The sequence below is a fragment of the Salvelinus fontinalis genome, chromosome 9 (genome assembly GCF_029448725.1).
Source record: "Salvelinus fontinalis isolate EN_2023a chromosome 9, ASM2944872v1, whole genome shotgun sequence".
NCBI lineage: Eukaryota > Metazoa > Chordata > Actinopteri > Salmoniformes > Salmonidae > Salvelinus > Salvelinus fontinalis.
In genome coordinates, this window is record NC_074673.1 from 37,828,538 (window position 1) to 37,889,475 (window position 60,938).

The 60,938-nt window shown below is 44.6% G+C and overlaps 2 protein-coding genes across 3 annotated transcripts; one reads left to right on the top strand and one right to left on the bottom strand.

The window, feature by feature from the left end:
* Positions 1 to 593: 593 nt before the first annotated feature.
* Positions 594 to 22,145, top strand: lonp2 (lon peptidase 2, peroxisomal). The gene is made up of 15 exons (XM_055934310.1): positions 594 to 961; positions 1,758 to 2,010; positions 2,510 to 2,641; positions 2,823 to 2,945; positions 3,502 to 3,665; positions 6,257 to 6,351; positions 6,893 to 7,151; positions 9,995 to 10,136; positions 11,426 to 11,576; positions 11,877 to 12,003; positions 15,866 to 16,014; positions 17,473 to 17,606; positions 18,833 to 19,040; positions 19,156 to 19,346; positions 21,005 to 22,145. Exons 1-15 carry the CDS (start codon positions 729 to 731, stop codon positions 21,233 to 21,235), a joined length of 2,592 nt encoding a protein of 863 aa, XP_055790285.1. The 5' UTR covers positions 594 to 728; the 3' UTR covers positions 21,236 to 22,145.
* A 4,757-nt stretch (positions 22,146 to 26,902) lies between these two features.
* Positions 26,903 to 44,873, bottom strand: siah1 (siah E3 ubiquitin protein ligase 1). Of its 2 annotated transcripts, none has more exons than XM_055934313.1 (3): positions 44,682 to 44,873; positions 35,134 to 35,190; positions 26,903 to 28,786 (listed from the first exon to the last, which is right to left on the bottom strand). In XM_055934313.1, the coding sequence occupies exons 2-3, from the start codon at positions 35,141 to 35,143 to the stop codon at positions 27,936 to 27,938; spliced, it is 861 nt and encodes a 286-aa protein (XP_055790288.1). In that variant the 5' UTR covers positions 35,144 to 35,190; positions 44,682 to 44,873; the 3' UTR covers positions 26,903 to 27,935. The 2 variants fall into 2 exon arrangements, with proteins under 2 accessions (XP_055790288.1, XP_055790287.1); XM_055934312.1 differs by lacking the exon at positions 44,682 to 44,873 and adding an exon at positions 36,704 to 38,860.
* Between the last annotated feature and the right edge of the window lie 16,065 nt (positions 44,874 to 60,938).

Consider the following 60,938-nt stretch of genomic DNA (forward strand, 5'->3'; position numbering starts at 1 on the left):
ACTGCACTGTCCAATTTACAGGAGCTATTACAGTGAAAGAATACCATGCTATTGTTTGAGGAGAGTGCATAATTTTGAACGTGAAAAGTTATTAATTAACAAATTAGGCACATTTGGGCAGTCTTGATAGAACATTTTGAACAGAAATGCAATGGTTCATTGGATCAGTCTAAAACTTTGCACATACACTGCTTCCATCTAGTGGCTAAAATCCAAACTGCTGGAATAATACATGTTGGCCTTTCTCTTGCATTTCAAAGATGATGGTACAAAAAAAATACAAAAGAACGGTTGGTTTTTTCTTTGTATTATCTTTTACCAGATCTATTGTGTTATATTCTCCTACATTCCTTTCACATTTCCAAAAACTTCAAAGTGTTTCCTTTCAAATGGTATCCTTGCTTCAGGTCCTGAGCTACAGGCAGTTAGATTTGGGTATGTCATTTTAGGCGAAAATTGAAAAAAGGGGCGTATCCTTAAGAGGTTTTAAGAAACAACATTGTACTGTATCAATTTGGAAACAATTCTCATCGGAAAATTCCACTGGCAATTGAGCGTTGCGCTTATATGTTAATGCGTTTGACCAACAGAGGGCGTTTGTCCCCTACTGCACGCCGTAGTTTCCAATGTTTTGACATTCGCCCTAGCCTGTCACCCGATGTAGAAAGAAGTACTATACATTTTGTCTATATTGACCTGAAGATAGGTAGCTGGGAAAACATCAAATAATGTCATCCAACAGTGGTATCCAAATCCCAAGTCGACTGCCTCTGCTGTTGACCCATGAAGGGGTGCTTTTACCGGGCTCGACAATGCGGATCAGTGTTGAAACGGCAAGGAACATGCATCTGGTGAAGAACAGACTGCTGAAGGGGACCTCGCTGAAGAGCACCATCATCGGCGTGATCCCCAACACCCGAGATCCTGAACACGATACTGAAGATCTCCCCACTTTACATAGGTAGGTAACCGTAGTTAACTAATTCTGCTATTTTACATGACATCTCAACATGTCTTTGTGCCTGCAAAGTGCAGGCCTAACAGCTACCTGTTGTAGTCAAGCGGTAGTAGAGCTATGATGTAACTAAGTTAGCAAGCTGTACGACAACCGCTTGGTAACTATGCCATGTCCTGCCTATTATAGCACTGGATGTTGTTTGAATGTTTCGAAATGTTTACGATGGTGGTGTTATCAGTAAGCGAGGTTATATTATTTCTTAAGAATTCCTTTAATTGATTCTTGAAGATAGGACAAACTTGATAGCTAAATCATGCTTTAAATTTTTGAAAGTGGAATTTAAACTTTTCCCCTATGCTCTACTGTAAGTTGTTCTAGAATGGTCGTTTGAACTTCAGATGGACTTTAACCTTGCATTTAGCAGGATACAACCATGTTAGTTCACTGGTTACTAAGTAGCAATATGTGTCCCTCTATGCTTTAATAACTGCAACAGCTGAAGTAGGATGCCAATGTTAAATCATATTGATAATTCACAATTTTCTCTGGCACAACATTAATCATATATCTTACTCTTTTGGCTTTGACTGTCTGTACACTAGTTGTGTTGTAGATGTTATGGTCAGAGACCGCAACTCAAGTGGCACCCTTTTCCCTACATAGTGCACTAATTACATTTTGACCAGAGCCTTATGTGCCCTGGTCAACAGTACTGTACTGGGAGTAGGGTGTCATTTGGGAGGGACGATTATGTTTTCCCTCGCCTCATATCATTCTATAATTACCGCTTTCTTATTAGTATTGGCACGGCGGGGCTGGCGGTGCAGGTAGTGGGTAGTAACTGGCCCAAGCCCCACTACACACTGCTCATCACAGGGCTGTGTCGCTTCCGCGTGGCCCAACTGCTGAAGGATGGGCCCTTCCCCGTGGCTGAGGTGGAGCAACTGGATAAGCTGGAGCAGTACACCAGCCCAGAGGAGATGTCTGAGGCAGCCGGGCCAGAGGGAGAGCTGAGGGAGCTGTCCCAGAGGTTCTACCAGGCCGCTGTGCAGGTGGGTGTGACAGACAGTGCAGGAGCAGCATTCCTGATGTTCAGTAATATAATCTACAGTATAAGTGTGTCCTATAAAAATAATATACCATTTAGCAGATGCTTTTATCCAAAGCCACTAATATTACAGTAACCGTGAATGTATGTATTTTTAGTATGTGACCCCATCGGGACTCGAACCCACAGCTCTAGTGTTAGCACCACAATCACTGAGCCACACAGGAACAGGAACAGAAGCTATGGCTTTATGTTCTTTTAGCATAGCCAATGAGGATTCCTTCAATGTGGGTAATAGGCTAGGCTATGCTTCTGTAAATGTACAGAATATTATCCACCTATGTAATGTATGTCATGGTATGTGTACAACAGGACAGATTTACTGCCTGTTGTACACACAGACCTTGATTTCTGATCTTTCCACCCCTGTCCATGTTTCATATCTGTCCCCTGTGTACTGTTTCTTCACTATGTTGTCTTTCCTCTGTGTGTGTCTGTGTTAGTTGGTAGGCATGTTGGACATGTCTGTTCCTGTGGTGGCCAAGTTGAGAAGGCTCTTGGACAGCCTCCCCAGGGAGACCCTGCCTGATGTCCTTGCTTCTATGATTCATACCTCCAACAAAGAGAAGCTCCAGGTAGAGCAATGTGTTTCTATGTCTGTGGGTGCTTGTTCATTCACGTACCATGTGTCGTTTTTAGAAATGTCAAATATTTTTTTTATTGACATCCCTGTGTAAGGGCATGAATGTATCAGCTATATGCGTCTCTTCCTGCTTTCTGTTATACACTTACAGTGATATGTATGTGGACATGCAGGTTCTGGATGCAGTGAGTCTGGAGGAACGTTTTAAGAAGACTCTTCCTCTGCTGACCAGACAGATTGAGGGTCTCAAACTGCTGCAGAAGACCAGAAAACCAAGACTAGACGATGACAAAAGGGTAAAGGCGTTCGCATGCTTCCCAGCCAAAACAGTTCGGAAGAGATTGTGCATATATTATGACAACATTTTTGTTCGTTCTGGACTCCAGTAAGGTTTTTTTGGGCTGTTCTGGCACACAACTTTTTCTCGAGGCCAGCTGAAGTCCGGGTGCCGAAGTCTTTGTCCGTGATTGGTCAACTGTAGGGATTCTTCAATAAAGTCTTTGTTGTCATTCAACGAGAGACGATTTGTTTTCATGCACATGTTTTAATTGAGAAATACTGCACCTAACATCTTAGTTAGATGTAAAATTGCGCGACCAAGATCTCCTCAGCAAAAACTGAAGAAATCTCTTTAATTTTTATGTTATCTTAGATTAATTCTGACTAGTTTGAGGAAGTGTATACTGGCTACGGCTTCTCAAAGGGGAAAAACAGTACTATTGTCACTTTTTTCTTGTTTTTCAAGTGAAGGTCTTTTAAGGGAGTATGCACGCACACTCGTTCAGTTTGGCTATTCGGCTATATTATACAGTATGCCTCATGCTTGGCACTCTTCCCTCCCATATCTCTCAGGTGCTGGCTGTACGTAAAGGCGGTGTGCTTCCTGGTCGTCAGTTCTCCTTGGATGAAGAGGGTGATGATGAGGATGGTGATGACACAGCTGTCCTGGACAGGAAGGTTAAAGGAGCGAATATGCCAGAGCCTGCCTTGCGTGTCTGTCTCAAAGAGCTCAAAAGGTACTCACAGTTTATTTCACTTACATTCCAATGGATTCAGACTTCCTGGTTATTTGGGAACACTTGCAGTGTGTGTGTACAGTATGTGTGTATATTTCCATAGTAGTGGCATTGACACAAACAATGCCTTCAGAAAGAATTCACAACCCATGGGATAAAAATGTATTTGTCATTCTTTTGTCAACGATCTACACAAATACTCTGTCAAAGTGGAAGAAAAATTCGAACATTTGTAAAATAATTTATGAAAAATAAAACACTAATACATCTTGATTACATATAGTGCCTTCAGAAAGTATTCATACCCCTTGACTTATTCTACATTTTGTTGTGTTAAGGCCTGAATCTATGCACTATACACCATAATGACAAAGTGAAAACATGTTTTTAGAATTGTTTGCAAATTTTTTGAAAATGAAATATAGAAATATCTCATTTACATAAGTATTCAACCCCAAGTCAATACATGTTAGAATCACCTTTGACAGCAATTACAGCTGTGAGTCTTTCTGGGTAAGTCTCTCTAAGAGCTTTGCATACCTGGAATGTAAACAAATTGCACATTATTCTTTAAAGAATTTGTCAAGCTCTGTCAAGTTGGTTGTTGGTCATTGCCAGACAGCCATTTTCAATAATTGCCATAGATTTTCAAGCATATTTAAGTCAGCTGTAACATGGCAACATCAACTGTAACATGGCAACATCAACTGTAACAAGGAACATTCAATGTCATCTTGGTCGTGCCTGTACACGACTGCATGGCCAGGCACGACTCCAACACCTTCATTAAGTTTGCAGATGACACAACAGTGGTAGGCCTGATCACTGACGAGACAGCCTACAGGGAGGAGGTCAGCGACCTGGCTGGGTGGTGCCAGAATAACAACCTCTCCCTCAACGTGATCAGGACAAAGGAGATAATTGTGGACTACAGGAAAAGGAGGACCGAGCACGCCCCCATTCTCATCGACGGGGCTGTAGTGGAGCAGGTTGAGAGCTTCAAGTTCCTTGGTGTCCACATCAACAACAAACTAGAATGGTCCAAACACACCAAGACAGTCGTGAAGTGGGCATGACAGAACCTATTCCCCCTCAGGAGACTGAAAAGATTTGGCATGGGTCCTCAGATCCTCAAAAGGTTCTACAGCTGCAACATCGAGAGCATCCTGACTGGTTGCATCACTGCCTGGTACGGCAACTGCTCAGCCTCCGACCGCTAGCCACTACAGAGGGTAGTGCGTACGGCCCAGTACATCACTGGGGCTAAGCTGCCTGCCATCCAGGACCTCTACACCAGGCAGTGTCAGAAGAAGGCTCTAAAAACTGTCAGAGACTCCAGCCACCCAAGTCATAGACTGTTCTCTCTGCTACCGCATGGCAAGCGGTACCGGAGCACGAAGTCTATGACCAAAAGGCTTCTCAACAGCTTTTATCCCCAAGCCATAACACTTCTGAACAGCTAATCAAATGGCTACCCGGACTATGCATTGTGTGTTTGTGTCCCCAACCCGAGTGTATTTTTGGCATTTGTTTTAGTTTATTGTCCTGCTGAAAGGTCAATTTGTCTCAGTAACTGTTGGAAAGCAGACTGAACCAGATTTTCCTCTAGGACTTTCCCAGCTTAGCTGAATTTGGTTTATTTTTTATCCTAAACAAAACTCCCCAGTCCTTGCCGATGACAATCATACCCATAACATGATGCAGCCACCACCATGCTTGAAAATAGGAAGAGTGGTACTCAGTAATGTGTTGTGTTGAATTTGACCCAAACATAACACTTTGTATTCAGGACAGTTCATTTCTTTGTCACATTTTTTGCAGATTTACTTTAGTGCCTTATTGCAAACAGGATGCATGTTTTGGAATGTTTTTATTCTGCACAGGTTTCCTTTTTATCACTCTGTCATTTAGTTTAGTATTGTGGAGTAACTACAATGTTGTTGGTCCATCCTCAGTTTTCCCCTGTCACAGCTATTCAACCTTGTAACTGTTTTAAAGTCACCATTGGCCTTGTGGTGAAATTCTTCTCCGGCAACTGAGTTAGGAAGGACACATGTGTCTTTGTATTGACTGGGTGTATTGATACATCTTCCAAAGCGTAATGAATAACTTCACCATGCTCAAAGGGATATTCAATGTCTACCAATAGCTGCCCTTCTAGTCTTTGTGGTTGAATCTGTTTTCGAAATGTACTGCTCGACTGAGGGACCTTGCAATTATCTGTATGTGTGGGGTACAGAGACGAGGTAGTCATTAAAAAATCATGTTAAACACTATTATTGCACACAGTAAGTCCATGCAACTTATTATGTGACTTGTTAAGCACATTTTACTCCTGAACTGATTTAGGCTTGTCATAACAAAGGGGTTGAATACTTATTGACTCAATACATATCAGCTTTTCATTTTTTATTAAATTGTAAACATTTCTAAAAACATAATTCCACCTTGACATTATGGGGTATTGTGTGTAGGCCAGTGACACAAAATCTAAATGTAATACATTTTATATTTCGGCTGTAACAACAAAATTTGGAAAAAGTAATGGTGTGTGAATACTTTCTGAAGGCACTGTATTGTAATCTACACAGATTGAAGAAGATGCCCCAGTCCATGCCAGAGTATGCTCTCACTCGAAACTACCTGGATCTTATGGTGGAATTGCCCTGGAGCAAAAGTACCACAGGTATGCACAGTACACCACCATGACACCACTACAATCTCAGGTTCATTTCTTTATTAATTTACACTTTATTCTTTGAACTTAGAAATGTACATATCCATACATACAGAGCACATCATATGCACGTTATACCTTGAAAATCTCTGTGATGGGATAGGGCATTGTTTTGGGACGAGGGGTAGAAACCAAAGTGTACCACGGGGAAGTCCACCACAGCTCTTTTTTGAACTCTGTTCAAAATGGAATTAAAGGCTTCTACCACTGGAGGGAGCTCAATATCCTATTTTGTCACTGGTTGCTTTGTCCTCTATAGCCAGTCATTAGACACTTGTTTGAGAGTATTGGGGACATTTGCTTATATGATTCAGCATTACCACACAGGGGAGTCCATACCATATATCTGCTTAGTCATGTAGCTACATAAAACAATACTTGTTATTACAATCTAGATGAATGGTTCTGAATCACTTGGTTGACATTAGATAAGGTCTTTGACAATATTCACAGTGTTGGAATTGAACCCTGATCCTCATTGTCTCTGCAGACTGTCTTGATATCCATGCAGCACGGGTGCTGTTGGACAGTGACCACTATGCCATGGAGAAGCTTAAGAGGAGAGTGCTGGAGTACCTGGCTGTGAGGCAGCTGAAGAGCACCCTCAAGGGGCCCATCCTGTGCTTTGTGGGGCCGCCTGGGGTGGGCAAAACCAGTGTGGGGCGCTCCATCGCCCGTACCCTGGGCAGGGAGTTCCACCGCATCGCCCTGGGAGGGGTGTGTGACCAGTCTGACATCCGCGGGCACAGGTACACTGGAGAGGGTAGAGAACGGAGGTGGGGATTAATAGGTGGGCAGGCAAGCAGCTGTGTCTGTAAATTATATTCTGCACAGGAAATGAAACCGCTATAGACATTATATTCTGACTTAAGCGAGTGGGGAGGGTAAGTCCACATATATCATAACAACAAAGGTACTGACATTGTCTGGCCAGAAGGCAGTGCAGCACATCTGATGGTGAAAGTAGTTCAACTTGAGTGAGGCCTTTTCTGTAACTCACCAGTAGTCATGGTTGATAGGTGGAGACGGATGTGGGTCAACAACAGTAGACAAAAGGTTCAGGTAGAAAAGTGCGGTCTATACAGACGATACATATACAGTGAGTTTACAAAACATTGGGAACATTTTCTTAATATTGAGTTGCACTTCCTTTTCCCCTCAGAACAGCCTCAATTCATCAGGGCATGGTGAAGAAAGCATTCCACAGGGATGCTAGCGCTTGTTGACTCCAATGCTTCCCACAGTTGTGTCAAGTTGGCTGGAAGTCCTTAGGTAGTGGACCATTGTTGATACACACAGAAAACTGTTGAGTGTGGAAAAACCATGGAGCGTTGCAGTTCTTGAGACACTCAAACCGGTGCACTTGGCACCTACTACCATACCCCGTTTAAAGGCACTAAAACATTTTGTCTTGCCCATTCACCCTCTGAATGGCACACATACACAATCCATGTCTCAATTGTCTTGAGGCTTAAAAATCCTTCTTTAACCTGTTTCTAACCCTTCATCTACACCGATTTGGAGCACGGTCGCCAGGTGCACGGTGTTTCCTCTGACACATTGGTGCGGCTGGCTTCCGGGTTAAGTGGGCATTGTGTCAAGAAGCAGTGCCGCTGGGTTGTGTGTTTTGGAGGATGCGCGGCTCTCGACCTTCGCCTCTCCCGAGTCCGTACTGGAATTGCAGCGATGTAACAAGACTGTAACTACCAATTGAATACCACGGAAATGTGGAGAAAACATGGTAAAGACATAGATTTTAACAAGTGACATCAATAAGGGATCAAAGGTTTCACCTGGTCAGTCTGTCCTGGAACGAGCAGGTGTTCCTAATGTTTTGTATACAGCCCTCTGCATGAGCATGATGTAATCTTTCATGTTCAAATGGTTCGCCTGTCACTATGGAGACTCGGCTGGACGATGACAATTCGGCCAGCAGGTCCTTCCTGTGTCTCTCAGCCAGTCTGAGTTTATCCATAGCCCCCAGCCTCTAGTCTCATGCATCAATTGTGACACCACACCAAACCACCCACCACTGCAGTTTAGGAAGCTGCCTGTTGTGTGTTTTGATGTGGTTTCAGGTGTGCATAGCGCATGTGTTTACCCATATAAGTGTGGGGCCGGGATGTGAGTTAGGTTCATGCTGGTTTAACCTTACATGGTGTTTGTGTGCGGTAGTGTTTGTGTAAATTAACATCAAATACGGAGAATACAAGAGGTGTAGACTGTGAAATCCTTACTTATGAGCCCTTTCCCAACAATGCAGAGTTAAAGTAAGAATGTGCAAATAAAAATAGTAACACAATAACAATAACGAGGCTATATACAAGGAGTACCGGTGCAGAGTCGATGTGTAAAAATCATCTGTCCTCCTTTGCAACACTCACTACCGAGTTCCAAACTGCCTCTGGAAGCAACTTCAGCACAATAACTGTTCGTCGGGAGCTTCATGAAATGGCTTTCCATGGCCAATCAGCCGCATACAAGCCTAAGATCACCATGCGCAAGGCCAAGCGTCGGCTGGAGTGGTGTAAAGCTTGCCGCCATTGGACTCTGGAGCAGTGGAAATGTCTTCCTCTGTAGTGACGCTTCATCATCTCGCAGTCCGACGGACGAATCTGGGTTTGGCGGATGCCAGGAGAACGCTACTTGCCCCAATGCATAGTGCCAACTGTGAAGTTTGGTGGAGGAGGAATAATGGTCTGGGACTCTTTTTCATGGTTCAGGCTAGGCCTCTTAGTTCCAGTGAAGGGAAATCCTAACACTACAGCATGCAATGACATTCTATACGATTCTGTGCTTCCAACTTTGTGGCAACAGTTTGGGGAAGGCCCTTTCCTGTTTCAGCGTGACATTTACCCTGTGCACAAAGCGAGGTTCGTACAGAAATGGTTTGACAAGATCGGTGTAGAAGAACTTGACTGGCCTGCACAGAGCCCTGACCTCAACCCCATCGAACACCTTTGGGCTGAATTGGAACGCCGACTGTGAGCCAGGCCTAATTGCCCAGCATCAGTGTCTGACCTCACTAATGCTCTTGTGGCTGAATGGAAGCCGGTCCCCACAGCAATGTTCCAACACCTAGTGGAAAGCCTTCCCATAAGAGTGGAAGCTGTTATATATTCCACAATGTTGATGGATATGTCCTGGGTGGATGAATCTTTGAAAATATTCCAATTAGTATTTCCAAAACATTCCTGAAGTGTTGAGGCATCCCCCTCTGTCCAGTGCCTACTATTTGTGCTGGTGGCTCCCTCTAGAGTTGCTGCTTGTAGGCTGGGAATAGGAACAGAGAGACGTGATCAAGGATGTTTGTATATACATGGTCCAGCACGTTGTTTAAGCATACTGTTTTGGCTTCCTTGTTTTTAGTCTTTCTCCTTCTGTTGATTCTCTCTCCATCCTATCAGTATCTCACTGCACACCTTTCTTGTTTTGCTTGCATTTTCTTTCCCCTTCCTTTGCTTGCATTTTCTTTCCTCATTTTCTATCCTTCTTCCTCCTTTTGCCTCCTTTCCTTTCTGCACCCCATTTTCTGTCCTCTATGTACTGGTCTCTCTGTCTGACATGATGCCCTTTCGCTCCCTGTCTCCAGGAGGACCTACGTGGGCAGCATGCCTGGCCGCATCATCAACGGGCTGAAGACGGTGGGAGTCAACAACCCTGTCTTCCTGCTGGACGAGGTGGACAAGCTAGGCAAGAGTCTGCAGGGAGACCCTGCCTCTGCCCTGTTGGAGGTGAGAAACCTGGGACCACCAGACCAGGGGGCAGCTTCGTGGTCTCTGATACAAACAATATGGAGTACAAAGGAGAAGAGGTAGGAAAGGAATGAGGGATTGAGTGATACAGGGAGATGGACAGAGAATCATCCAGACAGGCAGGCAGAGAGAGAGATACGATTATACGTAGATTATATATAGAGGAGGATGGAGGAAACAAGTCCTATCAAATATGTCTGCATGTAAGAAGTCAACATCTGTCTGATCTCTAGAAAGACCCAGTAGTCCCCTGGAGGTAGGTCTGTGACCTGGGCTGGTTCACCTGGCCCTGCTCCACTTCCTGCTGGAGTTATCAGCTCCTATGGTGCATCACTGTCCCACTTCACCTCCAGGAAACGCAATGGGAGAGGAGGGATTAAGAATCCCCATCACAGTGATGGACGGAGACAAATGAGCACTGTAGTGTCTACACACACTCTCACTCACTCACCACTGAATGTATGTGAGGAGTCTCAAATTCAATTAGTGTAATGGCCTGAAGACGTGAGCCGCTATGTTTAGGTGAGCGGGATACCTACCTATCTACAGCAGTGTGATAGCCTTGCTGATACCAGGAGAAGATTCATATCTGGGAATGCATTACAGCTAGCTCCGATAAGAGCCCCACTAGCCTCAAGTCCAAGCTTGACCCCCAAGTAGGAATGGTGCGCACTACTCAGACATGCCACGCACACTGCCTCTCTCTGTTACACACACTTTCACACACTCCTAGTTCAAAAGCCGTCTTGCATGCTTCCACATGCTCCCTCTGTCCCTTTGTTTGCTTTAATCCTTTTATCTACTGGCGTGGTAATGTAGACCTGTGTGGTAATATAGTCCAGTGTTTGCAGAACACATCACAGCCAAACCAAAACTTCAGGCTCAGTCACAGAATTACCCATCAGGTCCACTGTTCTGCTGCATTCAACATTCCACCTTCTTACTCCCACTTTCCCTCTCACTCTCTCTCTCTCTTTTTCCTCTCGCTCTGCTTGGGTGCCCAGAGGGATGCAGGGGGGAGGAGAAGGGATGTGGGAGAGGAAGCAAAGCAGAATGATTTGTTTATTGCCTCTGGCAGTGTGAAGTCTGAACCAACAATACACAGACACACACAGTGTAAATGTTTCTACATCTGCAGCTGGTAGACATGCAGCTCATTAGTAATGGTCGCTAACCAGTTGAGTATAATGAAATATGCATTCCTGTTGCTGAGTGTTAGCTGTGCTCCTAATACTGAGAGTCTTCTGTGTCCGCCTGACTCCCACCAGGTCCTGGACCCAGAGCAGAACCACAGCTTCACAGACCACTACCTCAACGTGGCCTTCGACCTCTCCCAGGTCCTGTTCATCGCTACAGCCAACTCCACGGCCACCATCCCTCCGGCCTTGTTAGACAGGATGGAGGTCCTCCAGGTGCAAGGTCAGAGGCCAGGGGTCAAGGGTCATCTTGTTGGGCAGAGGGGTCAGCTGAAGGGGCATTGAGTACCAGTCTTGGCCATTGATTTATGTAGAATCAATGTAACTGGTTATTAACACATTAATAACTGGTTATTAACACATTAATAACTGGTTATTAACACACGTCATGGTGTAGCCCCAAGACTCAGTGGGTATTTTCCCTCCGAGATTGATGTGGTGTTAGCCTGGATAAATATGGTAATGGTCTGTCAGGAAGAGGTGTTTATTACATTCTCTGGATCTGTGTATGATGTTCTCTCAGGGTACACTCAGGAGGAGAAGGTGGAGATAGCTCATCGTCACCTGATTCCCCATCAGCTAGAACAGCATGGACTCACCCCCCAACAGCTCCAGATACCTCAGGACACCACCCAGGACATTATTAGCAAGTACGAACACAAACATTCCCACATACACCGGGGGTGCTTTACACACGCAAGGGGAGTGGCAGGTCAGAGAGAGGAGGGGAGTGACTATCATTCTAGCAGGACAGAAGGGGGAGATTACCAGAGCCAGACAGGTTAAGACGGGTCGCAGAGGGCACCCACTGGTACATTTTTATTGTCACATGCTTCGTAAACAACAGGTGTAGATAACCAGTGAAATGCTTACTTACAGGCCCTTCCCAACAATGCAATATAAATACTTTTTTTGTATAGAAAATTACAAATGAGCAATGGTAACTTCACTGTATTACATGGGGTACCAGTACCAGGTCGATGTGCAGGTGTACAAGGAAATTGAGGTAGATGCACTACATGACCAAAAGTATATGGACACCTGCTCGTCGAACGTCTCATTCCAAAATCATGGGCATTAATTTGAAGTTGGTCCCGCCTTTGCTTTTATAACAGCCTCCACTCTTCTGGGAAGGCTTTCCACTAGATGTTGGAACATTGCTGTGGGGACTTGCTTCCATTCAGCCACAAGCATTAGTGAGGTCGGGGACTGATGTTGGGCGTTCCAATGGGGTTGAGGTCAGGGCTCTGTCATGCTGAAACAGGAAAGGGCCTTCCACAAAGTTGGAAGCACAGAATCGTCTAGAATGTCATTGTATGTTGTAGCATTAAGATTTCCCTTCACTGGAACTAAGGGGCCTAACACAAACCATGAAAAACAGTCCAGACCATTATTTGTCCTCCACCAAACTTTACAGTTGGCCCTATGCATTGGGGCAGGTAGCGTTCTCCTGGCATCCGCCAAACCCAGATTCGTCCATCGGACTGTCAGATGGTGAAGCATGATTCACCACTCAAGAGAACACATTTCCACTGCTCCAGAGTCCAATGGCGGCGAGCTTTACACCACTCCAGCCGACGCTTGGTGTTGCGCATGGTGATCTTAGGCTTGTGTGCGACTGCTCGGCCACGGAAACCCATTTCATGAAGCTCCCGATGAACAGTTATTGTGCTGACGTTGCTTCCTGAGGCAGTTTGGAACTCTGTAGTGAGTGTTGCAACAGAGGACATCCTATGACGGTGCTACGTTCAAAGTCACTGAGCTCTTCAGTAAGGCCATTCTACTGCCAATGTTTGTCTATGGAGATTGCATGGCGGTGTCGTCAATTTTATACACCTGTCAGCAACGGGTGTGGTTGAAATAGCTGAATCCACTAATTTGAAGGGGTGTCCATACTTTTGTAAATATAGTGTATGTATATAGTGTATATAGGTAGGGGTAAAGTGACAAGGCAACAAGACAGATAATAGACAGTAGCAGCAGCTGCGTGCGTGCGTGCGTGCGTGCGTGTGTGTGTGTGTTCAAAAAGAGTTAGAGCAAAAAGGGTCAATGCAGATAGTCCGAGTAGCTATTTGGTTAACTACACTGAACAAAAATATAAATGCAGCATGCACCAATTACAGTTTATATGAGGAAATCGGTCAATGGAAATTAATGTATTAGGCCCTTATCTATGGATTTCACATGACTGGGAATACAGATATGCATCTGTTGATCACAGATACCTTAAAAAAAGAAAGGTAGGGGTGTGGATCAGAACCAGTCAGTATCTGGTGTGAACACCATTTTCCTCATGCAGCACAACACATCTCCTTCGCATAGAGTTGATTGTGGAATGTTGTCCCACTCTTCAATGGCTGTGTGAAGTTGTTGGATATTGGCGGGAACTGAAACGCAGGGTGTCGTAGATGTCGATCTAGAGCATCCCTAACATGCTCAATGGGTGACATGCAGGCCGTGGAAGAACTGGGACCTTTTCAGCTTCCAGGAATTGTGTACAGATTCTTGCGACATGGGGCTGTGCATTATCATGCTGAAACATGAGGTGGCGGCGGATGAATGGTACAACAATGGGCCTCAGGATCTCATCACAATATCTGTGCATTCAAATTGCCATTGATAAAATGCAACTGTGTTCATTGTCCATAGCTTATAGCCATACCATACTTTCACTGCCACCATTGGGCACCCTGTTCACCAGGTTGACATCAGCAAACTGCTCGCCCACACAACGCCATACACGCTGTCCTGCCTTCTGCCCGGTACAGGTGAAACCGGGATTCATCTGTGAAGATCACATTTCTCCAGCGTGCCAGTGGCCATCAAAGGTGAGCCTTTGCCCACAGAAGTCGCCTAACCGCAGTCAGGTCAAGACCCTGGTGAGGACGATGAGCACACAGATGAGCTTTCCTGAGACGGTTTATGACAGTTTGTGCAGAAATTCTTCGGTTTCATCAGCTGCCCGGGTGGCTGGTCTCAGATGATCCTGCAGGTGAAGAAGGCGGATGTTGAGGTCCTGGGCTGGCGTGGTTATGTGGTCTGCGGTTGTGTGGCCGGTTGGACATACTGCCAAATTTTCTAAAAAGACGTTGAAGGCGGCTTATGGTAGAGAAATGAACCAATTATCTGGCAACAGCTCTGGTGGACATTCCTGCTGTCAGCATGTCAATCCCATGCTCCTGAGACATCTGTGGCGTTGTGTGACAAAACTGCACATTTTAGTGGCCTTTTATTGTCCCCAGAACAAGGTGCACCTGTGTAATGATCATGCTGTTTAATCAGCTTCTTGATATGCCTTGAGAAATTCTCCCTAACAGGGATGTAAACAAATTTGTGCACAAAATTTGAGAGAAATAAGCTTTTTGTACGTATGAAACATTTCTGGGTTCTTTAATTTCAGCTCATGAAACATGGGACCAACACTTTACATGTTGCGTTTATATTTTTGTTCAGTGTATTTAGCAGTCTTATGGTTTGGGGGTAGAAGCTGTTGAGGAGCCTTTTGGTCCTAGACTTAGCACTCCGGTACCGTTTGCCGTGCGGTGGCAGAGAACAGTCTATGACTTGGGTGGCTGGAGTCTTTGAGGATTTTTAGGGCGTTCCTCTGACACCGCCTGGTATAGAGGTCCTGGATGGCAGGGAGTTCGACCCTGGGCCGTACACACTACCCTCTGTAGCGTATCTTGATGCAGCCAGTCAAGATGCTCTCAATGGTGCAGCTTTAGAACTTTTTGAGGATCTGAGGGCCCATGCCAAATATTTTCAGCCTCCTGAGGGGGAAGAGGCGTTGTCATGCCCTCTTCACGACTGTGTTGGTGTGTTTGGACCATGATAGATCCTTAGTGTTGTGGACACTGAGGAACTTGAAGCTCTCAACTAGCTCCACTACAGCCCCGTTGATGTGAATGGGGGCTTGTTCGGCCCCCCCCTTTTCCTGTAGTCCACGGTAAGCTCCTTTGTCTTGCCCACGTTGAGGGAGAGGTTGTGAATCGGTGGTACAGTAATGAACCTACTACATCTCCAGACACACCATTAGACCCAGATGGACTTGAGGCATACAGTTAACATTAACAACAGTCTGTCAGTATAGAGTCGTACATTCCCAGTTCAGTCCAGGCATCTTTACTGAGCCATGCGTATCTCCACCATAACTTCACTAAGGATAGTCAGACATAGAAGAAGACAGAAGGCCACTGGGGCTGGCAGGCTGAAGAACAAAGAGAAAGGAGAGAGGTGATCAGAGCATGCTGCAGATGGGGCCAGCACCTATCAGCATGGCCAGGGGGGAGATTGTGATGTCTCAAACGGTCACTCACATCACACTGTCATTTTAACCATCATGGTTGATGATAGCAGAACTCTGTGTGTGTGTGTGTGTGTGTGTGTGTGTGTGTGTGTGTGTGTGTGTGTGTGTGTGTGTGTGTGTGTGTGTGTGTGTGTGTGTGTGTGTGTGTGTGTGTGTGTGTGTGTGTGTGTGTGTGTGTGTGTGTGTGTGTGTGCGCGCGCACGCAGGTACACTCGTGAGGCCGGTGTCCGCTCCCTGGAGAGGAAGATCGGTGCGATCTGTCGAGCAGTGGCAGTGAAGGTCGCAGAGGGTCACATTGTTACCAAATCAGAGGCCGCGCCTGCTGAGAACGCCCCCCAGGGAGCTGAGCACGGAGGTAGAAAAACCAGCAGGGGAAAGCCACTCTCTGTGGGGCGGGAGGGGGGACTGACTGACTGGCACAGCTACAGAATCAGGCCCTGCCCTCAAACATACTGCAGCGATGAGCTGGACTCAGCAGTGCCTCGGTGGCCTGCTGTATTCTGCATAAATACAGACTAGCACTCCCCACATACAAGCTGTGAAATCACAATATCTGCCCCTGGAGGCTGGAGCTAATTGAGTTGTTAGGAACAGACATGGCTATATCATACTATGTACACTACCAGGTGCTCCCTCCTTCCCTCCAGTGAGCACCGTCACCTCACACACTTTCACACCGCCGGTTGGTTGTGCAGTCCCTGGCCAAAAATCTGCTGACCAATGCACAATGCCCTCTCAAACATAAAGGCACGCATGCTCACACACAGTACACACACACACACGCCATCCCCCTTCTGAAGGGTATGGGGGGGGGGGTAATCCTGCTAACAGACGGCCTCACGACCACATGCCCCCTGCCTTCGCTCCTCAAGTGTCTCTGTGCAGCAGCTCTTGTGTAACAGGAGAAATCGCACTGGCAGTTAACACGGCCAGAGCCGAGAGTGGGGGGAGTGGGGGCGGAACAGAGGGGTTTTATGGCTCTGTTGCCCTATTGAAACACAATTGGACTGCCCCCTCCCTTCTGTGTAACCACTCCCACTGCAAAACAGCAGCAGATGAAAAGAGAGAATGACACTCTTCCTCTGCTCTTTGTGTAAATGGCTGTCTGTTGCCAGGTAACGGTGACATTATTGGCAGACCGAACAAAGAGTTGTGAGGAGGAGTGTGTGCGTGCTGTGGGGGGGGGTCTGTGTCTTTCTTTTCTCTACCAGCTGCTCCACGACTGGCGTCTCATGACAGCTGTCACATGACCAGTTAGGAGCACGGCTGTTGTTCCTTTGCCCACCTCTCTCCCCTGGTTGTATCCTTCGTTTCATCCCTCGCTTTGTTTTATCTTTCATGGCATTAGACAGCTCAAAGAGGGACTGTCAGAGCTGATTTATATTACACATTCACTCACTACATAGATATGTAAGTCCATAAAGACTGCCCTCAGTTATCCCCCCTCTTTAACTATCCATTAAGTGTTTGTAAAATAGTGTTGTGCTGCAGTGTAGTGTTGCCACTGAATGGACTAGCTCTGTTGAGGGGAACACCCACCATGCTCCTCATCCACATTGCATTGGTAGTCAGGTCACATGACCAGTGATCAGCATGTGCATAATAGGAGGTCTGGGGAGGCTGTGTTGTGTACCGCACACAAGAACAACCACTCAGACATGTACTATGTGCACACACACACCTTGTTGTTTTACATCCTCCTCCAACCTCAAATTAACTTTTGCTGTTGCTAATATTTCTAATAATCTCTAATTTGCTCACCTGCTTTCTATGTTCTCATTCTCTCTGACGTGTGTGTGTGTGTGTGTGTCAGAGGGGAAGCGAGGGAGGAGGGGAGAGGAGCCTAATGGGGTGTTGGCAGACATGGCAGAGCCCCCAGATATGCCCATCGTCATCGACCACATCGCGTTGAAAGACATCCTCGGGCCGCACATCTTTGAGATGGAGGTGAGAGAGGGTAGGGGTTGGCGCTGTCTGGCCCAACACACACCACTGCACTGAGAAGACTGATGCACTGGAGAGAGAAACATTTACTATGATGATGACATTGCAGATTGCAGCAAATACAGCAGGGTGATTCTCTACTGTGGGAGGCACATAGAAAAGCCTTGTCATGCAGAATTAAAGCCAAAGTTTTCTTATGTACCCATAACATTGGTCCTCTTGAGCGAGTGAGATACAACTATAAACATGCACTTATAACCGTACAACTTTAAAACAGTGCTCTGGTGTACTATAGATGCACCTAAATGTGCCAACTTGTGATTAGGTTGCTGTTGCTGCAGGCTTAAAGCAGTGTAGCTGTGCTGGAGAAAGTACACACTTATGTTACTAATGTAGCTTAGCATTCCATTCATACCCATGGGATTTGGGGGAGAGAGGGGGTCGGGGTGAGGGGCTCTCGAGCTCTCACAGGGGGACTGGAATGTGCCTGTGTTGTGTGTACAGCAGGGGGAGCAGAAGGAGGGTTATTTTGAGGGAAGGCAGACCACAGCATTCTTCTAGTCCTCACTGAGCGTAGGATACTGAGGACTACAACTAGTTTTAAAACATAGTAAACCCCATAAACCCCAGTGTTATTGTCTAATCCAGTGTTTAGATGACTAAAAATATAGTAGTGATGTGTAGATGACTACAGATCCAGTACTTAGGTGTGTGTATATACTGAGTGCAAAACATTAACAACACCTTCCTAATATTGAGTTGCACCCCCTTTTGCCCTTAGAACAGCCTAAATTCGTTGCGGCATGGACTCTACAAGGTGTCGAAAGCGTTCCACAGGAATGCTGGCCCATGTTGACTCCAATGCTTTCCACAGTTGTATGAAGGGCTGGATGTCCTTTGGGTGGTGGACCATTCTTGATACATATGGGAAACTTGAGTGTGAAAAAATCTGCAGTATTGCAGTTCTTGACACACTCACACCTATTCACCTTTTGAATGGCACACATACACAATCCGTCTCAATTGTCTCATGGCTTAAAAATCATTCTTTAACCTGTCTCCTTCCCTTCATCTACACTGATTTGAAGTGGATTTAACAAGTGACATCAATAAGGGATCATAGTTTTTACTTGGATTCACCTGGTCAGTCTAGGTCATGGAACGAGCAGGTGTTCCTGTTTTGTACACTCAGTATAGATGACTGTGTTCCTCTCCCTGGTCGTGTCCAGGTGTCGGAGCGTCTGACACTGCCGGGCGTGGCCGTCGGCCTGGCCTGGACCCCCCTGGGAGGGGAGATCATGTTTGTGGAGGCCAGCCGCATGGAGGGTGAGGGCCAGCTGACCCTGACTGGACAACTGGGTGACGTTATGAAGGAATCTGCCCACCTGGCCATGAGCTGGCTGCGCAGCAATGCCAAGACCTACCAGCTGACCAACAGTGAGTGAAGACACAACAAAATGCATTTTGTCTTAGCTTTGCTACTCATTTACGTCCATATCAAAGCAATACACAATGATGGCTGAAGGACTGTGTGTCTGTCTGTCTGATGTAGTGGTCGGTGGTTCAGATCCTCTTGAGGGGACAGACATCCATCTGCACTTCCCGGCGGGAGCAGTCACAAAGGACGGCCCATCGGCTGGAGTCACCATGGTAACGGTCTTGGCCTCGCTGTTCAGTGGGCGCCTGGTACGGTCCGATGTGGCCATGACTGGAGAGATCACTCTGAGAGGCCTGGTGCTGCCGGTGAGACACAACCACAGTTCTACATAGTGCCGTGACAGTCATGGAATTTTGGATGACTGTAATTGGCCAGCCAAATTACCATGATCACCGTAAAATAACTGTGTAAATAGCAACAAAAAAATCGAAATGCACATTTTATCCTTTCCTCCGCTCCAGACTGCATGTGCTGCAGTAGAAATAGAATGAAAAGAATTGGCGTCCCCATTCAAGTCAATGACAGCATAATGGGTGGACTGGCGGCCATTGTGAGTGTACCCATATGAAGAAAGCAGGAAGTGTACCCATCAATATGTGCTGTGATTTGTTCATTCAACTCAACTGACATTACAAAATACATTCCATTTCATGAGCAGTTAACTAGTGGTGGGGTGTCCACTACAAAATAATAGATTCCTTGCCCGTCGACTCCAATTTCTGGGTGTCATGCGTAGTGGAATCGACCCCTAAGATTCAGTATTTTTGTAACGGAAGAGACTGACTAAGCTAGTTGCCGTAGGCTACTTCAGAGAACACAAACTCACGCATTTTTCACAGAAAAGAAAGGGCGAGCTAGCCAAGGAGAGTGAGGGGAAGGGCACAGCCAGACATAGGTAGGCAGGTCGGCCACCAGGCAGTCAGAGCTATGCATCGGTAATCTAAAGCTGTATCTCGCAGTACTGTGTAGGTGTATCTCACAATTTCTTGCATATTTACTAAAGTAGGGGCTATCAATGAATAGGCTAAGCTACAAAACTGCAACAGACCGAAGACTGAACACACACACTGGCATCTTTCATAGTGAAGAGAAAGAGCAGGCGAGCCTCTGTGCACCTTTCATCCAAGCTACTCAATACTGCCCCTGCAGCCATAAGAAGTTAATGAAACCCTGGCTGTTGATGTCCTAGTTAGTCAATAGATCGCAAAGCATCCCCGATTCCCCATTGAGCTAAACTTTTTGGAAATGGCAAGTTCACTTTCTCATGCATAAACACATCTCAAGTGCAAATACTGTCCAGCAGCTCAAATCCGCAGAATCTGGGGCATTTTTATTAGGAGGGAAGTCTACCATGGATTGCTAAAATAAGGATTATGATCAAACTTCAATGTAAATATGATGGGGAGATCTATACATTTGGCAGCCATACATGACTTATCAGTGTAGCCTATTATCGTTTAGACATGACGTTGACATTTCTTCACTGCTAGAATACAAACCTCCGCTTCAGTCATAAGTCAATTTTTTTTACATTTTTTTTTGTGGGGTGGATCAGCTTAATATTGCGTAAAGAATGTCATAAGTCAATTGAATATATATATATTTTTTACTCTACATTACCATGGAAATTATTGTATCACAATACCAGGAAGACATTGCGAGTGTACCCATGAGTTTACCAGTCAAATTGCCAGGGTAAGAGGTTCCAAGCCCATTCTATTCATTGTTTGCTACAACACCTTGTTTCAGCAAGGGGCAACAAAGTTTCATCACGTTAAGAGTCCATGTTATCTCAGAAACTGACTCAACCGCACGAATGCCCGGCCGTCCCGTCTTCGGTCAGCAGTTTGTTCCCAAAAACCCCCAAGGTTATTTTATTTTCATGACTGTCTTCATCCATAACTGTCTTCATCCATAACTGTCAGTTATACGGTAATTTTGCCAGCCCTAATTCTGTCTGCAGGTGGGAGGGATCAAGGACAAGGTCCTGGCAGCTCACAGGGCCGGGGTGAAGCGTGTCATCATCCCAAAGCGCAATGAGAAGGACCTGGAGGAGATCCCAGCTAACGTCCGGAAGGAGCTGGACTTTGTAACAGCCAGCAACCTGGACGAGGTCCTGAACGCAGCCTTCGATGGGGGGTTCCCCGGAATGTCCAACCCTCTCACTCTACCACACATTGTCAGCAAACTGTGAGATGGGTCCCTGTAATATTACCACTCACAGAGACGGCCTATGTCACACTCTGACTAACATACAAGAACAGTAACTCCCATTCATATTCCTGGTGAATATGGAAAGCTCATAGCACATTGTCGCTTCCATACATTAATTTGTATGAGGCAGAAACACACTGACCACATTATCTTTGTGGTGGATGCGTAAACAGGCAGTTATCAAAGAGGGTGTGGGTGTTACAGTTCTGTTGGTAAGGAGGCTTCTGTGATGCAAACGTTCTTTATCTACTTCAACACTTTCCTTAAGTTCATGAGTTGAAACTTTCTCACACAAAGAGGACAGGTTGAAATTTAGTGCCCTCCCTTGTAACACCTGTTGCCTTTCCTTCATGGTGTTGCGGATTTGGATCTGACATTCAGCATTTATGACCTGACTGGTCTGATCCTGGTGGAGTTCAGACCGAGTTAGGACCATCAATCACTTAGTTCTACTGTCTCTGCTGCACACTGGGTTGTTCTGGGAACTGGCTGAAGAATCCACAGGGTGGGGCTTATGTGGATTGTAACAGTACTAGTCAGTGATAGTTGTTCCAGTTGCTCTGCTGTAAAAGCTCTGGCTACGAACATTTGAAAAATAGCAAGACCGGTGACCTTAACCATGCTGTTCATGTACCTCAGATTTAACATGACTGAATGAATGAGGTTTACAGAGGCTTCATAATTGGCATCAGCATCAGAGGTCCGCTCAATATCCAGATAATTCTGCTGGTATGGCTTTACAAGTGATTTTATGTGTAGATACAGGATGAGCGTGATTGCACAGTAGCTATACTGTTAAGATGCAGTACTATGTCATACCCCTAAGGGATACAGTCTCACTAAATAGCTCTGTAACAGTTGCATAATGAAAATAAAGAATTTCAATACAAGTATTAAATTGCATAATTTGCGTGTGTGACGTACTGAAAGTACTCTGTTGAATGTGGTTGAGAATCAGCAGAGCGCGATGCAGCCGTCTTAGCAACAGCAGGGTGTGGATCATCATTCTGATCACCACCCACTTAGCTCTACAACGATGATGAGCCAAGACAAGCTCCACCACAGCATGCCTGCTGCTTCCAGCATCTAGGCTATATGCCTTCCTTTGGGCCCAACGGGAGTAAGCTACTAAGATATGACTAGAAACCAACTACAGACAATAGTAGCCTACTGTAAATATTAACACTATTGTACGTTTCAGGGAAGGGACAATAAGGCCTCATCTATGACGCCATCACAAGAGGAAACTACCTTGTGCTGTCAGTCATGACTGGAACCACTTTACTTTGCACCACATACGGCAACACACCAGTAATTGAAATCCCACGACAGTTTCACCGCTTATGGACGTCATGTTCACTCTACTATACAGTCACTGTACACTAAATCGAATTGCTGCTTTGATTGAATGAGGACTGGGAAGGAAACAAGCACTTTCACCTAAACAGAATAAGCAGCATATAAACTCAGCAAAAAAAGAAATGTCCCTTTTTCAGGACCCTGTCTTTCAAAGATAATTCGTAAAAATCTAAATAACTTCACAGATCTTCATTGTAAAGGGTTTAAACACTGTTTGCCATGCTTGTTCAATGAACCATAAACAATTAATGAACATGCACCTGTGGAACGGTCGTTAAGACCCTAACAGCTTACAGACGGTAGGCAATTAAGGTCACAGTTATGAAAACTTAGGACACTAAAGAGGCCTTTCTACTGACTCTGAAAAACACCAAAAGAAAGATGCCCAGGGTCCCTGCTCATCTGCGTGAACATGCCTTAGGCATGCTGCAAGGAGGCATGAGGACTGCAGATGTGGCCAGGGCAATAAATTGCAATGTCCGTATTGTGAGACGCCTAAGACAGCGCTACAGGGAGACAGGACGGACAGGTGATCGTCCTCGCAGTGGCAGACCACGTGTAACACCTGCACAGGATTGGTACATCCGAACATCACACCTGCGGGACAGGTACAGGATGGCAACAACAACTGACCAAGTTACACCAGGAACACACAATCCCTCCATCAGTGCTCAGACTGTCCGCAATAGGCTGAGAGAGGCTGGACTGAGGGCTTGTAGGCCTGTTGTAAGGCAGGTCTAGACATCACCGGCAACAACGTCGCCTACGGACACAAACCCACCGTCGCTGGACCAGACAGGACTGGCAAAAAGTGCTCTTCACTGACGAGTCGCGGATTAGTCTCACCAGGGGTGATAGTCGGATTCTCGTTTATCGTCGAAGGAATGAGCGTTACACTGTACTCTAGAGCGGGATCGATTTGGAGGTGGAGGATCCGTCATGGTCTGGGGCGGTGAGTCACAGCATCATCGGACTGAGCTTGTTGTCATTGCAGGCAATCTCAACGCTGTGCGTTACAGGGAAGACATCCTCCTCCCTCATGTGGTGCCCTTCCTGCAGGCTCATCATGACATGACCCTCCAGCATGACAATGCCACCAACCATACTGCTCATTCTGTGCATGATTTCCTGCAAGACAGGAATGTCAGTGTTCTGCCATGGCCAGCGAAGAGCCCGGATCTCAATCCCATTGAGCACGTCTGGGACCTGTTGGATCGGAGGTTGAGGGCTAGGGCCATTCCCCCCAGAAATGTCCAAGAACTTGCAGGTGTCTTGGTGGAAGAGTGGGGTAACATCTCACAGCAAGAACTGGCAAATCTGGTGCAGTTCATGAGGAGGAGATTCACTGCAGTACTTAATGCAGCTGGTGGCCACACCAGATACTGACTGTTACTTTTGATTTTGACCCCCCCTTTGTTAAGGGACACATTATTCCATTTCTGTTAGTCAGATGTCTTTGGATCTTGTTCAGTTTATGTCTCAGTTGTTGAATCTTATGTTCATATAAATATACACGTTAAGATTTCTGAAAATAAACGCAGTTGACAGTGAGAGGACGTTTATTTTTTTGCTGAGTTTATGACTGAATATAGCTGTTCCTGTTAGGGCCATTACTGGAGGGAGATAATGCTTGAGGGAAGTGGTGTGGGGAGTGGGATGACAACGCAGCAGCAGGGTCAGAGAAGGAGTGGTCTGTGTTCCCCAGTGGATTGGGTTGGCAGGGTGCCAAAGTTCCTGGGGGTCTCTGGTAATTATGATCCTGCAGAGCTAACCCTTCATTCACCGGCCAGAACACTGACGCCCCAGAGCCTCCAACCAGTACAGGGCTTCAGCTGGGGCGGCATGGGACTGGGAAGCACACACACGACATACCATACTTAAAAATGCACCCCGCAGCACACACACACAACCCTAAAGACACTGACAGACCAGTAGGATTGCTGGCCGAGAGTACTTAGCACTTCTGAACAGTGCCGGCTGTAATTTGCAAACCAGTGGCGGTCGGTGCCATTTAAGATGAGGGAGGACGATTATTTTTTTATGAGCATGGCCTTATTTCTATTACAGCATATTGGATGACTGTCTTTCCTATTCCATTCACCCAGTTCAATGTAACATTGATAGGTTTAGGCTACTACATGATACTCAAATTTTCCCTATACACATGACATTGCTACAACTTAGCCTATAAATTAAAGTTTACAACGTAAGTGCACATTTTCGAGAGAAAGATTTAAGGTGACATTCAATACCACCTTGCACACTCTTGCCTGCATCTAGCTGATTTAGGGTGTAATCATTAGTCCAACAGTTGCAAACAAGTTTCTATTGGACAAATTCAGGTATGTTTATCCCTATTTAAGAAACATTTTAACAGAATCGGTGGAATGAATACACCCGATCACACGCAAACAGCTCCCTTTCATAGCCATATACAAACAGCTTGTTGTATTCCTTCTCACATCTACGAGCTCTCTCACCTTTGCCCTTCGCTTGTGGACTTCAATGCCCAACACATCAGCTGTCTGTGACTAGGCGAAACAACCTTAATATCATAACCGCTATACACAGCCTTTATCGTTGTCACCATATTAGCTAAAGTAACGTCCTAGTCAACATACCTAATAGAACTAACACATTAGTAAACCCACTACAATCATGCAGTAGAGTCAGTAAGCAGTTACACCGGCGGCATTAAATTAGTAAAACCAAAGGCTTACTTTGCCTTCTAAGAATTCCAGCGTTGGATAGTCGTAGCCAGCTAGCTAACATAGCATCCCTCTGTTTGAGCCGGGTATTTGAGTTGGCTAAACTAGCTAGCTGCATTTGCTAGCTAAGTGAAGAAAAAAAAAAATATATATATATATATATATATATATATATAAATAGAGCTAGTTCTCACCCTCTCTTGCTACTCCATTTTGGAAGAAATTAATTTGTTCAAAATGTTTAACTGTTTTTCTCTCTTTGAGTCAACTACTCACATTTTATGCACTGCTAGCTAGCTGTAGCTTATACTTTCAGTACTAGATTCATTATCTGATCCTTTGATTGGGTGGACATGTCAGTTTGTGCTGCAAGAGCTCTGATAACTTTGGGAGGACGTCCTCCAACCTTTTATAATTACCGTGGAAGTCTATGGAAGGGGGTGAGAACCATGAGCCTCCTAGGTTTTGTATTAAAGTCAATGTACCCAGAGGACGGAAGCTAGCTGTCCTCTGGCTACACCATGGTGCTACCCTACAGAGTGCTGTTGAGGCGATAGTAGACATTTCAAAAGTGTTTGTCAATTGTTTGGTGATGTGAATATATTTTGTATAGTTTTATCTAGAAAGGATAACTTAAATCTTAAACTGTTGTTATGAAATCCCTGAGGATGGTCCTCCCCTTCCTCTGAGGAGCCTCCACCGTTGCAAACCGATTCTACATGTAGAAACGACGGGTGGTCCCTATAACACACAGCGCCGACAACAAGCGAACAAACAAAGAAACGGTCAGTCTAGTAGTGAGAGTTGTCCTTAAGCCTTTGATCAGCCATGTTTTTTTTCTGGATCAAAATGGGCCTTAGGTGGTGCACGTGGCCATTGGTGCAGATACCGAACTAAGATTTTGGAAGCCCTCTTGGCTACAGATAATTTTAAAAAGGTAATTTCTTGCAATTCCACACATTTGGTCATGGGTGGAGAGAAAATGTGCAGTATTAAAGCCACATTTATGCTATGGGTTATGCCGAGTGAGTAACAAAAATCATCAATGGGGCCCCACGCTATGACAAAAATGCATCATTTTTAGATTCTACATAACTGTCTAGCTTTTATTCGGGGTTTTTTTTTCTCAAAGATGATCTTATTTAAAACAAAATATCCATCTTTCATACATCCTTTATTTGGTGTTCGTCAAAGTTCACACTGAACTTGCCATTCCCCCTCCCCATTGTTTTTTTTACTGTTTAGACTTTTCTATGCAGAAAAAAAAAGGAGTAAAGCCATTTGACAAGGATAACGTTGAAAGATGGGAGGATAAGTGTGTGGTTGGAGTAAACCCCTGCCAAGAAATGATGCTGTAATTGTGCTGTTGCCTATAGCAGGTGTTAAACTTTTCCAGCTCAAAATCTAAAATGAGAAACTTACTGTTCCTCCCATTACCCAAATGACGAGGAAAGTGTGCGACTATAGATGTATTCTCCTAACTCGCAGCCCACCTCCCACATGCCCAGGGAACACTTTGGGTCTCAACCCATAGTTAAACCCTAGCCAAGAGAATAATCACAGGGAAAGGGGAAATTGCACAAGGTATGAAAAAGATAGATTTATTTAATGACAAAATAAAACAAAATAATGGGACCAGCAACAGTTCTACGTATCCAGAGATGTTTGGCTTTGCGTCACCCACTCCTCAAACAGAATGTAGACAAAGACTGACAAAACGAAGAGAAAAATCTAATTTACAAAATAAAATACATTGAAGTCTTCGAAAGAACAACACAATTTATCTACAAACACTGAAGATTAGCCACAAGGTTACAGCCTTTTTCATTCATTAAAAGTCCTTACAAAAAAAATGATAATGATAACAATCTCCATTGAACAATAATAATAATAATAATAATAATAATATAACTGTAGAAATTGTCCCCATTCCTGGTCAGATATTCAGTGGTTTAGGCTAAAACTGTTAGACTCCAGAGAGAGACCAAACTAGCTTCGTCTCAGCCAATGTCTGTGCACACAATACCAGGACCTTCTCTTCTCATCCAATGAGGGGGGGGGGGGGCAGAACTAAAAACCAAAACAATAATGGAACTCAAAAGAAGTTAGTTTCACTTTGACTAAGCTGAAATGCAACATCTTCAAAAAAATAAGTTATTTTTATTCCCCATCCTCCCTCAAATTGACTCCTCCCACAGTGTCTATCCCCTGAGCCCCTTCTGCCAGCTTCCCTCTGCAAAGAAAGACTGCAAACTGAGCCCACCTGTTGAAGTGTGTGCTCTGGGTTCAAGGGGCAATGCTGGATTATTCTCAGAACATTAAGGTAAAAAAAGGATACCTTTACTTTAGTTACAGAACTAATATTGTAATGAAGCTTAAAATTGAATCCCATTGTTTTCATCAATCTAACCGATCTGAACGTTCTAAATCACATTGTTCGAAGACAACAGGTTCCCTGGGAAAGATCCTGCCCCCCTCCAAACCCCCCAGGTACAACTCCAGGTGTCCTGTAGTGTCTGAAATGTGTCCGAGTATGTGTGTGTGTGTGTGTGTGTGTGAGAGAAAGTGTGAGAGAAAGTGTGTGTGTGTTAGTGGCTGTTCACTTGACAGTCCTCAGCACATGGATATGGTGACGTTGATGCCCAGGTTTCCATTCTCAGCGAACAGCTGCGCGATGGAGGTGTCAAACACTAGGCAGTCGCTGTTCATAATGGCAGTGGCGATGCCCTCGTGGATGGAGCGGGGCGTGGCCTCCCAGGTGAGCCGTCGCCGGTGCCCGTTGAGCTCCAGGCGGTAGGCAAAGTTTTCAGCCTGCTTCCGCGTGCCGATCAGCTGCACGATGGCAAAGAATTGCTGGTGACCGTCGTACTTCTCCTGCTTCTCCAGGACCAGCATGAAGTGGAATCCGAAGCAGGATTGCATCATGACCCAGTCCACTGCCCCAGGCAGGTTAATGTCCGTGGCAAGGAACACGATGTCCTCGCCCTGCAGCGTGGTGATGGATTTGTGCTGGTGCATGAGGTGGGGCATGACCGCGTCCAACGAGCCCTGCCACTTACAGGAGGCCCCTGGGCAGGGGCAGGAGTACGGCCGGAACTCACACAGCTCCTCGTGCTCTGCCTTGTCTGTGTGGGGCAGCGTCACCTCGCAGCCCGACGACGCATACTTGCAGGGAAACAGCACAGAGTTGGCCACCTTCTCCATGGCCAGGTTCCTGATGGAGCCCAGTGGGCCCCGGCAGGTGGGGCAGCAGGTGAGCTTGGGTCGGCAGTTGCTGCAGACCAGGTGGCCGCTCTGGCACTGCAGGATAGGGGGCAGCACATAGTCGAAGCAGACGGGGCACTCAAACAGGCTGGCCAGGTCGCTGTTAGAGGCCGTAGTGCCGGACAAGGTGGGGACGCGCTGGGAGGGGGCACACTTGGAGGTTCCTGTGGGCAGCGCTGTGGCGGTCTGGCGACTCATTTCTGTAGAGAAACAGGGAGAACACGGGTTAGAGACACAACAGGATAATAAATTATCTATACATTTGGTGTGGAGACAGGAGAAAGTAGTGAGCACAAACATAATGGTTTCCATGAGGCTTGACCAATCAGATTCTTAAACCATAGCCATGGTTCATTCACAAGCACAAAGGTCATGTGGGCTATATGGTAAACTACAAATTTTCTGAAGAATATCATGTAACAATTTCAAACGGAATGGAATTTTGTGTAAAACAATGATGATCTAGTACAGGAACTCTGACCCTACGAGGTACGGACTACTGCTGCTTTTCTGTTCTACCTGATAATTAATTGCACCCACCTGGTGTGCCAGGTCTGAAATCAGTCCCTGATTTTAAGCAGTGGAACAGGCTTCAAGGTCCAGATTTGAATTTGAGGGGTCTAGTATCTTGGAAAGTCTAACATGCTTTATTTTTTTTTTACTGTTCATGTGTACCGGTAGTTTACTGGCAACTGCCTTCTATTCATACAGGAAGAGCGGGTAGGGTAAAAATAGTTACTCGGTGCAAAGGATTCTAACCAGAATCATTGAAAAAAAACAGAAGAGTACATAATGTACATGCAGCAGACAGTGCATACGGAAAGTATTCAGACCTTGTCTTTTTCCACATTTTGTTATGTTACAGCCTTATTCTAAAATGGAGTAGTTTTCCCCATCATCAATCTACCCACAACACCCCATAATGACAAAGCAAAAATAGATTTAGACATTTTTGCTCATGTATAAATAAAAACATTTTACATAAGTATCCAGACCCTTTACTCAGTACTTTGTTGAAGCACCTTCAGCAGGGTTTACAGGTGTTCATCAAGGATCTCTCTGTACTTAGCTCGGTTTATCTTTCCCTTTATCCTGACTAGTCTCCCAGTCCCTGCCACTGAAAAACAGGTTCTCCCATCTCCATAGAGGAAATCTGGAGCTCTGTCAGAGTGCGCATCGGGCTCTTGGTCACCTCCCTGACCACGGCCCCTCTCCTCGATTGCCCAGTTTAGCCGGGCGGCCCGCTCTACGAAAAGTCTTGGTGGTTCCGAAATTCCTCCATTTAAGAATGGAGGCCACGGTGTTCTTGGGGACCTTCAATGTTGCAGACATTTTTTGGTACCCTTTCCCAGATCTGTGCCTCGACACAATCCTGTCTCGAAGCTCTACGGACAATTCCTTCGACCTCATGGCTTGGTTTTTCCTGTGACATGCATGCACTGTCAACTGTAGGACCTTTATATAGACATGTGTCTGTGCGCCTTTCCAAATCATGTCCAATCAATTTAATTTACCACAGGTGGACTCCAATTAAGTTGTAGAAACATCAAGGATGGTCAGTGGAAACAGGATGCACCTGGGCTCAATTTCAAGTCTCATAGCAAAGGGTCTGAATACTTATGTAAATAAGGTATTTCTATACATTTTGCAAGCATCTCTAAAAACCTGTTTTATAAAAAAAAAAACGTATTCTAAATCAATTTTAGAAGGCGGCAACGTAACAAAATGTGGAAAAAGTCAAGGGGCCTTTCGCCCTCTAGGAAGATGTTCTCTGTTGACACCCAGAGAGAGAATGGCATGTTCTTCTCTTAGCACAGCCCCAGTACAGTGGGCTGGCTGGGACCTCCAGGCAGGCAGCCCTATACACTGATTGGCCTTTCCCTTCCTCCCTCCGAGGGTCAGCCTAGAGGTTCTGTGATATGCCCATCTGTCTATAAAGCCTGACCAGTGAAGGGCAAGCACAGAGCTTGGAGGCTATTTTTGGCCCGGGAGAGCAACACAGATTCATGGTTGCATAAAAAAAAGAAAAGACTCCATACGGCAATGTGGACTAGGATGGATGCAAGAGCAGAGCACTAGTTTGCTTCCTGTCAGCTGTTCCCATGGTAACAGGCCGCAGTTGAGGCCTTTGTGGATGGGACGGCCCACCGAGTGGAGGGGGGGCTGGATCTTCCCTGGGCCTGGCAGGAGCTGGGTGTGACCCCACCCCTGGCCCTGCTGCTTTATATAACCCACAGCACAGCTCAGAGACAGGCAGGAAGACCGCCATGATGGAGCACTGTTCTCCAGCCAAATAAATACATGTGAAATGGAGGGAAATGACTGATGGGAAGCAGAGAGAGGGGGTAGACTGGGCAGCAGAGCTGTGCATGTACAGTTGAAGTCGGAAGTTTACATAGACTTACGTTTGAGTCAATTAAACTCATTTTTCAACCACTCCACAAATTTCTTGTTAACAAACTCGTTTTGGCAAGTCGGTTAAGAAATCTACTTTGTGCATGACAATTCATTTTTCCAACAATTGTTTACAGACAGATTGTTTCATAATTCCAGTGGGTCAGAAGTTTACATACACTAAGTTGACTGTGCCTTTAAACAGCTTGGAAAATTCTGTCATGGCTTTAGAAGCTTCTGATAGGCTAATTGACACCATTTGAGTCAATTGGAGGTGTATTTCAAGGCCTTCCTTCAAACTCAGTGCCTCTTTGCTTGACATCATGGGAAAAATCAAGTATAAACACCATGGGACCATGCAGCCGTCATACCGCTCAGGAAGGAGACGCGTTCTGTCTCCTAGAGATGAACGTACTTTGGTGCGGAAAGTGCAAATCAATCCCAGAACTACAGCAAATGACCTTGTGAAGATGCTGGAGGAAACAGGTACAAAAGTATCTATATCCACAGTAAAACAAGTCCTATATCGACATAACCTGAAAGGCTGCTCAGCAAGGAAGAGGCCACTGCTCCAAAACCGCCATAAAAAAGCTAGACTACGGTTTGCAACTGCACGTGGGAACAAAGGTCGTACTTTTTGGAGAAATGTCCTCTGGTCTGATGAAACAAAAATAGAACTGTTTGGCCATAATGACCATCGTTACGTTTGGAGGAAAAAGGGGGGAGGTTTGCAAACCGGAGAACACCAGCCAAACCGTGAAGCACGGGGGTGGCAGCATCATGTTGTGGTAGTGCTTTGCTGCAGGAGGGTCTGGTGCACTTCACAAAATAGATGGTATCATGAGGAAAGAAAATGTGGATATATTGAAGCAACATCTCAAGACATCAGTCAGGAAGTTAAAGCTTGGTCGCAAATGGGTCTTCCAAATCGCCAATGACCCCAAGCATACTTCCAAAGTTGTGGCAAATGGCTTAAGGACAACAAAGTCAAGGTATTGGAGTGGCCATCACAAAGCCCTGACCTCAATCCTATAGAAAATTTGTGTGCAGAACTGAAAAAGCATGTGCGAGCAAGGAGGCCTACAAACCTGACTGTTACACCAGCTCTGTCAGGAGGAATTGGACAAAATTCACCCAACTCATTGTGGCAAGCTTGTGGAAGGCTCTCCGAAATGTTTGACCCAAGTTAAACAATTTAAAGGCAACTCTACCAAATACTAATTGTGTGTATTGAAACTTCTGACCCACTGGGAACGTGTTGAAATAAATAAATCATTCTCTATTATTCTGACATTTCACATTCTTAAAATAAAGTGGGTATCCTAACTGACCTAAGACAAGGAATTTTTTACTAGGATTGAATGTCAGGAATTGTGAAAAACTGAGTTTAAATGCATTTGGCTAAAGTGTATGTAAACTTCCAACTTCAACTGTAGGTGTCATTAAGGCTGTGACCACATCTGCTTGGATAAAGCTCCACCTATTGATGGGCCTCTTAGCAAGCTGCTCTGGACACACAAGCAACATCTGTGGACCAAATTAGCACAGAACACAACAGGGCAAAGCCAAGACTCGCAGGGCTAAAACAAGAGCTGTGTGTGGGTGCTGAGAAAGCAGCTTGTTGAGATGGAACAGTTGCACTTGGTGGCTGCTGTCTGGACTATAAGTGTGTGAGGTTTAGTATGCGTGTGGGCGTGAGTGAGTGAGCACTTTAGTAGGAATAGTCTGCAGTGAGGGTAACAGTATCTGCCTGTGTGTGTGGGTTGCTGCAGCCTGCATGAAGGCAGTGATGTGCTCCAGAGCAACAGGGAAAATGGAGATGCAGACAGCTCTTTAGTCTGTCTCTAGGAGGCTGGAGGCTTTGGCACCAGCAGCCTCTATTTTACTCCCTCGTCCCAGAGTCTGTGCTGCCTGCCACAGTGTCTGGCTGGATGCAGACTCGTGTTGTCACAATACCAGAATTTTGACTTCGATACCAGGTTTAGTATCACAAAAAAGGCCATATTAGCCAGTCACAGAATGGTACTTGATCCAGCCCAGAAAATGTTCTGTTCAATCATTGAGCATCTTGAGTTCAGTATCATTACATTCTATTTTTTTATTTGATAAATTACTTTTTATTTTTACGCCAGTCAATACAATGAAGGATAATTAACATTTACATCTAAAGGTCGGATTCTGTCAACATAGCCTACTCAAGGCACAGTTCAGATTAAATAGTCATAAGACCAGAGAGTTAAGGACAGTGCCTGTTGCGCACCGCACATCAATCACCTTGAATCTGAGCAGAGGCGGTCAGCATTTTGGAACTATTTATTTATCCATACTTAATTTGTTAACTTGGACGTTTGTCATTTTATGAAGCATGTCTTCCCTTGTTTCAAAGTAGCCATGCCAAAATACAACCTGATGAGACTGATGTTCTCATTAATTGCATTTTGGAACATGTGCAGCCATGTGCACATTGTTGAGCTTTATAATATGAAGAAATAAAACTATCAACATTAAGCTAAAAGGGTCTGCTCGGTTGCATCAGCCTCATTGCTTTTTTTTAATGTGCAGTGGTTGTATGAATTTTGGCTCTGCTGTCTGTTTGAACGTATATATTGTTTTTATTGTTCCAGGGACGACCTTAACTTAGATCCCTAGAGGGAATCATTTTGTATAAAGTATTTGGCTGTAATTGTAATGTTGCAATATTTTACAGGCTATCAAGGGTGGCCAACCATAAACTAGGTAAATCAAACTATAACCCAGGCCTATCCACAATACAGGTGAATGAATATTTACTAAGGAGTGTGCATGCATTGAGTTATTGAGCTTGTTTAGCTGATTTTGTGTGACTACAAATGACAAGGCAACAGTAAACACGTCGTCCCCCACGAATGATGCAGCGGCCTTTGGGAGAGACGTGAGCGAGACGGAATAAGTGAATTAAAAGTTGTGGCGGCAAACAGCATATTTCACATTATGGTTTGCACATAAGTGTTAGCCTAGACTCCCAGTGCAGGTTAGCAATGAGTGGGCTACGCTGATACACAGGCTTGACCTGTGAGACACATTTGACAGAAGTACTGAAAGAAACCAATTCTGTAGCGAACCATATTTCATGTTCTAGTATTGAAATATAACCTAATTTTGGTATACCGTGCAACACTAATGCAGACACCCATGGGACTGGTGCCATAATGAGCATAAACACTGCTCTGAGAGTACGCACATTGGTGTGCCTGCAGTGATTCCCACTGGAGGAACCGGCTACATGAGTATTTCTCCTACTGAGGAAGAGGATAGACATTGATGATTGAGAACTAGGGCGTACAGGCCAGAGTAAGAGCAGCTGAGCGGAGGCCACTGCAGAGATCAGAACAAAGCACGTTCACCATAAATAGTGGAAATTATCCCAAGACTTTAGGGCCCAATGAACACTTGAAACAGCCAGGTCTTGTGCCTCATTAAACATAACGTCTAAAGAACCATTTGACATCGTAATCATGCTTTTGTCATGCTAATGGTTAAGAGGGCAGAATTACTTTTGCTGAAACGAGCAAAAGGTATCTAAGAGGGGAGCAGGCTAGCTACTAGACCTCTGGTAGGACTAGATGCGCAGTCAGAACTGTCTGTGTTTTGCTGTAGGATGGGCTGACTTGTGGTGCTAGTGGAAACACTAGAGGTCATATCTTTACACAGGAAACACAAGCGGTTGTAACTGAATCACTTTAAGAGATGGGCCTAGCACTCCACCATGTTCATACGTAGTAACTACGTTTAGAGGGGGGGGGCAGGTTCTGGTCAGGCACATGTGAGAAATTGAGTGGCAATCAAACAAGAGGGAGGTACAGACAGTAGGTTGGGTTTAGGTCGTGTTAGGACTCTCTCCTCCCGACCCTGTGATGGGAAGCTGGGGTGAATGGCACACGAGGACGAGACGCTCAATATGCCCCTCCAGATGGAGAGGAGTGGATTACTAAACCAGCTCAGGGTGATGACCTCTCCTCCGTCTACCAATCACACTCACTGAACCTTCATTAGATGACCTCTACAATCCTACTAACACCTCCCCTGCTTTATCAAAAAAGCTGCTTCCCCTGGGTTAACCCAAACACACACATGGAAACAGACAAACAAACAAGAAAGAGAAAATGTTGCTTGCCTTCGTCCATAAGATTCCTAAATAAGGCTTTCTTCTTCTCTTGAAATGTGGGTAACTCTGAAAGGGGAGAGAGAAGAAAGGTTAACTAGTGGAGTAAAAACAATTCTAAGAAATTAAGTCAAATTGAGCTGAGGTAGCCATAGAAACACATCAATCAGCATCACTGCAGTCTCAGAGTTCTGTAAAGGCCCATATGCCCACCTTCTGTTCTCTGCAGGGCGACCATTCAGGGCTGGTCATGGTCAACAGTTATAGCTATAGTATGAAGGTGGACATGTGTTGGGGACTGACACAGACCTCCCCAAACAGCTCAGATACAAATTAAGTGTTAATCAGTGAGTTGTGGTAAAAAAAATGTCATGGCTAGAGCCATATTAGCTAGAGTGCCAATACTGAGCACTCTTGGCCTCACACATTCCACTGGAAACCCACAGCTTCCATCATGCAATGGGTTAACACTACTAATGCAAAGTACATTACATGGATCATCGATTTCCCTCTTCAGTCTGTTCTCAGCACAACCTTTAGGCCTACTATCACATTACAACAACTAGAACTGGCTACATCCTAACAGACACTAACATAGAAATATTTGACTAAATCAGTCCACTGATTGAGGTTTTGATTGTGGTCCTCTGTAGCTCAGTTGGTAGAGTATGGCGCTTGCAATGCCAGGACAGTGGGTTCGATGCACGGGACCACCTGCACGAATAATGTATGCACAAGTCTGTAAGCCGCATTGGATAAAAGCTTCTGCTAAATGGCATATAGTCTTAATATGGATCCAAATCTCTGCACAGAAATTGTCAGATTTGCTGTTTTATCATTTAGACTACTTCCGGTCTAGCCCATTTGTTGAATCATGTCGTCTTAGTGTAAGGGTAAATCTATGAATTCACGACACTACCTCGTTAAAATATGACTTCTCTAGGATGACGGCCGGTAAGGAGCACCAGAATCTAGCAGATGTAGGCTAAACCCAAAACAAACACCATCATGTGTATCAGCAGCTGCCTCCATGTAGGCGCCTGGCTTTGAGTAAGCGTGGCCTAGTAGAGGCGGCGAGTCTCTGCCTGCCCCCTTTCTGTAAACTCCGGCTGCTGTTTACTATCAAACACGCCGTCTGCATGTGTCCTCCACACTGCTGCAGAGGAACACACACCACTTCAAAGCAGCATAACATCCAAAACACAACAAACAGAGGGAGACAACGACAGAGATGGCAACCATGACAATTGTTCAGTATGTTTGTACAGAGGGTCAGAAAAACAAAAGCATTTCTACTTAACAAAACATTCTCCACTCATGTCCAGTCTCTCACACCCCTGCATATACAAAGTATCAAAAAAAAAAAAATGTCCTGCCCTTCTTAGGATCTGCAGTGCCTTGCAGAAAACAAAGCCATGACTGGACAGAAGTGAACACCAGTAGTTATTTATGACACCACAGTTGCACCCCAGGTATAGAAGGCACAAGGGGAAAAGGGGGGGAAATATTCCAACAGACATTCTCACAGAAAATAAGCAGGGGAATATTTATGAGCCACCGAGTGTGCAAATAGGACATTTACCTTTAGGTTTGTTGGCGGTTGTTCTAGAAGCTATGCATGTGAAGAGCTTGAGCACCCCCTTCCATGAGTTCATGGGCTGAACATTAGCTCTGCCCGACATAGGGAGAGTGTGAGAGAACTCTTCATCGCGGTTTTTCCATAGGAACAAAAACAGCCCATAACAGAGGGCAGATCCTTTCCCGTCACTCTCCCTAGGTCTCTACTTAAACTCCCATCAGAAAACAGAAGTACTACTGCAGTCAGAGCCTGGGGGTCCAGGGCCAGACACCTTGGCGGGCTGGACGCATCAAACAGAGCCAGAGACTCCGATTCAGGCACTTCTTTCACCAGCACGGCAGAGGGCAGGAGGCTGGAGTCTTAAGAGCCAAAAATCCTCTTTAAAGTGCAGCCCAGGAAAAGGCCAAGGAAGGGTGGAGGAGCCGCGGGTAGGAAGGGCCCAAATAGAGATGTATTTTTATTTTTTAAATAACACGTAGCTGTAATCCAGGAATGCTACACAATAATACCCAGCTCCGCGCCGAGCAGGCAGCCCAGCCAGGGAGACACGGAAAGAAATGGAACACGTTGAAGAGGAAGCTAAAGAAACACTGGCAGTGTTCTTCTCCTGAAAGCCCTAGTCGAGATAACCACTCCCTGCTCGGTCACTGTATCTTCTGAGTGATCCAGTCAGACAGTCAGTGGAGAAGGCAGCCACTCTAGGCAGAGCGAGGCAGGTAGTAGGATGAAACAGACAGTCCTGGCTGAGCAGTCCCCCTTGCCTGATGCCTGCATTGCTCCCTGTAGGCTAAGGAGTCCAATGTCAGACTGGAGAGCGCATGCTCACGCTCTCCCCCACCCTCTTTCTGGGGAGTTGGGCCCTTCTCAGATTACAGCTCTGGCAGCTCCACCTCCAGCTGGGCTAACACCGTCCTGCCTGCTTCCCTCCCTTCCTCTGACCATGCAGACTAGACAAAGAAACTGGAGAGAGTCGAGAGCTGGAAAACACACAAGTACCCTTACTTAGACTCAGTGACACCCAGTCCCAAAACAGCCTCACAGTAGACACCCTAATCACAAACACAGGTCAGAGTATACATTAGCACAATATTCAGAGTTGATACCAAAAATACTTCATAACCTCAACACACACTCTCTCAGCATGGACAGGGCAGTGACAGTCATGGAATTTTGGATGACTTATTGGTCATTTCCGCAGTCACCGTTGCAACCATTTTCTCCTCTGTTCCTGAATGCATGTGCTACTGCTGCAGGGAGGGGGTTGCCGCCCAGGCAACTATACTCATTTGCTACAACACCTTGCTTGTTTCAGGCAAGGAGCAACAAAGTTTGATCACGTTATAGAGTCCATGTTACAGCAGAAACGGACTCAAACCGCACAAATTCCCGGGCGTCCCGTCTTCAGTTCGTTCCAAACACACAGAAAAAAATGGTTCTGCCGGTTATTTTATTCTCATTATGGTCTGCACCCATAATTGTCAGGTACAGTTCTTCAGGAATTGTGCCAGCCCTAGTCATGAAATGTGGCAATGTAACCGTTGTAGCTACTGTATCTTGTCTAAATCAAATAGACTTCCAATTAAATTATTCAGAGACATGCCCGGTCTTTGAGAACAATCCTTAGAAGTCAAAGTAGAGGTATTATAGAGGCCATTGGTCTCTCAATCATTCAGACAATCTAACTTAGAGCAAATGTGTCAAAATAGGTTTCAGCAACAGGTATATCGTAAAATCTCATTAAGTGCAATATTTTACCATGTATTCTATACTGACCTCGTTACCAACCTAACAATACTAATAAACTGTCAATAGACTAACTAGGCAGAAGGCACATTCACTGCCCTTTCCTCCCCTCCCTGAGTAACATTTGAAAGTAATGTACTTGCTAGATTGTGATAAGATTGTTAGGTGACACTACGTAAGATGAATGCACTAATGTAAGTCGCTCTGGATAAGAGTGTTTGCTAAAATGTAGACAGACATCCTTTTTTTATTTACCCCCTTTTCTCCCCTATTTCGTGGTATCTAATTGGTAGTTACAGTCTTGTCCCATCGCTGCAACTCCCATACGGACAACTCCTGTACGGACTCAGCCGTGCGTCCTCCAAAACACAACCCAGCCAAGCCGCTTCTTGACAACGCCCACTTAACCTGGAAGCCAGCCGCACCAATGTGTCATAGGAAACACTGTACACCTGGCGACCGTGTCAGCGTGCATTGTGCCCGGCCCGCCACAGGAGTCACTAGTGCGTGATGGGACAAGAACATCCCTGCCGGCCATACCCTCCCCTAACCCGGAAGACGCTGGGCCAATTGTGCGCCGGCCCGTGGGTCTCCCGGTCGCGGCTGGCTGCGACAGAGCCTGGACTCGAACCAGGATCTTTAGTGGCACAGCTAGCACTGCGATCCAGTGCCTTAGACCACTGCGCCACTCAGGAGGCCAGACAGAGGTATACTAACTACTAAAAGCAGGAGCATATTCTTTGGCATCCTATAACAGGCTGGTGAACAAAAGGTTACTCAAAGAGTCAGGTGCCAGGCAGAGCACATAAAACAGCAGGCAAAAGGGTAGCTCATACAGTTGTTCTTACAGTATAATGACTAAAGCCACATTTACAGTAATTTGGATATAGCCTACCTCTTGGCTTAAAAGAATATTCATTAAAAAAACCTTGTCAAGCTTATTACTAAAAAGGGAGGGAAGTGGCACATGCATTTCCATCTTAAATGTGTCATAATATTTATGCTACATCCAAGCTGTAGACACCTGCAAAAGGACAGGATGCATAGAACTCGTAGCCAGCAGGATGCAAAACAGGTAGCCCAATAAAAATGTACCATGGGTCTACCACAAAGAACACACCTTGACAATAATACTGAAAGACACTGACTAAGGCATTGCAGTAGTCTGATCAGACAGAGGGGACTAGCCTATTTTCACTCTTGAATGCATCCACAGAAACACACCTTCCATGTAAACAGCTGCAGTGACAACCCACTCCACCTACTCAAAGCAAGCACAGGCAACCCTCCTCCAATGGCAGAGTAAACCAATACACAACTCTCCTCGCCTAACAAGAGGGAAAAATAACAACTCATCTAGAAGCAAGAACACAAATTAACTAATTGTTTTACTTTTACAGAGCAGGAAACTATGCCGTCCACAAACATAGCCATTAGCTAAACACAGTTTTAGATAGCTCTAACATTCAACTGCAAAAAAAGTAGCCTGCTTTGTGACACCCCTTTCGCAAAAATATAATATTAGTTTTCTATATGCAGAGGTTTGCTCAACCCCAGAAACAGAGTATTTATTCACTCAACTTCCTGGTATACAAAAGCAGGCTGGGCAAAGCAGCCAACTCACCCTGGGCAGAAGAGCATTATAAGCAGAAGCATGTGTTGCCATGGAGAAGTTACATTGAGGTTTGGAATCTGAAGGCAGAAACACGCACCTTCAAAAATCCAGCCCGCGCTTCTGCAAAACACACACATCCAGTAGCATGTTCATTAAGCCAATCTATGATGCAGGAGATGGATTCTGATTTAGAGAGAATTAAAATAGATGCAGACAGAGCACTTGCAAAGGATATAGAATTCCCTCACTGTTTGAGAGCCAGTGAGTGAGTTACCAAACTGGACCTCCTGCTGCTAGAGACAGCTGTCAGCCTGTCACTATGTTCAATTCACTATGCATGTGCAGCTGCCAGCAAGTCAGGGAGCAACAGGACAGGCTACTACAGTCATGAACCAGGCAGTCAGCCATTTAATTTATTAAACCCAGGCCAGTCATAGGACACCATCAATACTGGCAGTCTTTGGTGCATTGTTTCCAACCAACAGATGCCTGAAACAGTAGTCCTAAAAATAAGGTTATGCTTTGGCTAACTAAATCACACAAGGAAACGGTTCTCGTAGTTGATACATTGGACATGAGATGGATGCAGTGCACAATTACATCCAATCAAGGACCTAAGGAAATCAGAAACAATTCTGCAAGTAGTTAATCAACAAATCACAACATACCTACACTAGCTCGATTTGCAAACAGCTCCTTTGAACAACCAGTTTCCTTGAAATACGTAGACATGTAGCTACAGAATGTACACCTGATAATGTGACATAACCAAAGATTTTTGGTATCCCTTACTGGGCGTTAGAGGTTGGCCTATATAAAACCTCGGTATTGGAGATACATGTTTGGCTGAATCGAACGAATGTGGTATCTTTTAAAATGTCAGTGTCCCGTTGCATGTGGTTCGTTTTCACTTAGAAAATGCGCCATTACTAAAATAAATCTTGTCGATTTAAAATCTTCTATCACTGATCGACATAGGTCAGTGTCATGACATGCAACACTTTGGGGTGGACCCACCTGTCTCAATCAATGAGAGAAGACTTGAAAATACAAGATGGCGGCATGTATACTTTGGGATTACGTCGAAGCAAAAAATGTAATTCAATAAAGTAGTTTTTTTTTTATACAAACGATCCACCTGCAACTGGACATGAAGATTTTAGAAGATACTTTTTGGCTGTGTAGTGTATGTGGAAACCCATTCAAATTTGTGGATTTGGCTACTTCAGCCACCCCCGTTGCTGACAGGTGTATAGAATTGAGCACAGCCATGCAATCTCCATAGACAAACATTGACAGCTGAATAGCCTGTACTGAAGAGTTCAGTGACTTTCAACATGGCACCATCATAGGATGCCACCTTTCCAACAAGTCAGTTCGTCACATTTCTGCCCTGCTAGAGCTGCCCCAGTCAGTACTGTTATTGTGGAAACGTCAAGGAGCAACAACTGCTCAGCCGCGACGTGATAGGCCACACAAGCTCACAGAACCGGCCTGCGAAGTGCATAATAAAAATAATTTAAAAAAGAATAAAGTAAAACGCCTTCCCTTGGTAGCAACACTCACTACAGAGTTCCAAACTGACTCTTGAAGCAATGTCAGCACAAGAACTGTTCGTCTGGAGCGTCATGAAATTTGCTTCCATGGCAGAGCAGCCGCACACAAGCCTAAGATCACCATGTGCAATGCCAAGCGTCGGCTGGAGTGGTGTAAAGCTCACCGCCATTGGTCTCTGGAGAAGTGAAAATGTGTTCTCTGGAGTGATGAATCACTCTTCATCTGGCAGTGCACAAAGCGAGGTACATACAGAAATGGTTTGTCAAGAATGATGTGGAAGAACTTGACTGGTCTGCACAGAGCCCTGATCGCAACCCCATCGAAGACCTTTGGGATGAATTGGGACAACTGCAAAACAGGCCTAATCGCCCAAAAGTAGTGCCTGACCTCACTAATGCTTGATTGGAAGCAAGTCCTTGCAGAAATGTTCCAACATGTAGTGGAAAGTCTTCCCAGAAGAGTGGAGCCTGTTATAACAAAGGGGGACCAACTCCATTTTAATGTCCATGATTAGTGTACATGTTTGGCCGAATCGAGAACGAAGACAGTATCACCAAGTTAAAGTTGGTAGTACATTTTCTGTACTACACCAAACAGTACCTATCCTTTAATGCAGAGTAATGGCTACCAAAAATCTTTGGTTATATCACATTATCGGGTGTAACAATCTGTAGCTAGTTGACATGCATGACTCGATAAAGTAGCCCAAGTTACATTCTCAATTTTAAATTAAAATCAGCAGCCAGGTAAGACGCAGACCATCAGGACGCCGCATTGGCACATTCAGCAAACCTGATCTAACACAGTGGATATTCGTCAAATCTGTCATGATTGATGTATTCTAACAGGCCCAAAATGTGGTTACTAATGTACGATTTGGATATTTGGCTGCATAACATTTAGAAGTTGTCCCTTTTCTGATTTAGAAGAAATGCCTGCTAAATGCTAACTCCCATTAGTATAAGTTGGTAGCATACAGAAATCAGGTGGTGGTAGTCAGTCATTTTTAACTGTAAAGAACTTGATTGGTGACAACATGAACCTATATTGGGGTTGACAGTCATACAAGCATTATACTATATTTTTACCTCAACTACAGCCTACATGTTGGTTAATTTTGCTGGGGGAGCATGAGGAGATTCAGGATCTTTCCTCCACGCATTTCCATGGTTTTGGTCGACCTCTTTATCACATCCATTTTACTCGGCCATTATCAATAAAATGTCAATACAGAGTTTGATTTGTTTTGTCAATGGTTTTTGCAGAGCTGGGGTTCTCATTTGCCCCCCCCCCCCCCCCCCCCAGCACCGCTAAAACCCATTGACAACTACGTGCCATTTAAGGGATTTAAATTAAGGTTATAACTATTTGGTTTTAACGTCACCTCTCGAAGAGCATAGTAAGAACTACACATTAACGATTATTCCACATTTAGCCATCTAAGAGTTATACAGCAAGTAACTGCATGCTTTTCACAATCAGTAAACATCAACTGATCATGTAACTTCAGAGACCTATCTAGCTAAGCAAACAAGATGTCATTAGGTTGCTTCATTAGAGATGAGCCTTTTGGAAAGGGCTTGACCTCAGCAAGTCTTCCTTCTGGGCAAAGTTGTCAGTTGGACTACTGCCATCACCACTATAAATAGCAAGCAAAAAATAAAACAATATTTGGATATAGCCATCTAATTTATCCCCTGAAGGTGAGCTTGTTAACTAGCCATATTGACGTGATCTGTTATCAGTTAGCTATCCAATCGGATGTGGTCCATCAATCAATGTGGCCTATCATGTCTGTCAGCACCGATTCAACACTAAAAAACAATGTTGACAGGATGGGAAATTAACCTAAACCACTCATACTTTCCAGGTATAGTTGATTTTTACGTCACTCATATATCCAATTAATGGTGGCATTTGAGAGATATATCGTGAGGCTCCACTCACATACTGTATCTGAAATTACATAATATATACTTATCATTAAAATCATGCTAAATCTGCGCTACTGTTTTGCATGGGATTATTAGAAATGTGTAGTTCTGACTAGGCTCTTCAAGAGATGATATACAAAACCAAATAGTTAACATTTATTTCACAATCCCTTGAACGGCACGCAGTTGTCAATGGTTGCTCTGCACCGTATTGTGATGTTTTATTGACATGTATATGTATATTTTCAAAGGAAAATAGGCTATATTTTCAGTTTAAGATTTATGGAGAAACATGGGATTAGGAATATAAAGTAAAGGTTGACAGAGGTGATGCAGAACCTGCCACATATGATTGGCACAACTAGTCTACAATCAAATCAGGCTGGAACGCGCCCATTCATGTCAGCGTAGCACTGACATCGCTAACTTCAGACATGTTTGACATTCAAAGACAGCGCTTTAGCAAACATGTGCAGGGTTGCAAGGTATGTATATTCAACTAACTAGCTATGGAGGCCCAGGTTCTGCGAACAAACCTGCTGAGACGATGTCGTCACCATAGCAAACGTATGCGCTAACGTTACAACATAAACAAATCAATGTTCGCTAGCAGCTAGTTATCCAACATTGCTTCACAAAACCGCAAAATGTTCACTTGCTGTGTAAACTAGGTAAAGTTAACGTTAGATGACAAATTCGGTAAATTGCATGAGTTGAGCCAATTTTGGCATGGCATGGGAGCCAGCAATCTTACTAGCAAGCTACTGTAACGTTAGCTACTTGTTTAGTAGTAGAGAGCGCGGCCTACCCGAATCGTGTAGCCAAAACTGGGCAGTTAGCTAACATTAGTTAGCTACTGTACTGTAGCTAGGTCAGAATACCTAACTAGGTACAACAAAGCCTCCCATGTGGTGACCGGAATTATCACTTAGCCATCCACATATCTAGTTAGATAGTGTACCAGATAATTTAACGTTAGCCAGCATATCTACTTTACGACGTGAAGTAGCTAACGGTAGTTATCTAACGTTAACAGTTAGCTGAACTCGCTGTTATGAAGATGGCTATGTAACAACGTTAGCATCGGTGTTGTTTTTCGAGTACATCCCGGTAAAACATCCACACTACTTACCTTGGATGAAATGTCCTTTTTATATTGTAGCTAGCTACTGCGACGTAATCCACAGGGGATTCCACTCCAATTCTAGTCCTTCACTCTTTAGCTACAGTGTTTCCACATTCGCGTTGTACTGGAGACGAGACGACTATCGTCCAAGTACTCACCGGTCTCGTGACCGCGCGCAGTTGTTGAAATAGTTTCTCACGAGAGCGGCGCAAAGGAGCGCGCGCTTTATCTACATGAACGCACTAATGGTTGTAGTAGACGTCATGAAAAAATCTTTACAGTATCCAAACAGTAGCAGCTAATATGGTATTCTGCTTTATTTGTGAGCTTAATCTACCACACTCTGTATTTACTTGGGCTACTAAACCACTCATTATCCTGTAATGGAACCACAGTAATTTAAATTGAAAAGTGGAAATGGAATTTTAAAAACTAGGCCTATGGCTATGCTGTGTTAAGGTTGGGTAGGCTACTTTCTAAATGTAATCCGTTACAGTTACAAGTTACCTGTCCAAAATTGTAATTTGCAACGTAACTTTTGGATTACCCAAACTCAGTAATGTAATCCGATTACTTTCCCCAGTTCGAACTTCTAATTTTAAAAATGAATCTCTCCAGAAATAAGTCTCTCACTGTTGCCGCCTGCTACCGACCCCCCTCAGCTCCCAGCTGTGCCCTGGACACCATCTGTGAATTGATCGCTCCCCATCTAGCTTCAGAGTTTGTTCTGTTAGGTGACCTAAACTGGGATATGCTTAACACCCCGGCAGTCCTACAATCTAAGCTTGATGCCCTCAATCTCACACAAATCATCAAGGAACCCACCAGGTACAGCCCTAAATCCGTAAACATGGGCACCCTAATAGACATTATCCTGACCAACTTGCCCTCCAAATACACCTCTGCTGTCTTCAATCAAGATCTCAGCGATCACTGCCTCATTGCCTGTATCCGCCACGGGTCCGCGGTCAAACGACCACCCCTCATCACTGTCAAACTCTCCCGAAAACACTTCTGCGAGCAGGCCTTTCTAATCGACCTGGCCCGGGTACCCTGTAAGAATATTGACCTTATCCCGTCAGTTGAGGATGCCTGATCATTCTTTAAAAGTTACTTCCTCACCATATTAGACAAGCAGGCTCCGTTCAAAAAATGCAGAACCAAGAACAGATATAGCCCTTGGTTCACTCCAGACCTGACTGCCCTCGACCAGCACAAAAACATCCTGTGGCGAACTGCAATAGCATCGAAGAGCCCCCGCGATATGCAACTGTTCAGGGAAGTCAGGAACCAATACACGCAGTCAGTCAGGAAAGCAAAGGCCAGCTTTTTCAAGCAGAAATTTGCATCCTGTAGCTCTAACTCCAAAAAGTTCTGGGATACTGTAAAGTCCATGGAAAACAAGAGCACCTCCTCCCAGCTGCCCACTGCACTGAGGCTAGGTAACACGGTCACCACTGATAAGTCCGTGATAATCGAAAACTTCAACAAACATTTCTCAATGGCTGGCCATGCCTTCCTCCTGGCGACTCCAACCTTGGCCAACAGCCCCGCCCCCCCCCCCCCCCCCCGCTGCTACTCGCCCAAGCCTCCCCAGCTTCTCCTTTACCCATATCCTGATAGCAGATGTTCTGAAAGAGCTGGAAAACCTGGACCCATACAAATCAGCTGGGCTTGACAATCTGGACCCCCTATTTCAGAAACTGTCCGCCGCCATTGTCGCACCCCCTATTACCAGCCTGTTCAACCTCTCCTTCGTATCATCTGAGATCCCCAAGGATTGGAAAGCTGCCGCGGTCATCCCCCTCTTCAAAGGGGGAGACACCCTGGACCCAAACTGTTACAGACCTATATCCATCCTGCCCTGCCTAGCTAAGGTCTTCGAAAGCCAAGTCAACAAACAGATCACTGACCATCTCGAATCCCACCGTACCTTCTCCGCTGTGCAATCCGGTTTCCGAGCCGGTCACGGGTGCACCTCAGCCACGCTCAAGGTACTAAACGATATCATAACCGCCATCGATAAAAGACATTACTGTGCAGCCGTCTTCATCGACCTGGCCAAGGCTTTCGACTCTGTCAATCACCATATTCTTATCGGCAGACTCAATAGCCTCGGTTTTTCTAATGACTGCCTTGCCTGGTTCACCAACTACTTTGCAGACAGAGTTCAGTGTGTCAAATCGGAGGGCATGTTGTCCGGTCCTCTGGCAGTCTCTATGGGGGTACCACAGGGTTCAATTCTCGGGCCGACTCTTTTCTCTGTATACATCAATGATGTTGCTCTTGCTGCGGGCGATTCCCTGATCCACCTCTACGCAGACGACACCATTCTGTATACTTCTGGCCCTTCCCTGGACACTGTGCTATCTAACCTCCAAACGAGCTTCAATGCCATACAACACTCCTTCCGTGGCCTCCAACTGCTCTTAAACGCTAGTAAAACCAAATGCATGCTTTTCAACCGTTCGCTGCCTGCACCCGCACGCCCGACTAGCATCACCACCCTGGACGGTTCCGACCTAGAATATGTGGACATCTATAAGTACCTAGGTGTCTGGCTAGACTGCAAACTCTCCTTCCAGACTCATATCAAACATCTCCAATCCAAAATCAAATCTAGAGTCGGCTTTCTATTCCGGAACAAAGCCTCCTTCACTCACGCCGCCAAACTTACCCTAGTAAAACTGACTATCCTACCGATCCTCGACTTCGGCGATGTCATCTACAAAATAGCTTCCAATACTCTACTCAGCAAACTGGATGCAGTTTATCACAGTGCCATCCGTTTTGTTACTAAAGCACCTTATACGACCCACCACTGCGACCTGTATGCCCTAGTCGGCTGGCCCTCGCTACATGTTCGTCGTCAGACCCACTGGCTCCAGGTCATCTACAAGGCTATGCTAGGTAAAGTGCCGCCTTATCTCAGTTCACTGGTCACGATGGCTACACCCACCCGTAGCACGCGCTCCAGCAGGTGTATCTCACTGATCAGCCCTAAAGCCAAAACCTCATTTGGACGCCTTTCCTTCCAGTTCTCTGCTGCCTGCGACTGGAACGAATTGCAAAAATCTCTGAAGTTGGAGACTTTTATCTCCCTCAACAACTTTAGAAATCTGCTATCCGAGCAGCTAACCGATCGCTGCAGCTGTACATAGTCCATCTGTAAACTACCCACCCAATTTACCTACCTCACCCCCATACTGCTTTTATTTATTTACTTTTCTGCTCTTTTGCACACCAGTATCTCTTCTTGCACATGATCATCTGATGATTTATCACTCCAGTGTTAATCTGCTAAATTGTAATTATTCGATGTATTGCCTACCTCATGCCTTTTGCACACATTGTATATAGATTCTCTTTTTTCTACCATGTTATTGACTTGTTTATTGTTTACTCCATGTGTAACTCTGTGTTGTTGTCTGTTCACACTGCTATGCTTTATCTTGGCCAGGTCGCAGTTGCAAATGCGAATTTGTTCTCAACTAGCCTACCTGGTTAAATAAAGGTGAAATAAAAAATAAAAAATAAAAAAAGAACTGTTACAGACCTATATCTATCCTACCCTGCCTTTCTAAGGTCTTCGAAAGCCAAGTTAACAAACAGATCACCGACCATTTCGAATCCCACCGTACCTTCTCCGCTATGCAATCTGGTTTCCAAGCTGATCATGGGTGCACCCCAGCCACGCTCAAGGTCCTAAACGATATCATAACCTCCATCGATAAAAGACAATACTGTGCAGCCGTGTTCATTGACCTGGCCAAGGCTTTCGACTATGTCAATCGCCGCATTCTTATCGGCAGACTCGACAGCCTTGGTTTCTCAAATGACTGCCTCGCCTGGTTCACCAACTACTTCTCAGACAGAGTTCAGTGGGTCAAATCGGAGGGCCTGTTGTTCAAACCTCTGGCAGTCTCTATGGGGGTGCCACAGGGTTCAATTCTCGCGCCGACTCTTTTCTCTGTATACATCAATGATGTCGCTCTTGCTGCTGGTGATTCTCTGATTCACCTCTACGCAGATGACACCATTCTGTATACTTCTGGCCTTTCTGTGTTAACTAACCTCCAGACAAGCTTCAATGCCATACAAGTCTCCTTACGTGGCTCCAACTACTCTTAAATGCAAGTAAAACTAAGTGCATGCTCTTCAACCAATCGCAGCCCGCACTTGCCCACCCATCTAGCATCACTACTCTGGACGGTTCTGACTTAGAATATGTGGACAACTACAAATACCTAGGTGTCTGGTTAGACTGTAACCTCTTTTTCCAGACTCACATTACGCATCTCCAATCCAAAATTAAATCTATAATTGGCTTCCTATTTCGCAACAAAGCATACTTCACTCATGCTTCTAAACATACCCTCGTAAAACTGACTATCTACCAATCCTTGACTTCGGCGATGTAATTTACAAAATAGCCTCCAACACTCTACTCAGCAAACTGGATGCAGTCTATCACAGTGCCATCCGTTTTGTCACCAAAGCCCCATGTACTACCCACTACTGCGACCTGTATGCTCTCGTTGGCTGGCCCTCGCTTCATATTCGTCGCCAAACCCACTGGCTCCAGGTCATCTATAAGTCTTTGCTATGTAAAGCCCCACCTTATCTCAGCTCACTGGTCACCATTGCAGCACTCACCCGTAGCACGCGCTCCAGCAGGTATATTTCATTGGTCACCCCCAAAGCCAATTCCTCCTTTGGCTGCCTTTCCTTCCAGTTCTCTGCTGCCAATGACTGGAACGAATTGCAAAAATCACTGAAGCTGGAGACTCATATCTCCCTCACTAACTTTAAGCATCAGCTGTCAGAGCAGCTCACAGATCATTGCACCTGTACATAGCTCATCTGTAAATAGCCCATCAAACTACCTCATCCCCATATTGTTATTATTTTTTTTGCTCCTTTGCACCCCAGTATCTCTACTTGCACATTCATCTTCTGCACATCTATCACTCCAGTGTTTAACTGCTATATTGTAATTATTTTGCCACTACGGCCTATTTATTGCCTTACCTCCCTAATCTTACCTGATTTGCACACACTGTATATAGACTTTTCTATTGTGTTATTGTCTGTACCTTTGTTTATTTCATGTGTAACTCGGTGTTGTTGTTTGTGTCGCACTGCTTTGCTTTATCCTGGCCAGGTCGCAGTTGTAAATGAGAACTTGTTCTCAACTAGCCTACCTGGTTAAATAAAGGTGAAATAAAATAAAAAGAGGCATTAGAAGAGGACCAAAAGGATCCATCAAACACATTTGATGTGTCATCATAGTGGTCTCTGACTTGTGGTCAGACTCGCTCAGGTTCAACATACTTAAACTTTGGGCTTTTTTCAATGCTGAATTGAATGTCATTGAGAAAACAGAAAGATGTCATAATCTATTTTTTTGACAAACATTCTTTCTGAATTTGAAAGTAGTCCAATAAGTAATCAATCAATCAAATATATTTATAAAGCCCTTTTTACATCAGCCAATGTCACAAAGTGCTATACAGAAACCTAGCCTTAAACCCCAAACAGCAAGCAATGCAGATGTAGAAGCACGATGGCTTGGAAAAACTCGCTAGAAAGGAAGGAACGTAGGAAGAAACCTAGAGAGGACCCATGCTCTGAGGGGTGGCCAGTCCTCTTCTGACTGTGCCGGGTTGAGATAGTTGCCTGTCCAAAATAATCATCTAGTTTTTCAAAAGTATCTGTAATATATTACAGCTAAAATATTGTAATCAGATTACAGATACTTTTGAAAAACTAGATGATTACTTACTGTATTTCTTTTAAATTCAGAAATTATGTTTACGAAAAATAAAAAAATGAGACCTTTCTGTTTTCTCAATGACATTCAATTAAGCATTGAAAAAAGGCACAGGTTAAGGTTTTGTTCCACCTGATCGTCTGACCACAAGTCAGAGACCCCTATGCTGACACACCAACTGTGAAGCGTTACTCTGGACCCTGATCTCTCTTTTGACGAACATATCAAGACTGTTTCAAGGACAGCTTTTTTCCATCTACGTAACATTGCAAAAATCTGAAACTTTCTGTCCAAAAAGGACTAAATAAACTTCAGTTAGTACTAAATACGGCTGCTGGAATCCTGACTAGAACCCAAAAATTTGATCATATTACTCCAGTGCTAGCCTCCCTACACTGGCTTCCTGTTAAGGCAAGGGCTGATTTCAAGGTTTTACTGCTAACCTACAAAGCATTACATGGGCTTGCTCCTACCTATCTTTCCGATTTGGTCCTGCCGTACATACCTACACGTACCCTACGGTCACAAGACGCAGGCCTCCTAATTGCCCCTAGAATTTCTAAGCAAACAGCTGGAGGCAGGGCTTTCTCCTATAGAGCTCCATTTTTATGGAACGGTCTGCCTACCCATGTGAGAGACGCAGACTCGGTCTCAACCTTTAAGTCTTGACTGAAGACTCATCTCTTCAGTAGGTCATATGATTGAGTGTAGTCTGGCCCAGGAGTGTGAAGGTGAACGGAAAGGCTCTGGAGCAACGGACCGCCCTTGCTGTCTCTGCCTGGCCGGTTCCCCTCTCTCCACTGGGATTCTCTGCCTCTAACCCTATTACAGGGGCTGAGTCACTGGCTTACTGGTGCTCTTTCATGCCATCCCTAGGAGGGGTGCATCACTTGAGTAGGTTGAGTCACTGACGTGATCTTCCTGTCTGGGTTGGCGTCCCCCCTTGGGTTGTGCCGTAGCAGAGATCTTTGTGGGCTATACTCGGCCTTGTCTCAGGATGGTAAATTGGTGGTTGAAGATATCCCTCTAGTGGTGTGGGGGCTGTGCTTTGGCAAAGTGGGTGGGGTTATATCCTTCCTGTTTGGCCCTGTCCGGGGGTATCATCAGATGGGGCCACAGTGTCTCCTGACCCCTCCTGTCTCAGCCTCCAGTATTTATGCTGCAGTAGTTTATGTGTCGGGGGGCTAGGGTCAGTTTGTTATATCTGGAGTACTTCTCCTATCTTATCCGGTGTCCTGTGTGAATTTAAGTATGCTCTCTCTAATTCTCTCTTTCTTTCTTTCTCACGTAGGACCTGTGATCTAGGAGCATGCCTCAGGACTACCTGGCATGATGACTCCTTGCTGTCCCCAGTCCACCTGGCCGTGCTGCTGCTCCAGTTTCAACTGTTCTGCCTGCGGCTATGGAACCCTGACCTGTTCACCGGACGTGCTACCTGTCCCAGACCTACTGTTTTCAACTCTCTAGAGACTGCAGGAGCGGTAGAGATACTCTTAATGATCGGCTATGAAAAGCCAACTGACATTTACTCCTGAGGTGCTAACTTGCTGCACCCTCAACAACTACTGTGATTATTATTATTTGACCATGCTGGTAATTTATGAACATTTGAACATCTTGGCCATGTTCTGTTATAATCTCCACCCTGCACAGCCAGAAGAGGACTGGCCACCCCTCATAGCCTGGTTCCTCTCTAGGTTTCTTCCTAGGTTTTGGCCTTTCTAGGGAGTTTCTCCTAGCCACCGTGCGTCTACACCTGCATTGCTTGCTATTTTGGGTTTTAGGCTGGGTTTCTGTACAGCACTTTGAGATATCAGCTGATGTAAGAAGGACTATATAAATAAATTTGATTTGACACCAAATGCATTTGATGGATCATTTTTGTCTTCTTCTAATGCCTCTTCAGAGCAAAGTAATCCAAAAGTAACTGAAAGTAACCAGATTACATTGAGTTTGGGTAATCCAAAAGTTACGTTACTGATTACAATTTTGGACAGGTAACTAGTAAGTAATGGATTACATTTAGAAAGTAACCTACCCAACCCTGTCAGTTAGCCTATTATGACTCATCTCAACCAGACTTCACCTATATGTTCAGAACACAAAGGACATTAGAGTCCAAGGTCAACAAAGACAGGTGGACTGACCCCCCCTCTATTGCCCTCTCTCTCTGTCTTGTTTACTTGGTTTCAAGGACATGCAAATGATGTACACGTTTACTTCAAACAAAACATTAGCCTCTGCAAGTGCAATACAGGTCCTGTTAGTTAATGGAAGTTGGAACTCTTGGGTCTGGAATTCATTGCACACTCTCATTTTATACATTATTTCTGTGCTCTTTCCAGCTGAAGAATTTGCCTGCTCAGCCACTGACAGGATATTACATCAGTGTTGGCAGCTTTGCAGCAGATGGAGGCACTATAGTCTGAGGCTTTGTAACCCCTCCCTTGGCTTTAAAACCAGGTTGTGAAGTGAGGATAATACATGCACAGTTCATAGCCCTTTTAATCTGAATGAAGTGACACACAACAACAAAGATAATGAATAGCTTACTGTAGATACAATTCTGGTGACCTGGGGACAACGGTGCCTCCAACAACATTTTCTGATCAAGCATAAATGATCTCTTAGTAGCCTGTAATCAGTTTAAATACCAGGTAACAAGTCTAGCGAATCTAAATATTCTTATTCAATCCAAGTTTACTCTGCACACAGTGCTGCTGCAAATATTTGTGGTTGTCTGCAACAACAAAACAAGCTGAACTGTGATGTTCCCCTCTGGATCCAATTTCTACTACTAACCTCTGGCCAAACAATGATCGCTGTAGTTTACCATAAAAGGCGCGACATGGTCAATCCGAGGTATACATAGGCCATACAGCATTTACTGTGATACAGCTTTTGCAGAAGTCAGGCCATTTATACTTCTTGCGCTTCGCTGAGCAGATCAGAGCGATTGTGAAGGAAGTTATCAAGGAAGAGAGTTTGTGTTTATACTGGACATCCCGCCCCCACCTACCGTCAACCAATTATGTAAATGTAGAGCTATACAGAGCCCTCCATATTGTTACAACATTTGAGAGGCGCACAGCGATGCGGTACAGAGCTCAGTTTGGACTCTGCGTGCCACCTGGATGCTCCGCAATTGCGTCAAACTATTTATCCATATCGTGCATCCAACAACAATTTCGGATCAAGCATAAATTGTCTCTTAGTAGCCGTAATCAGTTTAAATACCAGGTTCGCATCTTATATTATGCTTCCCTTTTTTGCCTTCAAGTTGACTATTTCTCAAAAACGGAATCTATGGCATTATTTAGGATACGTAAGACAGAAGCTTATACTATACGAAATAAAGCAAATTATTTCAACAACAGTGCAGAAAGAACGTTTAGTGGGCCTTCAACAGGAGGGTAACGGGAGGGGGAGCTGCGGAGAAAGCAGAACCGCTGAAAAGCACTACATGGTCAATCTAACGTCTGCATTGGTCGTGCAGCATTTACGGGGATACGATCTATGAAGAAATCAGGGCATTCATACTTCTTGCGCTTCACGGAGCAGCGCAGAGCAGTTGTCAAGGAAGTGAGTTTGTGTTTACACTGAACCTCCCGCCCTCACCTACCGTCAACCAATCATGTAAATGCGGAGCTATACAGAGCCCTCCATATTGTTACAACATTTGAGAGGCGCACAGCGATGCGGTACAGAGCTCAGTTTGGACTCTGCGTGCCTCCAGAGGTGCCGCTATTGCTTCACACCCTCCATACGGAGCCTCCGACCAAATGTTTTAATCAAGCATAAGTTGGCTTTTAGAATATTTAACTGTTCTTAGATTAATTTAGGTTTAAGATGCATTTGGGAAACCAGGCCCTGGAATGTTGATGGTATTTGAACATTCCTCTCTGGACAGAACAATGCTTTTTTCTTGCCATGGTCAGGGAAGGAAGGAGTGGGGAGGGGTTTTATTGACTAAAATAATGGTCTTATTTCTTTCCATACTCCAGCCTGGTGCTAATTTCATACCCTGGTCATGCTAGATGGGAATTGGGGAGTAGAGGGTAAAGTGCAGCATCAGTTGAGTGGTTCCATTCAAGATCTTGAATAACATTTTATAGACTTTCGATAGTGTTAATGTTGACATGTTACTCCTCCTCAGGTAAGTAGGGCGTAGTTACTCTAACTCAGCTTGTAAACAGAAACCACAAACCTTTGCATAATTAAGTTGCTGTTTGCATAATGAAGATGGTTGAGTAAAATACATTTCTTACATAACTATGACCTTTGAGGGCAAGGGCTTCCCCGAAGAACTAGCCTATGAGGAAACCACTACAACTGCTGGTATTTAAAACAGGGATCTTGAATTTAGTACTTGACAACCCAAATCTTAGCAAAACTGTTGCGTGTGGGAACAACGAGGCAATTATCCACACTAATGAGCCACACATGGTTCTCATCCAATTATAATGACAACTAAATTCCTACCTGATGATGTCTAAACAAACTCTGATGCTCAAATTCACCAGGCTCGATGAATTAGCATTCTCGTGATCAGCAGTCAGTAAAGGATTCTGGACATGCCAGTTCAACCTGGACTCAGATTTATATTTCTATCCCTGTCTCCTTCCATTTAGTATAATATGTTACGTTTCGTATGGTATGTATTCATTTGTGGATGTCGATCATTCATTTCATATGAAAAATTACAATTCGCTTATGTTACGAATTGCAGTTTTTACAATATGTTATGAATTTGCAATACATATGATATGAATTCCAATTTGTTGTGGCTAATGTTAGCGGTTAAGGTGATTTTTTAAACCTTTTATTTAACTAAGCAAGTCAGTTAAGAACAAATTCTTATTTTTAATGACGGCCTTGGAACAGTGGGTTAACTGCCTGTTCAGGGGTAGAACGACAGATTTGTACCTTGTCAGCTCGGGGATTTGAACTTGCAACCTTTCGGTTACTAGTCGAACACTCTAAACACTAGGCTACTCTGCCGCCCCAAATTTTCAGGTTAAAGGGTTAAGGTTAGGGGAAAGGTTAGTTAACATGCTAACCTTAAGGTGTAGCGGGAAAAAAGTAGTAAGTAGTTGCAAAGTTGCCAATTAGCTAAAATGCCAAAGGTTTTCTTGATGAGATTTGAACACACAACCTTTGGGTTGCTAGATGTTCGTGTTATAAGCCAACCCATCCACCCTGACCAACCACCCTTATTTTCTTTTTGCCTCACGTAACTTTCTGTCTTATGTAACCACACCAAATGTAACATTAATTTGAGTGTGCTGGATTTATGTTTACTTTGTTATGTCTAGTAGGGTTAAATATTTTCTGATATTTTACAAATGATTCATCCCGAGAATAAATCACTTTTCTCCCAGGTAACCCGGTATTTCCTGCCAAAACTGGAAGTCTCATTCAAAAGCATTATAAATCATATAAATAGGCCTACATCTGGATTTGATTAGAGGTTTGATTGAAAATTCAAACCTGATGCTACCTGAGCCTAATGAGCCCTACATTAAATACATTTTATGAGCACTACATTAAAGACATTTAATGAGCCCAAGCCCAAAAAATCCCAAATGATTGTGCAGTTATCCAATACATATATACAGTGCCTTTGGAAAATATTCATAGCCCTTGACTTTTTCCACATTTTGTTACATTGCAGCCTTATTCTAAAATGGATTTGAAAAGAATCCTCAGCAATCTACACACAATACCTCAACATGACAAAGAAAACACAGGTTTTTAGATTTTTTTGCAAATGTATTAAAAATAAAAAAAATCACTCCTCAGTAAAAGGCACATGACAGCCCACTTGGAGTTTGCCAAAAGGCACCTAAAGACTCTCAAACCATGAGAAACAAGATTCTCTGGTCTGACGCAACCAAGATTGAACTCTTTGGCCTGAATGCCAAGCGTCACATCTGGAGGAAACCTGGCACCATCCCTACGGTGAAACACGGTGGTGGCAGCATCATGCTGTGGGATGTTTTTCTGCGCCACGAACTGGGAGACTAGTCAGGATCGAGGCAAAGATGAACGGTGAAAAGTACAGAGAGATCCTTGATGAAAACCTGCTCCAGGGTGCTCAGGACCTCAGACTGGGGCGAAGGTTCACCTTCCAACAGGACGACGACCCTAAGCACACAGCCAAGACAATGCAGGCATGGCTTCGGGACAAATCTCTGAATGTCCTTGAGTGGCCCAGCCAGAGCCTGGACTGGAACCCGATCGAACATCTCTGGCGAGACCTGCAAATAGCTGTGCAACAATGCTCCCCATCCAACCTGACAGAGCTTGAGAGTATCTGCAGAGAAGAATGGGAGAAATCCCCAAAATACAGGTGTGCCAAGCTTGTAGCGTCATACCCAAGAAGACTTAAGGCTGTAATCATTGCCAAAGGTGCTTCAACAAAGTACTGAGTAAAGTGTCTGAATACTTACAGTACCAGTCAAAAGTTTGGACACACCTACTCATTTAAGGGTTTTTATTTTTTTTAACTATTTTCTACATTGTATAATAGTGAAGACTCAAAACTTTGAAGTAACACATATGGAATCATGTAGTAACCAAAAAAGTGTTCAACAAATCAGAATACATTTTTCGATTCTTCAAAGTAGGACAGCTTTGCACACTCTTGGCATTCTTTCAACCAGCTTCATGAGGAATGCTTTTCCAACAGTCTTGAAGGAGTTCCCACATATGCTGAGCACTTGTTGGCTGCTTTTCCTTCACTCTGCGATCCAACTCATCCCAAACCATCTCAATTGGTTTGAGGTCAGGTGATTGTGGAGGCCAGGTCATCTGATGCAGCACTTCATCACTCTCCCTGGAGGTGTGTTTTGGGTCATTGTCCTGTGTGAATTCTAAATAAAACTCCAACAGTGTCACCAGCAAAGCACCCCCACAGTGGGAACCACATATGGGGATAACTAGTCAGTTGTACAACTGAATGCCCTCAACTGAAATGTGTCTTCCGCATTTAACCCAACCCCTCTGAATCAGAGAGGTGTGGGGGGGGGGGGGCTTCCTTAATCAACATCCACGGTGCCCAAGGAACAGTGGGTTAACTGCCTTGCTCAGGGGCAGAACGACAGATTTTTACCTTGTCAGCTCTGGGATTTGATCCAGCAACCTTTTATTTACTGGCCCAACAGTCTAACCACTAGGCTACCTGCCGCCCCAATACGTGCGGAGATCAAGCGCATTAAGGGCTCAAACGCATTAAGAAGGAAAGACATTCCACTAATATACTGTAACGACCCTGGATTTATAAGCGCGGAAATCGACTCTGCCGCATGAGCATGCTTTTGCGGCACAGTCGATAGCGCGCTGGACTTCGGGCTAGAAGGTCGAGGGTTCGAGACCTGCCTCCTGCTGTTTCATTACATTGGTGTCAGAAGTGATCGGACCTTGCATCCACGACAGTGCGTGTGCTTGGCCGGTGAGCGCGTTCCTGTAAGACATAGAGTCGCAAGCTGGCGCGAGGACGCACTCTTTGAAAGGAGCGAGTAGTGTAACGACCCTGGATTTATAAGCGCGGAAATCGACTCTGCCGCATGAGCATGCTTTTGCGGCACAGTCGATAGCGCGCTGGACTTCGGGCTAGAAGGTCGAGGGTTCGAGACCTGCCCCCTGCTGTTTCATTACATTACTTTTAACAAGGCACACCTGTTAATTGAAATGCATTCCAGTTGACTACCTCATGAAGCTGGTTGAGAGAATGCCAAGAGTGTGCAAAGCTGTCATCAAGGTTAAGGGTGGCTACTTTGAAGAATATTAAATATAAAATATAATTTGATTTCTTTAACACTTTTTTGGTTACTAGATGATTCCATATGTGTTATTTAATAGTTTTGATGTCTTCACCATTATTCTACAATGCAGAAAATAGTACAAGTAGAGAAACACTCTGGAATGAGAAGGTTTGTCCAAACTTTTGACTGGTACTGTATGTAAATGTGATATTTCAGTTAATTTTATTTCATTAGCACACATTTCTAATAACCTGTTTTTGCTTCATCATTATGGGGTATTGTGTGTAGATTTGATGAGGGAAAACAATAATACATTTTAGAATAAGGCTGTAACCTAACAAAATGTGGAAAAAGTCAAGGGGTCTGAATACTTTCCGAATGCACTATGTGCTACTGCACATTATGCACAACAGAAAAACATAAAATGCAATAGATGTAAACTAGCTTTATTCTCTCTTGGGTAAATAAATTAAATTAGGCTCCAGGTAGCGTTGTGCCGGTAACCAAAAGGTCGCTGGTTCAAATCCCTCAGCCAACTAGGTGAAAAATCTGTCGATTTGCCTTTGAGCAAAGGACTTAACCCTAATCGGTCTGGATAAGAGCGTCTGCTAAATGACTAAAATGTAAATAGTATTATATGGACTGGAATTATGCACATTGTTCAAACCATGATAAATCAGGGAGAGAACAGGCGATTCTGGTGCAGCACATGCGGCCGACAAAGTTACAAGTATATGGTAGCGAATTTGGGCCTATTTGTATAAATAGTTGGCTGACACATATGTACCTTTCATAATATTTCCTCTCATGTTATTAGCTTACCTCCTCTTTCGCTATTGTTGCTTCATTAAATAAATGAAATAAGTTTAGTTGTCCTTATCTTCATCATTCTAATGACATCCCTGAATAATTTAGGACTAGAATTAGATTCAGAAGGCTTCCACTTCTCATCATCAAGATTGAATGGTTATGGGTCTGAATAAATAACTGCTATAGCCTGCTGCCATCGCGTGTGTTCGCTCTTCTTTCAAACTACCAGTTCTATTGGCTGCTGTATTTAACATTCAGCAAACAAGAGCTTGCATCCCTCTTCAAATAGTCTGTTAGTTTAAGAAATACAAAAAAATGTCCAGCAAGCTATTCTAGTCTAGCTTTTTCTGCATGGGACTCCAAGAGCTATGGAGCGTTTTTTAAGGAGAGGAGCCAGCGAAGCACAGGTGCTTGCATATTGTGCAAGAGACAGAAGCTAAAAGTTACAACATTATTATGATTAAGCCATCATTAATTAGCTAAATATAAGGCTAATATTGCATTGAATTTATTACCTGAAAGAGGTAGGCTAGGTTAGGACATCTATATATATATATTTTTATTTAACCTTTATTCAAACAGGGAGGGCTATACAGTTGAAGTCGGAAGTTTACACAAACCTTTGCCAAATACATTTAAACTCAGTAAAAATTCCCTGTCTTAGGTCAGTTAGGATCACCAATTTATTTTAAGAATGTGAAATAACAGAATAATAGTAGAGAGCATTATTTATTTCAGCTTTTATTTCTTTCATCACATTCCCAGTGGGTCAGAAGTTTACGTACACTCAATTAGTATTTGGTAGCATTGCCTTTTAATTTCTTTAACTTGGGTCAAACGTTTCGCGTAGCCTTCCACAAGCTTCCCACAATAAGTTGGGTGAATTTTGGCCCATTCCTCCTGACAGAGCTGGTGTAACTGAGTCAGGTTTGTAGGCCTCCTTGCACGCACACGCTTTTTCAGTTCTGCACACACATTTTCTATAGGATTGAGGTCAGGGCTTTGTGATGGCCACTCCAATACCTTGACTTTGTTGTCCTTAAGCCATTTGCCACAACTTTGGAAGTATGCTTGGTGTCATTGGCGATTTGGAAGACCCATTTGCGACCAAGCTTTAACTTCCTGACTGATGTCTTGAGATGTTGCTTCAATATATCCACATAATTTTCTTTCCTCATGATGCCATCTATTTTGTGAAGTGCACCAGTCCCTCCTGCAGCAAAGCACCCCCACAACATGACGCTGCCACCCCAGTGCTTCACGGTTGGGATGGTGTTCTTCGGCTTGCAAGCCTCCCCCTTTTTCCTCCAAACATAACGATGGTCATTATGGCCAAACAGTTCTATTTTTGTTTCATCAGACCAGAGTACACTTCTCCAAAAAGTACAATCTTTGTCCCCATGTACAGTTGCAAACCGTAGTCTGGCTTTTTTATGGCGGTTTTGGAGCAGTGGCTTCTTCCTTGCTGAGCGGCCTTTCAGGTTATGTCGATATAGGACTCGTTTTACTGTGGATATAGATACTTTTGTACCCGTTTTCTCCAGCATCTTCACAAGGTTCTTTGCTGTAGTTATGGGATTGATTTGCACTTTTCGCACCAAAGTACGTTCATCTCTAGGAGACAGAACGCGTCTCCTTCCTGAGCGGTATGACGGCTGCGTGGCTCCATGCTGTTTATACTTGTGTACTATTGTTTGTACAGATGAACGTGGTACCTTCAGACGTTTGGAAATTGCTCCCAAGGATGAACCAGACTTGTGGAGGTCTACAATTTTGTTTCTGGGGTCTTGGCTGATTTCTTTTGATTTTCCCATGATGTCAAGCAAAGAGGCACTGAGTTTGAAGGTAGGCCTTGAAATACATCTACAGGTACACCTCCAATTGACTCAAATTATGTCAACTAGCCTATCAGAA

Coding starts and splice junctions, on each gene's coding strand:
- lonp2 (XM_055934310.1), top strand. CDS start 729: ATGTCATCCAACAGTGGTATCCAAATCCCAAGTCGACTGCCTCTGCTG. Junction 962..1,757: donor GATCTCCCCACTTTACATAG/GTAGGTAACCGT, acceptor CTTTCTTATTAG/TATTGGCACGGCGGGGCTGG. Junction 11,577..11,876: donor GGAGGTCCTCCAGGTGCAAG/GTCAGAGGCCAG, acceptor ATGTTCTCTCAG/GGTACACTCAGGAGGAGAAG.
- siah1 (XM_055934312.1), bottom strand. CDS start 36,803: ATGTCGGGCAGAGCTAATGTTCAGCCCATGAACTCATGGAAGGGGGTG. Junction 35,191..36,703: donor AACCGCCAACAAACCTAAAG/GTAAATGTCCTA, acceptor CTCCCCTTTCAG/AGTTACCCACATTTCAAGAG. Junction 28,787..35,133: donor TAGGAATCTTATGGACGAAG/GCAAGCAACATT, acceptor GTTTCTCTACAG/AAATGAGTCGCCAGACCGCC.